The 71371-nt window shown below is 45.1% G+C and overlaps 3 protein-coding genes and 1 pseudogene across 3 annotated transcripts in view; 3 read left to right on the top strand and 1 right to left on the bottom strand.

The window, feature by feature from the left end:
• TRIM26 (tripartite motif containing 26) overlaps positions 1 to 79 on the bottom strand; it is an 11929-nt gene extending 11850 nt beyond the window's left edge. The window contains exon 1 of the mRNA XM_056127809.1: positions 1 to 79. This exon is cut by the window's left edge and continues 387 nt beyond it. Coding sequence (XP_055983784.1) covers positions 1 to 48 — 48 coding nt within the window. The 5' untranslated portion in view covers positions 49 to 79.
• Positions 80 to 27741: 27662 nt separating this feature from the next.
• Positions 27742 to 39373, top strand: LOC130036055 (60S ribosomal protein L15-like; annotated as a pseudogene).
• A 4469-nt stretch (positions 39374 to 43842) lies between these two features.
• On the top strand, positions 43843 to 63006 carry TRIM39 (tripartite motif containing 39). The gene is made up of 7 exons (XM_056127810.1): positions 43843 to 43958; positions 46481 to 46940; positions 48010 to 48105; positions 57848 to 58078; positions 59239 to 59261; positions 60249 to 60364; positions 61050 to 63006. Exons 2-7 carry the CDS (start codon positions 46488 to 46490, stop codon positions 61595 to 61597), a joined length of 1467 nt encoding a protein of 488 aa, XP_055983785.1. The 5' UTR covers positions 43843 to 43958; positions 46481 to 46487; the 3' UTR covers positions 61598 to 63006.
• A 2002-nt stretch (positions 63007 to 65008) lies between these two features.
• Positions 65009 to 67137, top strand: RPP21 (ribonuclease P/MRP subunit p21). The gene is made up of 5 exons (XM_056127814.1): positions 65009 to 65092; positions 65161 to 65261; positions 65344 to 65426; positions 66696 to 66821; positions 66992 to 67137. Exons 1-5 carry the CDS (start codon positions 65036 to 65038, stop codon positions 67087 to 67089), a joined length of 465 nt encoding a protein of 154 aa, XP_055983789.1. The 5' UTR covers positions 65009 to 65035; the 3' UTR covers positions 67090 to 67137.
• The last annotated feature ends 4234 nt before the right edge of the window (positions 67138 to 71371 follow it).

Raw genomic sequence — 71371 nt, 5'->3', positions numbered from 1 at the left:
ACAGGTCACCTCCTCTTCCAGGTTCCGTAGTGGGGCTGACATGGCCATTTTGTCCTCGGTATCTCTCTCACTGATGGGAGCTCCTCCTCCTTAGACACCAGACAGAGGTTACAAGCTGACATAGCAGGAACAGAGGTGGCATACTGGCATGATCTGCCAGCTCCAACCACTTATCAGCTCAATAACTCAATCAGTTGTCAGATATTATTTTTATTAATTATTAACACCAATAAGATACACACAATATTGCAGCAAAGGACCTTACTAATTATCTAATGTCCAAGGTCTGCATTTTACAGATGGGAAACTGAAAACTGAGACTCGGGGAGAGTGACTACATGGGGATCAGTTCATGTTGTGTGTTAAGAAATCTTTTTTTTTTCCTTTTTAATTGAATCACAGTGAGATACACAGTTACAAAGTTGTTCATAACTAGGTTTCAGTCATATGTTCCAAAACTTGTCCCTTCACCAGTGTTCATTCATTTCCCACCACCAAATGTCATTTTTCTTTTTCCTCTTGCACCCTCCCCCCATTGTCTGTCTGTCTGTCTGTCTGTCTGTCTGTCTCTCTCTCTCTCTCACTCTCTCCCCCCACCTCTCTCTCTCTCCACCCAACCTTTTCCTGATCATGGTCCACCTCTAATGTTGTTTCCTTCCTGTGTGCTCCCTAACCTCCCATCCTACTGGTTGGCCCTCTATTCTCATGTTGTGGTCCCAATTAACAAGATTTTCTCCTGTGACCCCCGTGGAATATCCTGGGAGCCCCAGCTGAGACATGCTTCTCTAATGACAGCTATAACTATTCCTTGAAAAATAGTCACAATACAATCATAAATCTACAATGTTTACCATAGAGCTCAGCGGCCTTTGAGATCTTTCACTGTGCTGACCTGAATGAGGTAGAAGGAAATTTTCAGGTTCTAAAAACCACCAACTGACCCCCCGGCACCGTGTAATCCCACCTACAGCCAAGACCCAGAGGCTATAAAACCCAGCTCCCAGAAGTGCGCAGCCGCATTTGTGGCCACACAACATCTTATCTCTTTCTTACTTTGGACAACCTGGCAGGTTACCAAATGTAACCTGCCCACACGGTAGAGTCTGGCAAACTCCCCATGGCGTACCCAATATGCCAAATACCAGTAACAATGATGGGTCTCATTCTCCTAACCCTGAAAGGGCCTTGAATATGGCACTTTAAAATCTCAGGACTAGGATGAAGGAGACGTTACTGGTGCCTGCTCGAGGCAATCGACAAACAATAGGATGATCGTGATCGTGAAAACCCAAAGGAAAAATAGAACAGGGATATAAAGTGCTCGCTTCAGCAGCACATAAACTAGAACAGGAATATAAGGTCTGTTTGTTGAAGATCTAAGCCATACAATGTATTAAAAATGCTTTTTAGGGAGCTGGAGCGATAGCACAGCAGGTAGGGCATCTGCCTTGCACACAGCCGACCGGGGTTCGATTCCCAGCATCCCATATGGTTCCCCGAGCACCGCCAGGAGTAATTCCTGAGTGCATGAGCCAGGAGTAATCCCTGTGCATGGCCGGGTGTGACCCAAAAAGCAAAAAAAAAAAAGGAAACTTATGTGTCCTGATTTGGAGGCCCTTCCTGTGCCCACGCCACCTTCAACGTAAATGAAATGTCTCCTTTGGAGCACTAGCAGCTCTGTAAACACTACAATTGTAGCACAGCACTACCAAACTGCTTAATTATTGATATTTTTACCAACCTTTCTCTTGATCATTATATCCGCATTGAATTTTTTTGTTACAGTTGTTTTTGGGGCCCACACATGGCTGTGCTCAGGACTTATTCTGGCTCTGTGCTCAGGGATCATTCATGGCGGGCTTGGGGAGGACCACATGGGGTGTCAAGGATTGAGCCCAAGGTGGTTGCATGCAAGGCGAGCACCTAACCCACTGTACTATCTCTCAGGCTCCCCGCACTGATGCTTTTATCTCTAATATCCGGCACCGTGTCCATGTTCTATGTTTGTGAGACCAAATGTTATCTAATGATTCCAAAACTCCATTACTTTCATTTTTTCCCTTTCACCCAACTCCCCTGGCCTTCTTTCAGTCTTGATTCAGCAAAAGATTCCAAGAATTCTCAGATTTGATGTTTTTTTATTTGTCTTTTTTCTTGTTTGGGGGCCACATCCAGCTGTGCTCAGGCTTTACTCCCGCCTCTGTACTCAGGGGTTATTCCTGGTGAGCTCAGAGGATAAATATTATGTGTTGGGGATTGAACTGCATCTCATGGGTAGGCAACATACAAGGCAAATGCCTTACCCACTGTGCATTATCCCTGGCACCAGATTAGATGTTCTCAGTCACAGATATTACCAACATCTTTTCCTAACTCCGTCCATACATTTTTAGGATAAGACAAACCCGGCAAGTCTTAATTTATATTGGATTCCAGCCAAACCGAGTTTTCCAAAACCAATTTCTTTCCATCCTTTATGCCCTTTCTATTTTTATAAGGAGACAGAGTAAGAACTCTGAAGTCACTGTAAGAAGCTTCAATTAAGATCCGACCTGAGCTCTCTTGTGCTATTCTCTGATGCAAAAGACTGACACATGAGAAGTCCACTGCTACTGAGCCTCAGTTTCCTCATCCTTTATTGACAGGAGAATAATCATATTTTGCTTAGTTCACCAGGCTTCTTGAAGTTCAAGTGAGATCTCATAAGTACAAATATTATCAACACAAAAAGCTCTATATGTTAAGAAGGGGCACAGAACCAACTTCAAAGAATCCCTAGTGACCAAAACTGCAACAATTTAAATAACAAAAGTAGTATTGAAACACAACCCAAAATATAAATATCCATGAGTGATTGAATAAGTTAAGGAAAAGTGAGAGGGGAAAGTCTTCCATGCATAATTCCAAATAACACAGATACATGATCTTAAAGACAAGTATAAAATTTCCCTCTATTTGGGACTGGAGCAATAACAAAGCAGGTAGGGCATTTGCTTTGTACGCGGACAGCCTGGGTTCGATTCCCAGGATCCCATATGTCCCCCGAGCACCGCCAGGAGTAATTCCTGAGTGCATGAGCCAGGAGTAATCCCTGTGCATCGCCAGGTGTGACCCAAAAAGAAAAAAAAAGAAAATTTCCTTCATTCTATATAGGATGCACAGCAACAAGTGAGATGCATTATAAAGTGACTCTGTTTTCCCATACTCCGTTCTGCTCTGTATTTCAGAGTATAAAAAGGGAGGGAGGAGGGGGTTAGAGTAACTTCACAGTGAAAAAAACTGACAAAACTCTCCAGTCAGGTGATCATGATCAACATCAAATCACATGTAATTTTGATATGCTGTGATGAAAATGGCAACCTCTGTGTTATTCTGTCTCATCATTCATAAAACTAGTATTAGAAGAAAAATTAATTCCAGAAGATGGATGCCCTATGGTATACATGTCCAGTATTTCTCAAAACTGTTCAAAATCATTAAAAAAAAAGTGGAAGAAATAAATCCAAAATTGTCATGAAGAGACATGAGAACTGCCTTTAATGTGGTCACTTGAATAGGACCATAAATAAAAAAGGGACTAAGATTTAAAACTAAGGAAATGAATGTACCATGAACTTTGGTAATAATAATTATCAATAATGGTTCATTAGTTGTACAAATTTATCCTACCAATAATTTTTTTCAATAAGATATTGATAATAGGGAGAAGATGTGATAATAGGTGATAATGATAATAACAGATGATAATAGATGATAGAGGAAAGGTGATAATGGGGGGGAAGAGTAAATTTGAACTCTATATTTGCAATTCTGAAAACAATTTAAAATTGTCCTTAAAAAGGTTATCTAGCCATAGTACAGCTGATAGAACATTTGCTTTGCACACTAAAAAAAAAAAAAAGGAAAAAAATCTGTCCAAAAAAAATAAGAGGGACTGGAGCCATAGCACAGTGAATAGGGCGTTTGCCCTGCACGTTGCCAACCCGGGGTTCAATTCCCAGCATCCCATATGGCCCCCTGAGCACTGCCAGGAGTAATTCCTGAGTGCAGAGCCAGAAGTAACCCAAAAAGCAAAAAAAAAAAAAAAGTTATCTATTAAAGGGGCTGGAGTGATAGCACAGCGGCAGGGCGTTCGCCTTACAAGCGGCCAACACGGCCAACCCGAGTTCGATTCCTCCGCCCCTCTCGGAGAGCCCGGCAAGCTACCGAGAGTATTCGATATGCCAGACACAGTAACAACAAAGTCTCCAATGGAGACGTTACTGGGCCCGCTTGAGCAAATCGACGATCAACGGGAGGGCCTTTACCTTTACCTACCTTTTACCTATTAAAAATTGCAATTTGGGAACATAAAGTCTTTTTTTCTGTTGGTAGGGAGTGGGTCATACCCAGAGGTGCTCAGCTCTTACTCCTGGCTCTGTGCTCCTAGCGATGCTCAGGGTACCAGATTCCATGCGGGATCTAACCCCAGTTGTCTGCCTGCAAGGCAAGCGCCATAACTACTGTACTATTGCTCCAGAATATAAAAATCTATCATTTTCAAAGCTGTTTGGTTTGCTACTGGAATTTGATATAATGTAAACAACTTGCGTGGCTGATGACAGTGGTATATATGTTGCATGCACGAGAGAGTGTCACTCTCCCATCTTTAAAAACGCAAACAAATTACTGTGCAAAAATCAGATATGTGGTGTCGGAGCGATAGTACAGCGGGTAAGACGTTTGCCTTGCACGCGGCCAACCCGGATTCGATTCCGAGGGTCCCATATGGTCCCCCGCAGCACACCAGAAGAAATTCCTGAGTGCAAAGCCAGGAGTAACCACTGAGCATCGCTGGATGTGACCAAAAAAAAAAAAAAATCAGATATGTACCGGTAATTTAGAAATGTCTGTCTCTCATTTTGCTCCATACAAAGATAAATGTACACTCTTTGCTAAAGCCTATTAGGGAGAAAAATTAGCGAGAGGAAATGCTAGCTAATGTGTTCACGGATAGGAAAAGGGAGTGTACCCGGCAGGTGGCAAAACCGGTTTCATCGGACACTTCACACTCCAATTCCAAAGAAAGGAAAGAAACAAAATATAGGCTGTATCGGGCCGGGGTGGAGGGACGTGGCTCCGTGCTTGGACACTTGCCTGGCATGCTTGAGAGCTGGGCCTGATCCCGGCACCGCAAAATAATAGAAAAAAAACAAAGTGACTCGTCACAGTGCCGACCGGCTCCACGCAACCAGGCCACCGTGCGAGTGGAGGAAGAATGAGAAGTCACGCCAGGAGGAGTTCGGGGACGCGAGGGTCGCCGCGAACTTCATCCCCTCCGCAGCACGCCCGGGAGTCGACCGGGTTCTGCTCCGCGGCCCGCTGGTCCTGTTGGGTTGTCCGGAACCCCCACCCCCACCCCCACCCCCCGGAGCGGGTGTGCCCGCGGCTTGGCGGCTGGGCTGCTCGGGCGACCCTCACTCACCGGCTGGGCTCACTCATGTCCCGCGGCGACCGGCTCCGGGCGCGGGTCCCGCGGGCGTCCGTGTGACAGACGGACAGCGCACCAGCCGGGGACCCTTCCGGCTCCTCCGAGCCCTCTTCCGAGATTTCTCCGGACCGCGGTTCCGATAGGGCCCTGCCCGGCCGCGCCTCCCAATGAGGACCTCGGTCACCGCTGCGTCACCGCTCTCGGGGCGAATCCCATAGCCTCGCCGGGTGCAGGGCAGAAGCCGGGAAAAGGAAATCAAAGTCAGTGGCCAGCGCGCCCCGGTGTCAGCCGCAGTTTGCCTTTTAGTTCGCCTTGACTCGTTCCTGTTGGCGACCAGAGGTCTAAAGAGATGCTCTTGTTGGGATACCGGGGCCAGTCGGCATCCCCTTTCCTCTTCTTGAGGTTCCCGCCTGAGCTGGACCAACATTGGAGTGGCCCTGGCCAGGTGCTCAGCGTTAAATAGGAGTCCCTGCCTATACGTGGTCTAAATTTGCCTTCTGTTCCAGGAATCTTAGCAAGCAGACGTCATCTATCATTCCCGCAATTCCTGCGATGAATAAGGTGCTTTGCATAAAATATCCTTAAACAGGGCGGCTGTTATAGCCCCCATTCAACAGAAGGGAAAACTGAGGTTCCAAGTTTAGAGATCTAAGACCAGCACGATGAGGCTGGCTGTTCCTCCTGGATTCAGAAACCACAGAACCCTGAAAGAGCACCCCGTTTCCCCCGCGGTTTCTTGGAGACTTGAAAGTGCGGCTCCATCGAGGTCAGAAAACTGATACCTCCCAAGGGCGGGTCACTCTGCACGAGCTTCCTGCGGTGCCTCCAGCGGCTGTAGTGTTCAATCTTGGCATGAAATTATCTCGGGCAAGGAAATCGCCCAGCCTGGGCCGGCTTGTGATTGGTTTACGGGGTCTCAGTTGCCCCATGGGTGCGCGGGAAATTGAGATGGGGGCACAGGTTTCCTGCCTAGGGGTTGGTAGCGGGTGGCGGGGAGGGGCGGGGGGGGGGGGACCGTATTCGTAACAGCTGGGGTCGGAATCCTAAACACTCTCGGCTTCCCCCACTCCTCGTTTGCTCCTACGGCAGAGCTCTTGGGCCCCTCTCCTCCAAGAGCGGGATCTCACCTACCTCTTGATTTCATAATGGGAACCTAACAAGTCTTGAAGATCTGCGCTGTGTATGTCTCTCTGCATATCCCAGACTGTTCTGCTGTCTGCTTAGTGCTTTAAATGCTCCTTCATTGATTTCCTGCTCCCACAATCACGCATCTAACCAACATTTTGATGAGAAATGCACTCCCATGCAAGGTTATCTCAATATTTATCACTGACCTTGTCCTAGCCGTCACATGATCCTGTATTTCACTTGCTCATAACAGCTTCCTCTTAGCATCCTTTCCGGTTGTGCCTGCTTGACTCCAATGTGTATTTAATCCCTTCCTCACTGACTTCCATGATATGATATCCTCTAGTTCCATCCATACTGCTACAAATTACACAAGTTTGCTCTTTCTTAGAGCTGCATAATGTTTTATTGTTTATATACCGCAACTTCTTTTTGGGTTTGTTTGTTGTTGTTTTTGTGTGGTCACACCCAGCAATGCTCAGGGGTTACTCTTGGCTCTGCAATTTACGTCTTTTCTGAGCTTGTTTCTGTACTGCATAGGCCTCAATAGCCTCCATTTGCATCTTTTGTTTACCAGCACCAACATTCTGACATGCTTTCAAATACCCCATTATGTCTTCCTTCTCCTTAGCAGGGCACAGAATGGCCTGGCAATCCTCGGTAGCATTTTCAAAAACATAGTCAAATGCTCCTGTGTTTCCTTACCCTTAACCCGCCTTTCCATGGCTTCCATGAACCTTCCTATGAAGTCTGCATAAGGTTCTGAGGCCCTCTGGACAATCTTTGTAAAACTTCCCTTAAATTCAGCATCTGCATCAATCCTCTCCCAAGCACTCAGGGCTGCCTCACAGACATGAGCAAAAATGGCATGAGACAAGGTGACTTGCCTTTTGGGGTCACACCATTTCCCTTCACTTATTAACATCTCATAAGTCAATTTAGGGAGGAGGAGAGCCCCGGCAGCCAAAAACCTCCAGAACCCAGTCACAGCCATTCTCCAGGTCACTCTCCACACACTCGGACGAGCCTCACCCATGAAGGAACCGGCAGAGGAACCCAGGTATGCAGGACCCGTGGCTGAGATCTCCAAGCCCACTCGATTGGGACAGGGCCTCCTCCACCCAGATCCCCAGTTTTCCAATAGTTTGGCAGTCACACCCACAAACTGCCCCTGGCGCCATGTAATCTCATCAATGGCCAAGATCCAGAGACTATAAAACAAAGTCCGCCCCCCCCCAAGAGAACGATGCAGTTATACTCTACCCCACTGACATACTTAAAGCAGCAAACATGTGTTTGGTTTTAACATACTTGCTTGGATTCTCCCTCTGTCCTTCTTGGAGAGCCTGGCAAGCTACCGAGGATATTCTGCCTGCACAGCAGAGCCAGGCAAGCTACCTAAGACATATTTGACATGCCAAAAACAGTAATAACAACATGCTCTTCGTGTTCCTGGAGCGAGCAGATGCCATTGGGCTACACTTCATGACAGGGACATGAAGACGTTACTGGTGCCTGCTCGAACAAATCGATGAACAATGGGATAACAGTGATACAGTGAAGTCAATTTAATCCTTGAAAATTTTCGTCCAGCATGGCCTAGGCGCTGAATCTTTGCCTTGGCCTCATCACTGAACCACATGCTCCACTGCATGTACTGAGAAGGGCTTAAGCATGTCTTAGCAACCACGTGAAAATCTTGAGGTACCCGGTGAGCATTTTTACTCCAACCAGTAAGATAGTCCCTACAGTATGGAGATGTAGGTCCATAGGATGTACAGGCCTTTTTGAAATGACTGAGTGAGTCCACTCTTAACCTGTGAGAAGATGGAGGCTGCTTCTTCTCAATCTGGGCTGGGCGATTGAGAGCATGTCCTGAGCGGTCTGGAAGCCCCTCATCTGAGCTACTCTTGGACTCAGAATCCAAGGGAGTGGCAGCAGACTGATAATCCGCAACACTTTCATCTGATGCACTAGAAGTGGAGCTATATTCACCAACCTTTGAAATATTTTTACTATGAAAACCCTTTGAGACTTGGGTGCGAGAGAAGCTGAGACTGTATTATCCTTACTATTCTCTTCCTTCTCAACTGTACTTTTCTAAAACAGCAAAATAGAATTAACAATCTCCCATGTAATCCAGAATTCCATGGGGATTTAGTCCCTTCCTTAGATGTCTTTTGCATCTGGATGTCTTTTGCATAGGGGCTGGAGTGATAGCACAGCGGGTACGGCGTTCGCCTTACAAGCGGCCAACATGGCCGACCCGAGTTCGATTCCTCCGCCCCTCTCGGAGAGCCCGGCAAGCTACCGAGAGTATTCGATATGCCAGACACAGTAACAACAAAGTCTCCAATGGAGACGTTACTGGGCCCGCTCGAGCAAATCGACGATCAACGGGAGGGCCTTTACCTTTACCTTTACCTTTACCTTAGATGTCTTATAGACATTTTTCTTAACTTCTTTCCAAATCTTGGTTTTTAGAATTCCTTCATCTGGAAACCATGGGTTTATCTCATAAACTACTTTAAAGCAGGACCGGAAGTTGGTCTTTGGAAATGCAGTGTTCCAGCTCCCCTGTTCTTCAGGAGAGACACTGAATCAAATCCATAAATGGCTTGGCATGTTCAATCTGGCTCGAGAAATTATGAAAGATCTTGGGAAGGCCCAGAATCTGTCTCATCTTAGTGGGGGATAGCTACTAGGATTCTAACTCCCAGCACCCTAAAAAATCCTATTCTCGCACTCACTTTCTAGAGTGGGGTACACTGAACACTATTCTTACCTTTAGTTGATAGTTCGTGCCCCTACCAGGGATGCCAGCTATAAAAAATATACATGCAAAAGGATGTTCGTGGGCTCTCCGGGCAGCTCTCTTGCTGCCTGCATTCAGTGCTCTTGAGCCGCTGTGAGTCACTGTGTATGGACCTGATCAGGATGGCTGTTGGCAATGGACAGGTAAAGGACAAAAGAGGACCAAGCCGGTTGCTGATTAGTTGCCATTTATTCAATCTCTCGTCTCTCCCACCTCACACACTCTTCATTCTTCCATTCTCCTCACCCTTCATTCCTAGCTCCCTTTTCCGATTTTACAGTCTTGGTTTATATAGCAATCACATAGGGTGGTGATACGAAGGTGGGTTGACCATTAACAAATCAACAAAGACAGATAAGGCCACTCCTCCAGGATATTAACTCAAGGACAAAATCATCTAAGGAGATTACTCCAGATTACTAGGAGATCCGCTCAAGGGTGGGATCCCATCCAGGGTGTGTCGCTTTCTTTCCTCAGCTAGTAATCCACTTAAATAGTTGTAGTAAATCTACTTCTAATATTTCTAGCAATGTCATTCTGTATGAGCACAGCAAGAGATATATAAAACTTAAAGTTTGGTTCTTCCTTAGGACATCTCATTATATGTTCCAGACCACAGTCCTCAGACCAGGTTAGTCTTCCTAACCCCAGTAGGGTCCTTATCCAGTTACCTCTTTTGGGTCATGACAAAGTTTGTCCATGGATGTACTCTTAACTTATAGTTAAGTATTTATGGTGCTTGGCCTGGCCCATTTCAATGCCAGGGTAGCTCATAGCTTACCCTGGGTCCATTCAGTCAGTCGTTGGGACCCTGCTTTTGGGGTGCTAGGAACTAAGGGCAACTGAGTTGAGAAAGCAGATGTCCAGGAGTGAATATTATATGGAGTCAATTAACTCCCAAGTTACAAAAGCATAATATTAACTGTCTTCCTGTGTCCATATAGAAAGGACATCACTTTAAGGTAAACTATGCAAAAGACGTAACTTAAAATACAAGTTCAGTGTCCTTAGAAGGATATGATCTTACAAGCTAACAGAATCTGATTAGGGGAAAAGGTGATTAACTGGTTGGGGAGGAGAGCACAGAGAAGATAAACAAAAGAATTGGAGTGACTCAGGGGCACTGTGATGGGTATAGCCTGATAAACATAAGTTCCCTGCGGCAAGGCTGAAAGGATAAACCCAATGTTATCCTACAATAGGGTCCACTTAGGAGTGCACCCCAATAACCCTTTCCTGTTTCTTCACCTAACTTATCTCTGTCCTCTCTCTGTCCCTCTCTCTGCACACAGTAGAGTCCCCAAATGTATCAGAATCACCGTGAAATACACAGTTACAAAGTTGTTCATGGTTGAGTTTCAGTCATACAATGTTCCAATGCCCATAATTAGAGGCAAAATTTTAATTCTTCAAGGAAAAATATAGATTGTCTTTGTTATCTCAGAGCAGAGCAGGATTTATTAAATTCAATGTAAAAGGCATACTGATAAACTCTGTTATGGGTCTCTGGCGGCCGTGTTATCCCATCAACGGCCAAGACCCTGTTATTCGTCGATTGCCTCGAGCAGGCCCCAGTAACGTCTCTTTCATCCTAGCCCTGAGATTATATTCAAGGCTCTTTAGGAGAATGAGACCCATCAATGTTACTGGTATTTGGCATATTTGGTATGCCACGGGGAGTTTGCCAGACTCTGCCCTGTGGGCAGGCTACATTCGATAGCCTGCAAGTTTGTCCAAAGTAGAAATGAGATAATAAGATGTCATAAAAAGATGTCCTGATAAGATGTCACACGGCCGGGAGCTGGATTTTATAGTCTCTGAGTCTTGGCCGCTGATGGGATTACACGGCGCCAGGGGGCCAGGTGGTGGGTCTGACCCCCGCCTACTGGAATTTGGAGGATCTGGGTGGAGGATGCTCAACTCCAATCCGAGTAGGCTTGGAGATCTCGGCCCCGGAACCCGCGTGGCTTTGTCCCTCTGCCAGTACCTTCATTTGTGCGGAGAGTGGTCTCGGCATGGTGGTGGCTGGTCCTGGAGGTCTTCCGCTGCCGGAGCCCAGGCCGAGGAGGAAAGCTCAACCCGCTCCCCTCCAAGGGACCCCGGCGAGGAACAGCCAGGCGCAGGGGCAGGAGACTGCACTGGTCTCGTCCGGGAGCTGGATTTTATAGTCTCTGAGTCTTGGCTGCTGATGGGATTACACGGCGCCAGGGGGCCAGGTGGTGGGTGTGACCCCTGCCGACCCAGAGACTATAAATCCCAGCTCCCAGAAGTGCGCAGCTGCAAATTATCTAGTTCTTACTCTTGGAGAACCCAGCAGGCTACCCATAGTATCCTGCCCATACGGCAGAGTCTGGCAAACTCCCCGTGGTGTATTCAATATGCCAAAACCCAGTAACAACGATGGGTCTCATTCCCCTGACCCTGAAAGATCCTCGAATGTGGCACTTTCTAAAATCTCAGGGCTAGGACGAAGGAGACATTACTGGCACCTGCTCGAGGAAATCAATGAACAGAATGACAGTAATACAGTGATACAGTGATGGGTCTCTGGACCAAGGCTGATAGAAGAGCTTACATGATGGTGCTGGAGTTGGTTCATGGGGGTAACTGCCAGTGCTTCCAGGAATATAAGGAATTGGGAGGAGGTAGCCCATCCCAACTCCGAGAAAATCTGGAAACTTTAGTCACAAAAGCCGTATATCCAAATTTTCAACAGGTTAATATATCGGTGAGGTATGTTCTGAGACGGTGGAATCAGGCTGGGGACATGGTGGAACTTTTGGATTGTCGGAGCTAGCAGCTGCCGGGATCTCTGCTTGGTTGGGCACCAGGCTTACCCAAACCCCCCACCCCTCCTCCAATTTACCCTGGTCTGTTCAGCCTTGCACAGGTCATATATTAACTTTGGTTTTTTATCTCTTTCAAGCTTTGGGTCTCTGATGCAAGGCTGATAAATGAATTTGCATAGCTGAGCTTGAGGTGGTTTATGGCTCACACATAACTAACTTTTGGCCATTTAATTTCTTGGGAAACTTGGTCCCAAGTTGTTGGAGTCCAGCCAGAGGCACAGTGGCAATTTGGGTGTATTGGGAAGTCTGAAACCACCATCAGGCTGCTGTTGCACTCGCTCCCAAGTACAGGTTGACCTGCTGGTGGCACCGTACCCACTCAGGTCTGATATTGAGGTCTTAATCCATTTTGATCTGACTTTTGTGTATGGCATTAGAAAGAGGTCTACGTTCATTTTTTGCCTGTAGCTGCCCAGTTTTCCCAGCACCACATGTTGAAGAGGCTTTCCTTGCTCCACTTCATATTTCTTTCTTCTTTCATTCATTCATTCATCATCCTGTTATTCGTCGATTGCCTCGAGCAGGTCCCAGTAACGTCTCTTTCATCCTAGCCCTGAGATTATATTCAAGGCTCTTTAGGAGAATGAGACCCATCATTGTTACTGGTATTTGGCATATTTGGTATGCCACGGGGAGTTTGCCAGACTCTGCCCTGTGGGCAGGCTACATTCGATAGCCTGCAAGTTTGTCCAAAGTAGGAATGAGATATTAAGATGTCACAATAAGATGTCTTCTTTATCAAAGATTAAATTCTCTTATATTTGAGGGTCTCTGTCAGGATATTGAACTCTGTTCCATTGACCTGAGGATCTATCTTTATTCCAATATCATGTTGGTTTAATTACTATGACTTTGTATACAGTTTGAAGTTGATGAAGATGGGAAGGCGATGCCTCCCATCTTCTTTTTCCAAGGATTGCTTTAGCTATTCATGGGGTTTACTGTTCCATATGAATTTCAGGTGTGTTTGATCTATTTCTTTGAAAAGTAACCCGGGTATCCTTATAGGGACTGCATTGAATCTGCATATTGCTTTGGAGAGTGTTGTCATTTTGACAATTTTAATCCTCCTGATTCATAAATATGGATGCATCCCCATTTTCTCGTGTCCTCTTTTATTTCTTGAAGTAGTGTTTTGTAGTATTCTTTGAACAGTTTCTTAACCTCTTTAGTTTATTCTGAGGTACTTGATTTTCTGAGGCACAATTATGAATGGGATTTTTTTAACATATCTTTCTTCTCTTTCACTACTTGTATATCGGAAAGCAATGAACTTTGGGGTATTGATTTTGTAACCTGCCACTTTACTATATAAAACTATTTTTTTTCTAGGAGTCTTTTTTAGAAATTCTAATAACTACGTAGTATTTAATTGTGTAAGTGAATATCACTTATCACTTAATCACTTAACTTCCCATTAGTCATCGATTTGCTCGAGCGGGCGCCAGTGACGTCTCCATCTGTCCCTGTCGCGTGGTAGTGTAGCCCAATGGCATCTGTTCGCTCTGGGAACATGAAGAGCCTCAAACCGATCGTTCATGATCTTGATGTGAGGGCGATCTGGCTGCGACATCTGTCACCCCATTGATCGCCAGGGTTGATTCGGCTGATCTGGCTGGCTAGGCGGGTGTCCCCTTCCTCCCTCACTGCTCCATGTGCGTCCCTCCCGAAGCTGCGCGCTGGGTCGAAGAGGACGGTCTTCCCCGAATAGAGACGGACCGGTCTTGGGTCAGGGTATACGAGTAGCTGCGCTCCCCTGCTAGAACCTCCAAACAAAGTAAGTGAATATATTTCTACTGAATTCAACAATACAAAAGAATGTCATAAACTTAATGCTGAACCAAAAAAAAGCAAATAAAACACAGTACAATATGTAACATTTCTACAAAGTTCAAAGCAGACAAAAATGGTAGAATTATTTGTATGTAGAATTTTATCTTTAGGGAGAAAAATGGAATAGTAACTAAGAAGTAGCTTGAGAGGGGATTTTAGAATACTAGTGGTGCTCCATTTTTCAAGATCTGAATAAAATGGTCCAAGGACACAGCTCAATGGGCTAACCGGTGCTTGCCCTCAACTCACCTAATCCAATTTCTGCAGAAAATGTCTAAGCAGTGAGCTAAGCCAGTGTTTCAAAAACACTGAAGCTTGGAGCCAGAGAGAGAGAGTCCAGCAGGTAGGCCACTTGTCTTACATGCGGCCAGTGCAGGTTGGATCCAGAGGATTTCATATGGCTCCCCAAGCACCACAAGGAGGACGTAGCCAGGAGTAACTCTCGAGCATTGCCAGGTGCGGCGCAAGGAAAACAACAAAACATAGAATCTAGGGGCTAGGAAGATACAGCAAAGGGCTGGAGTGCATACTGGACTATGGAGATGCAGAGTTTGATTTGGGGTATTGCATGGTCCTCCAAGTGTCAGTGGACTGATCCTGGGAATACCCATATACTTGGGTCCAAGCAGTGCCAGACGAAATAGCACCAGAAACTGACTCTGGGTTGCCAGAGCACATTTTGGGAGTGTCCAAGGTGTGTTCTCCACCCCTGACAAAAAATTATAAAATTCCCAAAGTAAAGTATTAAATGAATTTTCATGAACTTTGATTTGGCAATAGATTTTTTTTATATATACTGTAGGAATACTGCTAATTATTCAGCCGTTGATTAAGCTGATTGAATTGGGCATGAACTCCACATTACTTCTTTTTTATTAAGAATGTTAATTTGGGGGCTGGAGTAATAGTATAGCAGGTAGGGCATTGCCTTGCACATGGCCGACCCGAATTCGATCCCCGGCATCCCATAAGGTCCACCAGCACCGCCAGGAGTGATTCCTGAGTGCAGAGCCAGGAGTAACCCCTGAGCATCGCTGGGTGTGACCCAAAAAGCAAAAATAAAATAAATAGAATTCACCAAGCTAAAAAGAAAAAAAAAAGAATGTTAATTTTATTATTTTATTTCCCCCCCCTTTTTATTGATTCATCATGAGATACAGTTACAAAGCTTCCATGTTTGAGCTTCGGTCATACAATCATCAAACACCCATCCCTTCACCAGTGCATTTTCCACCACCAAAATCTCCAGTATTCCACCCGCCTCCAGTTCCAACCCTTCCCCTGCCTGTGTAGCAGACAATTTCCCCCATACTCTCTCCCTATTTTGGTTACATTTGATATTTTGATGCCAGTCCCATCACCACTCAAACCTACCAAAAAGGCAATGCTAGACAGTTTGTTTTGTATTGCTTGTTATGGATAGAATATAATGTCCAGGAAATTCTGTGTCATTCTCTTCTGGGAGCTTTAGTCTGGGTCTTGGCTGTTGATCAGGTTACATGGCACTGGAGGCAGTTTGTAGATGTGACTGCCAAGCTACTGGAAAACTGGGGACAGGAGGCCCAGTCCCAATGCAAGTGGACTTGGAGATTTCAGTCATGGGTCCCGCATACCTAGATTTCCCTGCCAGTCTGCTCTTGGATGAGGCCCATCCCCTCTTGGGTGAGGCTAGTCTGAGCATGTGGAGAGTGGCCTTGGGCATGGTGGCAGATGGGTTCTGGAGGTTTTCAGTTGCTGGGGCTCTGCTTGGGATGGGGAGGGAAACTCAACCCTCCCTACCTGCAAGGTGTCCTGGTGAAGACAGCCGGTGCAGGGTCAGGACATTTTTGTGGCTCTCTCCTCCGGGAGCTTTAGTTTATAGTTTCTGGGTCTTGGCTGTTGTTGAGATCACATGGTGCAGGGAGGGCGAGGGGGTGGGGTGCCAGTTTGTGGGTGTGACTGCCAAGTACTGGAAAACTGGAGACCTGGGAGGAGGCGGCCCAGTACCGATTCAAGTGGGCTTAGAGATTTCAGTCACAGGTTCCCACTTACTTCATGCTCCTAGCCCTAACTGTGTCTTTTGATCTCTTACAAGATTTATGGATCTCTGAAATAAGGCCAATAAATGAGCTTATGTAGCTGAGCCAGAAGTGGTTTGTGGGTGTGGCTCTCACATACCTAACTTTGGGCCGTTCGGGGTTTTTTTTGGGGGGGGGAGTCACACCCAGCATGCTCAGGGGTTACTCCTGGCTCATGCACTCAGGAATTACTCCTGGCGGTGCTCCAGGGACCATATGGGATGCTGGGAATCAAACCTGAGTCAGCTACGTGCAAGGCAAATGCCCACCCACTGTACTAACACTTCAGCCCCCAAACTTTTGGCCATTTAATGTCTTGGTAAACTTGTCCCCAAGTTTTTGGGGTCTGGTCAAAGGCATAGATGCAATTTTGAGGTATCTGAAAGTCTGAAGGCACCATCAGGCTGCTGATGCACTTGCCCCGCAGGTACAAGTTGACCTGCTGGTGGCATCATACCCCCTTTTCTAGGAGCTTTGATGTAGAATCTTAAGGGTTTTCTTAGTATAATGTTATCTGCAAATAGTGATAAGTTGACCCCTTCTTTTCCTATCTGGATGCCCTTGATATCTTTTACTTACCTAACTGCTATGGCAAGTATTTCCAGTACTATATTGAATAGAAGCACAATATTGAAACTGAACAACTTTGTCTTGTGCCTGATCTTAAGTGGAAAGATTTGCCTGATCTTAAATGGAAGGCTTTTAGTTTTTTCCATTGAGAATAATGCTTAGTGTGGGCTTGTGGTAGATGGCTTTGACTATACTGAGGAAAGCTTCTTCAGCTTCCATTTTGTCAAGAGTTTCTATCATGAATGGGTGCTGGATCTTGCCAAATGCTTTTTCTGCACCTACTGATATGATCATATGATTTTTATGTATTTCTTTTATAGATATGGTGTACTATGTTGATTGACTTAAGCATGTCAAACCATCCTTATATCCCTGGGATGAATCATACTTGGTCATCATGTATGATCTTTTTGATTAGTTGTGGATTCTATTTGCTTGTATTTTGTTGAGGATCTTTGCATCTGTGTTCATCAGGGATATTGACATGTAATTCTCTTTTTTGTCTTTCTCTGGCTGCTTTTGGTATATTTGCTTTAAAAGAGTGTTTCTTTGGGGAAGTGTTTCTGTTTCTTCAATTTCCTGGAAAGGCTTGAAAAGGATTGGTAGTAGATCCTTCTTAAAGATTTGAGAGAACTCACTGGTGAATCCATTTGGGCCTGGGCTTTTGTTTTTGGAAATACTTTTGATTACCATTTCAATTTCCTCTATAGTGATAGATCTGTTCAGGTATTCTAAATCTTCTTGGTTCAGCCTTGGGAATTAATCTATTTCTTCTAGTTTCTCTTGTTCCATGGCATAAATATTCTCAAAGTAATCTCTGATGATCCTTTGAATACCTGTGGTTTATGTTGTAACATCCTCCTTTTCATTTCTGATTCTGTTTGTTAGGATTCTCTCTCTTCCTTCTAAGTCTTGCTACTGGTTTATCAATCTTGTTTGTTTTCTCAAAAAACAGCTCTTGGGGGCTGGAGCGATAGATAGTACAGCCGGTAGGGTGTTTGCCTTGCACACAGCCAATCCCGATTCGATTCCCAGCATCCAATATGGTCCCTTGAGTACTGCCAGGAGTAATTCCTGAATGCAGAGCCAGGAGTAACCCCTATTCATTGCCAGGTGTGACCCAAAAAGGAAAAAAAAACAGCGCTTGGTTTCATTGATCTTTTGGATTGTTTTTTGGGATTCCAGATTGTTAATTTCTTGTCTAAATTTTATTATTTACTTTCTTCTGCCTGGTTTGCTCTCTCTTTGTCAGTTATTTTCCAAGATCCTAAGCTATGAAGGCAAGTTATTTATGTGGGCTCTTTCTTCCTTGCTTGCAGAGCATTCATAAACGTTCCTCCTAACATTGCTTGTGCTGTGTCCTGAAAGTGCTGGTAGCTTGTGTCCTCACTCTCATTTGTTTCAAGGAATTGTTTGATTTCCTCTTTGACTCCTCTCTAAGCCACTAGTTGTTCAGTAGCAAGCTGTTTAATTTCCACGTGTATAATTTGATTCTGTTTCCATGTGTGATTAATTTTTATTATCAGTGCATCATAGTAACAGGATATAATTGGTACAATTTCTATCCTCTTGATTTTGTGGAGGTATGTTTTGTGGCAAAGCATAAGATGGGGTAACTCCTTGCAAAACTGATGGGTGGCACCAGCCTATCGGTATAAGGATGGAAATAACCTGGTAGTCAGCCAAGAATGTGGTTTGGGGGAACTTAAACCCTTTCCCACGGTTAGAGGGGGTCATATCTGGACCATCTTTCTATGGGGTACAGCACTTGCTGGTCAGCTTGTAACAACTCTCTTTAATAAAATATTTAAACTCCTCTTGGGTGTCTTGTGTTCAAATTGAGGATCCTAACACAGTGGTCTATCTTAGAGAATGTCACATGTACACTGGAGAAGAATGCGTATTCAGCTTTTGGGGGATGAAAAGTTTTATATATATATATATATATATATATATATATATATATATACACTGACCCCTCTCTTCCATTTCTTCCTTCAAAGCCAGTATAGCCTTGCTGAGTTTTATAACAGCGGATCTATCAAGAAGTGACAAAGTGGTGTTGAATGCTCCAACTACCATTGTGTTGCTATCAATGTCTTCCTTGAAACCTATTAGCAGTTTTTTTAAGTATTCTGTTGGTTGCTCTTGGGTGCATGTATGTTTAGGAGTGCAATTTCTTCCTGATGTGTATATCCCTTTATTATTAAGATATGACCTTCACTGTCTCTTATAATCTTTTTCACAGAAATCTGTGTCGTCGGATATTAGTATGACCACCTAAGTCTTTTGAGGTGGTTGTTTGCTTGAAGAATTGTTTTCCAGTCTTTGACTTTAAGTCTGTGTTTGCTCTGACTATTCAAAAGTGTTTCTTGGAGGCATCAAAATGTTGGATTCAATTTTTTAATTCATTTTGCCATTCTGTGTCTCTAAGTTGTGCATTTAAATATGGACATTGAGAGAGATTATTGTCATAGGACTTTTTGCTACCTTTCTGGAAAAGTTTGGTGTGTCTGTGACTTTGTCTTGCCTTATAGTATCCCCTTCAGTTCTTCTTTCAAAGTTAGTTTTGAGTTTAAGAAGTTTCTGAACTGTTATTTGTCTGTGAAGTTGTGCATCATTTCTCCAAAACTGAATGAGAGTCTGTCTGGGTAAAGTATTCTTGGTAAGGCCTTCATTTCATTAATTTTTTTTTCCCCTATATCCCACCATTGACTCTGGTCCAGAGGGTCTCATTCAATAGGTGTGCTTGTAAATGTTAGAGATGCTTCTTTGTATGTAATTCCGTATAATGTTGGTGCTTTCAGCATTGTATCTCTATCTGTGGTTTTCAGCATTTTGTTTAGGATATGTTTTGAAGTTCTTCTTTTTTTAGGGTCTCTTTTATCTGGTACCCTACAGACTTCCTGGATTTGGATGCCTACGTTGCCCATCTCTGCGAATTTTTCAGCAATAATGTCTTTGACTGTTACTTTCTTTATTGGGGTTACCTTTCTGGACCTCTGGGACTCTAATGATTGGGGTTTTTTTTACTCTAATGATTCTTATGTTATTCCTTTTGAATTCATCCCAAAGTACTCTTGTCTGCCATTGATTGATTTTGAGGTCTTTTTCCATCTTCTGTTATTGCCTAGAGGTTTTCTGCATTTCACCTTCAAGCTCACTGATTCTGTCTTCAGCTGCTGTTACTCTACTGTTAAGGACCTCCATTGAGTTTTTTATTTCACCTACCAAATTTTTCAATAATGATATTTTTCCTTATAGTTTTCTTAGTTCTGCTCTTATATCCTCCTGTGTTTTATTGGATGTCTGTTCCACTGTTTCTTTGAGCTCACCAAACATCCTCACCATTTTATCTCTGAATTCTTTATCAGTGAGATTATATAGATGGATATTGCTTGTTGAAGCTTCAGAATTCCTAACTTCATCCACTTTATGTGGTGAGGTTTTGTGCTACTTCTCCATAGTGCCTGTGGTAGTTTGGAGGTGATTCTAATATACTATCAGCATCTCCCCTCAACTTACTGCCAGGGAAAACTCTGGGGGAAATCAGCGATGGTGGTTTCTTCTTTCTCATTAAAATTATCCCCTTCCGGGGCCAGAGCAATAGCATAGCAGGTAGGGCGTTTGCCTTGCATGGAGCTGACCTGGGTTTGATCCCCAGCATCCCATATGGTCCCCCAAGCACCACCAGGAGTAATTCCTGAGTGCAGAGCCAGGCAAAACCCCTGAGCATTGCTGGGTGTGACCCAAAAAGAAAAAAAAAATTATTCCCTTCCAATTTAGTGTGCTTGTGTAATTATGTGGAGCCTCTTTTTTTTAACTTTTTTATTAAATCACTGTGAGATAAACCCTTACAAAGGTGTTCATGATTGGATATCAGTCACATAGTATTCCAACACCCATCCCTCCACCAGTGTACATTTCCCAGCACCAGTGTCCCCAGGTTCCCTCCCATCACCTCCCACCCCCCACCCCCTGCCTGCCTCTATGGCAGGCACTTTTCTTCTCTCTCTCTCTCTCTCTCTCTCCCTTCCCTCCTTCCCTTCCTCCCTCCCTCCCTCTCTCTCTGTCCCCCTTTCTCTTTCTCTCTCTCTCTCCCCTCCCTCCTTCCCTTCCTCCCTCCCTCCCTCTCTCTCTGTCCCCCTTTCTCTCTGTCACTCTTTCTCTTTCTTTCTCTCTCTCTCTCTCTCTCTCTCTCTCTCTCTCTCTCTCTCTCTCTCTCTCTCTCTCTCCTCGGCATTGTGGTTTGCAATATTGATACGGAAAGGTTGTAAAAAGATCTCTTTACCTACCTTTGACCCTCAGATCTTGTCCTGCATGATCATTTCCTGCTATCATTGTCATCCTGGTCTCTTCTCTATCTTACCTGCCCTCAGCCCCACACACACCTGTGGTTAGTTTCAACACTGACCTGTCCTTCTAACCCCTGTTTTCCCTAGACATGGATATTAGTCTTCTACTGTATATACTTTATATATATGTGCAGACTCTTGTGCTGATTCTTTGGTGTGAACTTATTGCTACCTTTTAATTAAGGTTGTGTTGTTCTTAGTGCCCAGCACTACTTTTGTGAGGTTTGGGGCAAAGTTGATTGGAATAGGGGCTAATAGATATTGGCCTAATTTCTTTGGGGTGGCAAGGTTGCCATGGTGAAAATTCAGTATAAGAGGCCAAGATATGGACCTTGTGGGATATGGAGGGGGAAACTAACTGGCGGCCGTATTAGTGGTAGCCCACTCAGAAAACCACTCCTACCACTGGTCTGACCTCTGGGAGGAGTCAAGGATTAGCTATTTTCAGGTTCAATCACAGAGTGTGTGTTCAAATCCCCCCACCAACTCGCTTACTTGCTCGCAGAAAAATTTCCCCCATAGGGCACTCAGAGTTGTTCCCATGGAGAGGGCACCCCCACTCATAACCATTCAGAAAATCATGCCCAGTGAAAATATTAAGGTAAAGGTAAAGGCCCTCCCGTTGATCGTCGATTTGCTCGAGCAGGTCCAGTAACGTCTCCATTGGAGACTTTGTGGTTACTGTGTCTGGCATATCGAATACTCTCGGTAGCTTGCCGGGCTCTCCGAGAGGGGCGGAGGAATCGAACTCGGGTCGGCCATGTTGGCTGCTTGTAAGGCGAATGCCCTACCCGCTGTGCTATATTAATAACAATTATAATAATTATAATAATTAATTTTATGTGAAAATTTTTATACTTGCTCATGGAGGTAAGTCCTTATCTGAGAGTTTAATAAGCTATTGTTGTTAGTTGAGTCTTCTGTGTTATTGTTTCTGTTTGTTGAGCTAGCTAGATAGCTAGCATTACTTTTCCATCTAATTTGGTGTGCTCTTATTAGAATTTCAATATTAAGGAATTAGGAGGTGTTACACAGCTGCATATGTGACTGCACAGTCCAAAGACTTTAGGATCTATGATATGAATGAATGAGCTGACATGGCAGTGGTTGTGGGAGGTGGGCATGACTGCTGGAGCTTCCAGAAGTAGAGGGTTGAAGGGCCAACCTGCCTACCCCAACTCCAAGAAACACCACACAAGAGTCAATATTTCTGACAAAAATCTTCAACTATATGAGTAGAGAGGAATTCACCTTAACATAGTAACAACTATACATGACAAATCCCCAGTCAACATCTTACTCAATAGTGAAAATCTAAAAGCTATTTCTTTTTTTATTATTAATTTTTATTAGTGAAACACCATGAGGTACAGTAGTAGACTTACAAATTTTTGGGCTTGGGTTTCGATTATACAATGATCAAATACCCATCCCTCCACCAGTGCCCATTTTCCATCACCATGGATCCCAGTATCCCTCCCAACCCCCATTCTCCCCACCCCCCTGCCTCTGTGGCAGGGCATTCCCTTTTGTTCTCTCTCCTTTTGGGTGTTGTGGTCTGCAAAAGAGGCATTGAGTGGCAATCATGTTTGGTCCATAGTCTACTTTCAACATGCATCTCCCATCCTGGGAGGATCCTCCAAACACCCTTTATTTGGTGCTCCCTTCTCTATCTGAGCTGCCCTTTCCCCTAGAATGCCTGGCTGGCCTCTAAGCCATGGAGTAATCCTCCTGATACTGATCTTCGCTATTCTTAGGTATTAATCTCCTATTTTGTTACTTTATGTCCCCTAGATGAATGTAATCTTTCTAAAAGCTATTTCAATAGTGAAAATCTAAAAGCTATTTTCTTTCAAATCAAAAATAATGCAAGGATATTAATTCACTACTTTATCATTTAAAATTGTGTTGAGGGCTGGAGCGATAGCACAGCAGATAGAGCGTTTGCCTTGCACGTGGCTGATCCAGGTTCGATTCCCAGCATCCCATATGGTCCCCTGAGCACTTCCAGGATTAATTCCTGAGTGCATGAGCCAGGAGTAACTCCTGTGCATTGCCAGGTGTGACCCCAAAAGCAAAAACAAATAAAAAATGAAAAAAAAAATACTTAGACTCTAAGTTTAAATAAATAAATAAAATTGTGTTGAATGATAAAGTAATAGAAAGAATTGAAGTAATAGAAACTTCAACATCTATAACCTTTCGATAGATCAACTAGACTAAAACTTAGCAAAAAAAATACTGACCTTGAAGGAAGAAAATGGAAGAAAGTTTAATATATTACATATTAAATATATATAGGGGTTTTATTTAGGTCTTTTAATATATATAGGATTTTTAATTCCCTCAAAGCTTAATACATATTCTTCTCCAATGCAAATGGGACATTCTCCAAGATAGACCACATGCTGGGAATAAGACATAAAGTCAAGAGGATAGAAATCGTATCAACTATCCTCTCAGACCATGATACACTGAAAACAGAAGTTAATCAGAAACAGAAAAATAACTCAAACAGTTAGAAATTAAACATCTCACTATTGAACAGCCAGTGGGGCAGGGAAGAAATCAAAATATTCCTGGAAACAAGAGAGAATGAGGACTTGTGGGACATAGCAAACCCAGCAATAAAATAAAAATAGTAACTATTCATTCTTTTTATTTTTTTGCTCCTAAGATTGGATGCATTCCACTGACCAGTGTTAGCTTTCCCTGATCTCTTGGTATAATCTTCCATTGAAACCCTCTATTTTACTTCTTTCAGAATATTGGTTCAATTTCAGCTGTAAATTCAGTATGTTCATGAGAGGAGATGAATTTAGAAAATTCTTCTGTTACAATCTTAGTCCTAATACCTGTTACAATCATGTAATATAATGTATTAAGACTTAACAGTGGAGAGGCTGGAGCAATAACACAGTGGGTAGAACATTTGCCTTGCATGCGACCGGCCTGGGTTCGATTCCCAGCATCCCATTTGGGTCCCCCAAGCACCACCTGGAGTAATTCCTGAGTTCATGAGCCAGGAATATAACCCCTGTGCATCGCCAGGTGTGACCCCCTCCCCCCCCAAAAAAAAGACTTAATACGTGGAGTCAGGTAGGGTGCTTGCCTGCAGACAGCCAACCCGGGTTTGAGTCCCAGAAACACATCCAGGAGTGATCCCTGAGTACAGAGCCAGTAAGAGCTCTGAAGAAATTCCATTAGTGGGCACTGAGACGAACATCACTAAGGCAGGCAGGTCAGTGAGGGTATATTAATGAGTGGGAGGGGAGTGGGGGGGAGAGAATATGACATCCCCAGGGATCCCTGAGCTATTTTAGCCTCCAGCCTGATAGGAACTCCTGCTGCTGCTCGGGTTGAGGTCCACATCGTGTTATCTTGGCTTGGGACCAGAATGCACCAGCCCCCAGGGGCCACCCACCCTCTCAGGAAATCGGTGATTTCTGCTTTCTGATAACATGATAATTATTATCATAATTTTTCCCTTGAGCCATTGAAATTTTCATCTGGGAGACAAAGATATCTTCTGTGCTTTTGTCATCATTCATTTGTACAGGTGGATTACTTCTGCTTCTTCGTTATGGTTGGTGCTGAGTCTAGGACCCTCCAGGTTGGGGGTTAGGTGAATGCCTAGGTACTGGGACTGAGGGGCACCTGATGCAGTACATCTGGGATTGGTGGTTAGAGCAAGGCTAGTTCATTGATCCTCCAGTGGTGGTTGGTGGAGTCTGGGTCCAGAAGAGTCCTGGTGGGAATCATCTCCAGTCACCATTTCTGCAGTACCTATCTCAGACCAGATGGTTCTCTGAATTCCCTATCCTGTTTCATCAGTTCCTATTTTACAGTGGCTTCCACAGCACCTGAGATTATAGTCCAGTGACCCAAGGCTGTTCTGAGGTTTCTTGTGTGATTTAAAATATTGAGACTAATCCTCAAGAAAAGCAATCCTTTCATTTCTTGTCTCATATATAGGATAACTCTAGAGATGTGGACTCTAACCCCATAGTTTTTCCGGGATGTTTTGTTTTTATTTCTATATCTTCTCTCCTGGTACTGCTTGAACAGTATTTTCCGTTTTGTTGAATAACCCTGCTTCCTTGCCCCATAGCCACCTTATAAAATCTCATACTTTTCAAGTGGCCATGCAAAGTAGAAAGAGGATCTAACTATCTACTTTACTGATATAGGGTCTTCTATCTAACTCTGGTGCCTTTTTTGTATTCTGTTTACTTTTTTTTTTTTTGCTTTTTTTGGGTCACACCCGGCAATGCACGGGGGTTACTCCTGGCTCATGCACCCAGAAACTATTCCTGGAAGTGCTCGGGGTACCATATGGGATGCTGGGAATCGAACCGGGGTGAGCTGCATGCAAGGTAAACATCCTACCCACTACCTGCTGTGCTATCACTCCAGACCCCTGTTTACTTTTTCTAACTTTCTTCCTTCTCTCTCCCTACTCTCTCTTACCCAAACCAGTGCTATAATTTCATGTTCCAAAGAAGGGGAAGGTGAAACAGAATGTTTTTTTCCTACTCTTTTCATATTCTTGCATCATTTCATAAGCACTTTTTTAATGGTATTTAGGCTTCCAAGGGGAATAAGAAGATGATTGTTCTCCCTGATTTCAGGATAAATAATAAATGAACTTCTAAACAAGGAATTAGCATGTCCTGGACCAGTGCAATATGGATATGGGAGCAAAGGAGGATGGAAAGTGATTTTCTAGAAGAAAAGAATAGTGCAAAAAGTTTGAGTTAAAGACTTGTCCATTAGAATGGACAGTTAAGAAATGAATACCCTTGGAAGTCTTTTATGCAGGAGTGTAGACTCATGCTGACCAAACAGACTTAAATATGCTTAGAGTTTAACAGAAGAAACGGGCTTACTTAAGTTAGCTAATATGCCCACAAGGGCCAGATGTCTGTTTTTTCAAAAACACATGTTCGTATGTATAGTCCCATACAGATTTATATAAACTCAGGACCTTTGATTTGAGCACTTGAAAGATATCCCAGATAACTGGGATAAGTCCTGGCACTATATGTGCACACATGTTCACAAACATAACATATGTGTGAGGTGGGTGTAGAAGGGTAAACTTTCTCTTAGCATTTTGTTTATAGTTTTCTCCCATAAGGTAGAAGTAGGCAAAAGGTCAGTCTAGGGTAAAAACACATATAGCCTAGAGTCTGGGTCCCAGACTTGGATGCTACCCTTGTTGAAGATGCCAAACTCTGACCAGTATCTTTAGCACTCCTCACTGCTTTGGGGTGACTGGCAATGATGGATTTTTTTCATTGTAGTTTAGGTACTGTGATTCAGTAGTGTTGACTGATGGTTTTGATATACGAAGTTACTGCAACTTTACCACCACTAGAGTGTGGAGGGCCCTACACCTCTATCTTTATATCATTTACAGTACCTCCCTCCCCACTACTTCACTGCCTGGTAATTTTAGTTCTGCAATCAAAGGCCAAACATTTGTGATAATTTGATATTCCCTTTCTCCCCTCAATATGACAAAGTAATTCTAGGAATATGGAGGTATTACACTCCCTGATTTTAAATCAATGTATCACTGCCATCCCATTGATCGTCGAATTACTCGAGCGGGCGTCAGTAACATCTCTATTCCTCCCAGCCCTGAGATTTTAGCAGCCTCTTCTTACTCATCTTTTCCCAATGACTGGAGGCTCTTTCAGGGGCAGGGGAATGAGATTATTGTCGTCACGGTATTTGGCATATCGAATATACCATGGGGAGCTTGCCAGGCTCTGCCCGTTCGTGCAGAATACTCTCGGTAGCTTGCCAGGCTCTCCGAGGGACATAAATGGGTAGGAAGTGTCTTATAATATGTTGCAGCCGTGCAATCAGGAAAACAGCCTGGCGCATGGCGGTGGTTGGGCAGTGGAGATGGGCTGCTGGGGAGGGCTCTCACCCACCCCACAGCCTGGTGCAGAGAGTTCTGGGAACCTCCTTTTATACTCCCGTCTGGGAGGAGCATCCGTTCTGGTGAGTGGACAATGAGGAGATTATCTGGTGCCGGCAGGGTGTAGCTTATGGATGTGATCCCTAAGTCAGTGGAGACTGGGGGAAGCAGACAGAGGGGAAGAGAGCACAGAGAAATTACAGATAAGCACAGAGGAATGGGAGTGACTCAGGACCACTGTGATGTGTGTAACCTGATAAACCTAAGCTCCTTCTGGCAAGGGAGAAAGGACAAATCAATGTTATCCTACACTTAAGAATTAGGAATTTGAGTTCATGACCAAGGGAAAGTGCTAGTTGTTCTATTAGGGTGAGAGCATAGAGAGAATTAAAGGATCAGCCACGTTAGTTTGTGTTGGCAGTTTTAGACAGCAAAAGCCTTTAGACAGTGCAGTGGGAGTGGTTTGCATGACCTGAAGATTATGTATTTGTTTTTTGTCATTAAATGACTGCATCAGGATATTTAATTTTCATCCAGAATTCTCAACATGGCTACTTAGTGACAAGCTGGTGTCTGTTAAATTTATGAGTTCTTTCCCTTTGAAATTAAAATATAAAATAGTCTTTCAAAAAAATCCAACATTTTCTAATTTTACTGCAAAGGTAGAGTAATCCGAATAGTATGAAAGTGATATGAGAAGAGAAACGTTGATCTTTAACTTTTACTGCTAGCATGGTAACGGTAGGTATAACCTACCATTGTAGATATGTAGATATGTAAACACATAGAGAAAAATATATGGAAGGGGGTGGGGTCCTCGCTAACTTGTAAAGATTTGTGTGAAATGAAAAAGTCAGAAAATCGTTGATAAAGACCACCAGGTGCAAGAACAGCAGGAGTTCCAAGTTCCAGGGTGCGGTCCTCAGCGTCCCAGGAGGCCCGGGAATGATTTGGTTTCCCTGCCTCCTGCTGTTCACTTCTCCCTCTCCCATGCCACGTCAGATTCACCTGCCAGAATATTAGTGAGGCGTAGCGACCTCGCTTTTTTTTTTCTTTTTGGCTCACACCCCGCGATGCTCAGGGGTTACTCCCGGGTCCGCCACGTGCAAGGCAAACGCCCGACCCGCTGTGCTATTGCTCCAGCCCGGCCTCGCTCTTTCCTCCCGGCTGGGCACCCAGTTTCCAGAGAAACTGATCAGCATCTCATAAAGTCGGGGTCCATCTGCCTAAAGCTGAAGGATGCGCGCCTGGCGCCCGGGTCGCTTCTGCTGCTGCTCGCTGGGCTCCCGGACCCTCCCGCGACTGGTCTCTGCGCGAGGACGTTCTCCGGTGTCGCCTGTCGGGTCCACCCGCTCTCCCCGCTCCCCCCAACTCTGGCTTTTATTCAGTCCCTCCCGGTGGTCCTCTTGACATCTATCTCCCTTTTCTCTAGCACCCGCCGACGCGGGGCGGCGGGCTGGGCCGGGTTTCAGTCCCTCCCTTCCGCCAGGCCCTCACTCCCTGCGCTATTTCTGCTCCGCCGGGTCCGGCCCGGCCGCTGGGAGCCCCGCTTCGTCGCCGTCGGCTACGTGGACGTGGACGACACGCAGTTCGTGCGTACAGCGACTCGAGGAGTCCGAGGATGGAGCTGCGGCGCCGTGGGCGGAGCAGGAGGGACCCCGGTACTGGGATTGGCGAAGAGCCAAGAACACAAAGAATTTCTTAGAGGGTCTAAACAACCTGCGCAGCTGCTACAACCTGAGCGAGGATGGGGAGGACGCACAGCAGGTGGAGACGAGGCTTTCTGGGAATGGAACCGTCCAGAAGTGGGTGGCTGTGGTGGTGCCTTCTGGAAAGGAGCAGAGATACATGAGCCGTGCAGCACCAGGGACTCTGGGAGCCCTGAGATCTATTCACAGGGGAATCAGAAAGACCCCTTATGGGTACTTCAGAGGGTGGGCTAAGGTCCATGGGTCCCAGCCTCTCCTTCCTTCCTTTCCCAGACTCCCCTCTTCAATCGCATCTGTCAACATTTTGACATCTCGTTCTTTCCAGTGTCCACCCGCTCTCCCCACTCCTCCCAACTCTGGCTTTTATTCAGTCCCTCCCGGTGGTCCTCTTGACATCTATCTCCCCTCACCCCCAATGCATTGTTGTGTTTCTTCTTGGGGTTGTGTCACTGCAGCTGTGATCTGCAGGAGAAAGTTCTAAGGTATGACAGCAAAGGCAGGGAGTGGAGAGGAGGCAGTATCTGAGGTTCCTTGTTCCATTTTGGATTTTACATAAGTCTGCCCTGTCACAGTGGAAGTGCCACCCACATCTATGTGTTGCTCAGTCTGGTACTAATTTTAAATGCTATTTTTGAAGCTTTCAATTTTATAAAAATAAAAACAACTTTTTCACCCGAACTTCCTGGTGATGGGACACTGATTTGTTCATAATGGGTATTTACTTCTGATGAGAGACTTCCAGGAGGAAGTTGGTTCTTTATTCATGCTTCCTAATTCTACCCTGAGTCTACAGTCTGACTTCTGAGCCCTTCCCTTGAATCTAGGACTAGAGTTATTCTGTGGCGACGTGCTCTCCCTGACCATCTTCTATGATGTTCTCGTGTCACAGGTTAAAAAAAATAATAAGAAGAAGGAAGCTATGCTCCAACTGCACGTAAGTATGGGGAGAAACCCCTGATCCTAGCGATAGAGACCAGAGCTCATGAAGGAAAAAGTATAAAATACTCAAAGAAATAGAATCAGAAACCAAAAGGAGAAATTACAAAAGGGAGAACCCTCACCATGAGAACTTGTGATGAACAAGTCTACTGTGTTAAGTTTGAGAACCTAGAAGAATCATAAAATTCTTAGAAACATGTAATATCCCAAAACTGAGCAAAGAAGAAATGGAAAGCCTGACCAAATGAATCACAAGCAAGGAAATTCAAACAATTTGAATTGAATTACTTGTACCTGTCCTCCCGTTGTTCATCGATTTGCTCGAGCGGGCCGAGTAACGTCTCCATTTTGAGACTTGTTGTTACTGTGTTTGGCATATTGAATATTCTCAGTAGCTTGCCAGGCTCACTGAGAGGGGTGGAGGAATCGAACCCGGCTCAGCTGGACTGGCTACGTGCAAGGCAAACGCCCTATCGCTGTGCTATCGCTCCAACCCCAAATTAAGAATCAATTAAGAATCAGTTAATTAAGAATCTCCCCCCAAATAAAACTCCTGGTCAGGATGGCTTTACTGGTGAGTTTTATCAAACCTACAAAGAAGACTTACTGCTGTTGATCCTTCAGCTCTTCCAAAATACGGAAGAAACAGGAATCCTTCCTAACACCTTCTACAAAGCTAATGTTACACAAAGCAGGCAGAGACATTTCTTTTTTTTAATTTTTATTAAAGTGGCATGATTTACAAAGTTATTAATAATTGATGGTAATCAACTGTTAACAAAATATTGCAGCATTGATCCCACCACCAGTGTCAACTTCCCTCGACCAATGTTTCCAAGCTCCCACCCATATTCACCCCCCCAGCCTGCACACCTTTATTTATTGTAGTATTCAGTATAATAGCAATAGCTAAGATTTGTAATCAACCTAGGTGTCCAACAACAGATCAGTGGGTCATGAAGATGAAGTGTATATACACAGTGGAATATTATGCAGCAGTAAGGAATAATGAAATCATGCAATTTGCTGCAACATGGATGGAATTGAAAGATATTAATCATGTTAAATGAAGTAAGCCAAAAGAAGGAGGATGAGCACAGGATGGTATCACTTAGTGTGGTATTTAGAGTAACTGGATAAGGAAATGCAATGCTTTAAAGGGAGGATGCGAATGGGGGTTGAAAGGAGGTAAACAGAGGACAATGATGGTAGGAAACGTATACTGGTGATGGGACAGGGTTGGAACATTGAATCACCAAAGCCCAATCATGAACTACTTTGTAACTTTGTATCTTTTATTTTAAATCTTGGTGATTTAAAATAAAATAAAATAAAATAAAATAAAATAAAAGGAGATGCCTAGATCACGGGCTGGAGCGATAGCACAGTGGATAGGGCATTTGCCTTGCATGTGGCCACCAGGGTTCAATTCCTCTGCCCCTCTCGGAGAGCCCGGCAAGCTACCAAGAGTATCCCGCCCACACGGCAGAGCCTGGCAAGCTCCCCGTGGTGTATTCAATATGCCAAACACAAGTAAATAACAAGAAGTCTCACAATGGAGACGTTACTGGCGCCCGCTTGAGCAAATCGATGAACAACGGGAGGACAGTGCTACAGTGCTGACAGTGCCTAGATCACCCTTGGTCCCAACATACAGGGAAAAGGAAATACAATGGGTAGAGAGTGAGGGAGAAGATACAGATGAGAAGCAACAGGGGGCAAGAGGCAAGGTACATTGGCAGTGTCAAAGAATGATAGAGCTAAATATTCAAAACACAGTGTCAGCAACACTGAAATCATGAAACCCAAACTTAAATAACCAAACTCTAAAAGGAGGCTGCTGAGATGGCAGGCAGGGGAGTGAGGGGAGGGGTAGTGGTTGCGGGCCAATATAGAACATTGGTGGCAGGATCACTGATGGAATATTATATGTCTAAAATCCACCTATGAATAACTTTGTAAATCACTTGCTTTCTTAAAATAACTTTGGGGTGGGGAAAGAGAAATAAAACAAATTGGGAGGTATCTCATTACTTTATTTGGAACTGTATTATAAAGCTGTAGTTAACAGTATTATAAAGCTGTAATGATCAAAACTGCATGGTACTGGAATGAAAATACTCTCTGATCAACAAATCAAAATTGAATAACCAAGGACAAAACTCATGTATATGGACAGTTAATTTTTGATAAAGGAGCTAAGAACATGAAATGGAATAAAAATACCCTCTTCAACAAATAGTGCTGGAAAAACACCCAAGGAAATTTGGAATATTGGATGGGTGTTTGATCACTGTATGCATTGTATGATTGTAACTAGGAATATTGCCCCATTGTTGGAAGCCTATCTCATGAGCTGGGGGAGAAGGCAGCTAAAATAGAGAAGGGATCACTAAGTCAATGATGGTGGAGGAATCGTTCGAGATGGGAGATGTGTGCTGAAAGTAGACAAAGGACCAAATATGATAACCTCTCAGTATCTGTGTTGCAAACCATAATGCCCAAAAGTAGAGAGACAGTACAAGGGAAATTGTCTGCCATGGAGGCAGAGGGAGGGTTGGAAAGGGGGGGTATACTGGGAACATTGGTGGTGGGGAATGTGCATTGGTGGAGGGATGGGTGTTTGATCACTGCATGCATTGTATGATTGTAACTCAAACATGAAAGCTTTAACTGTATCTCACAGTGATTCAATAAAATAAATAAATTAAAAAGAAACATGCTTAAAACTCAGCTTTGTAAATCATGGTTCTTTAATTAAAATCTTTAAACCACCATATTATCCAAAGTAATTTATAGATATAATATGATCAAATGAAATTTCTCTTGGCATTCTTTAAATTCATAAAAAAATAGTTCTAAAATTTGCATGGAATCATAAATTTTTCCTCAGCGGCCAAAGAAATTCTGAGAAAAAAAAATGACATTTAAATGTAGCTTCAAACAATGAAGCAATTTGAATTTCGATAAATACTTAGAGTAAATAAAATTAAGAAATGCAAGAAAACTTTTTTTCTTCCAAATGTGATAACACACAATAAAACAGCATCTATGAATCAGGAAGCAGGTCCTCACTAGGCATTTCCAACAACTTGATAATGAACTTTCAAACCTCCAGAAGTGTTAAGAAATTTGTGTTTATAGGACATTCAGTTTCCTATACTTTATTGTAGTAGCCTAGAAATGACAAGGAAATAATTTTAAATTTTTATTTAAACTTGTCAAATACTTTGACCCCTACCTTTGCTCTCAGATGGTGTGCCTGTGTTGACTAAATGAAACCTAACAAGGAGATGACGAAATGGCCACAAAGACAATAAAAGCAAAGAATTGAGGCACTAAGGAACTGTAAACTAAGAGTTTCTAATTTATTTGAACATTGCAGAGACATTTACAAAAAAGAAAAGGACACATTTCTTGAGAAATATACAAAAGAATTCTTGTAACTATCAAATTTACTCAGCTATCTGGATTCTGATGATCTGCCAACAGGTAGTTTTTGTTAGGATAATTGCTTCCTAGTTAGAAATTCCACTTGTGAGATTATGGGAATAATCGCAGTTCCCGCTAAGGGAAATTAAAGAATTTTCATTGAGTGTCTTGAGTGAAAATGTCAGAGAGGTCACTCTTCCACCTGTGACAAATCAAATTCACCTGTAGGCTTCAGAAGTACACATGTATACACTCATCACAAGTACTTAAAAGAGATCACATTGTATCAGGCAAAGACATGGGCTAGGTCTTTGGAGAACCCAGAGTTTTGGGGAAGGGTCACCGAAGAAATATAACTAAGATTGACGTATGGATTTCTATGGAAATAGAGCCCTCAAGAGATGGCAGGCAATATTTATTCTTTATTGTTCTTCAGATTCTTCATGTTAGAGTTCAGTTAACTTTCATAATTGATACTAGGAGGTGGTGTATTAAAATACACTTGACCGTGAACAAGTCCACATAGGCCACTCTAGACTCACACTTCTCCTAGTTAGCTATTCCACCTTTGAATAACAAGTTCAAATACTTCATGATGCTTAGCTTTGGTTTACACCACCAGTCAGCTATTGGGCTCAGCTATTGGGCTCACTCCCCCAAACATCAACAAGTCTAATATCACAGCAGAATTCTCAAGAAGAGAAAGGATTTTATTGTAATAAAGGCAGGATCAATACTATTACCCTGGCCCTTTGATTCAGAGAACATTTTATACAGATACAAAGGGAGCAATAGCACAGCTGTAGGGTGTTTGCCTTGTGCGCAGCCAGCCCGGCTGAGCCGGGTTCGATTCCTCTGCCCCTCTCAGAAAGCCCGGCAAGTTACCGAGAGTATCTTGCCTGCACGGCAAAGCCTAGCAAGCTACCCGAGACGTATTTGATATGCCAAACACAGTAACAACAAGTCTCACGATGGAGACGTTACTGGGCCCGCTCGAGCAAATCAATGAACAACTGGAGGACAGTGACTGTGACAAAGGATTTTTATACAGGTAAATGGGACTTAAAACTTCTATCTTCCAGGATGGGAGATGCATGTTGAAAGTAAACTATGGACTGAACATGATTGCCACTCAATGCCTCTTTTGCAGACCACAACACCCAAAAGGAGAGAGAGAACAAAAGGGAATGCCCTGCCACAGAGGCAGGGTGGGATAGGGGGGATGGGTGTGGGAGGGAAACTGGGATCCATGGTGATGAAAAATGGGCACTGGTGGAGGGATGGGTATTTGATCATTATATAATTGAAACCCAAGCACAAAAATGTGTAAGTCTAGGGGCTGGAGCAATAGCACAGCAAGTAGGGCGTTTGCCTTGCACGCAGCCGACCTAGGTTCAATTCCCAGCATCCCATATGGTCCCCCGAGCACCACAGTATCACGGTCCTCCCATTGTTCATCAATTTGCTCGAGCGGGTCCAGTAACGTCTCTGTCATGAGACTTGTTGTTACTGTGTTTGGCATATCGAATATGCTGTGTTTGGCATATCGAATAAGTCACGGGTAGCTTGCCAGGCTCTCGGTAGCTTGCCGGGCTCTCCGAGAGGGGCAGAGGAATCAAACTTGGGTCGGCCATGTTGGCCGCTTGTAAGGCAAATGCCCTACCACTGTGCTATCGCTCCAGCCCCGAGCACCGCCAGGAGTAATTCCTGAGTGCATGAACCAGGAGTAATTCCTGTGCATCGCTGGGTGTGACCAGAAAAAGCAAAAAAAAAAAAAATTGTAAGTCTACAACTGTACCTCATGGCGTTTCACTGATAAAAATTAATAATAATTAAAAAAAACTTCTATCTTGTGTTTTCTGGGTTTCAAGGACAAACAGAATGAGGACCTTGAGGAAAACAAGGAGATTATACACCTCCTGTTTCTCATCTTTTTCTTAGAGATGAGAAGCTTATTCTGAGAATATCATCTCTAAAGTATATGTAGGCCACTAGTTGGAAATGATCACTCTGGGCAAGAACTTAGTGTTGAAATTAGGCAAAGGGATGTACATGATAAACTTTCAGCACCTGTATTGCAAACCATAATGCCTAAATTGAAAGAAATAGAGGTGCCTGCCGTAGAGGAAGGCTGGGGTGGGGAGTGGTTTGGGGGTGTGGAAGGGTAACTGGGGACAATGGTGCTGGGAAATTACACTGGTTGAAGGATGGGTGTTGGAACATTGTATGACTGAAACCCAATCATGAACAGGTTTGTAATGCTCTATCTCACGGTGATTCAATAAAATTTATAAAAATGTATTGAAAAAAGAATTTACCTTACTACAAATAGAATGAATTTTTAAAAAAAAAATGTAGTCCACACTCACAAATAAATCTCGGAAGAGAGCAACAAGCTGCACACACACCTCCAGAACCCAAAGTCATCAGCCAGTTAAAAACAACTCCAGCTGTTTCAACCTAATTAAAATTTTAGAATTTCCAGAGAGGCCATGTGATATCTCATATTCTACCAGGAGTAGCACACCACATTGGATGGGGTGTAACGTAGAAGGCATCTAATCTCTATTTAAGCACACAAGGCTCAACCTGTAATAGCAAGTTAGTAAATCTCTTCTACAAGGACTCAATGGCTCCAAGGTAAGATACAACAATCTTTATACACTTTCTTCTAAGGAAACTTTGACCACTTTTAGTGGTATTCTTCATAACAAGCAATACAAAATAATTTATTTAGAGCTTGCTATTGGGGTAGACTTGAGTGGTGGTGGGGAAAATTCTAAATATTGATGCTGAGAAATTATAATGGTGGTAGAATTGGGGTTGGAATATTGAATGTAATAATTTTTTTTTTTTTGCTTTTTGGGTCACACCCAGTGATGCTCAGGGGTTACTCCTGGCTCTGCACTCAGAAATTACTCCTGGCAGTACTTGGGGAACCATATGGGATGCTGGGAATCAAACCCAGGTAGGCCACATGTGAGGCAAATGCCCTACCCGCTGTGCTATCTCTCCAGCCCCTAATTTTTTTTTTTTTTATGTAGGAGTACTGCTATTTATTCAGTCACTGATTAGGCCAATTGAATTGGGCATGAACTCCACCTTACTTTTTTTTTCCATTTTTCATAATTTTATTTATTGAATCACCGTGAGAGCAGTTACAAAGCTTTCGCATTTGTCTCAGTCATACAATGAAACACCCGTACCTTCACCAGAGACCATTCTCCACCACCAAAAACCCCAGTATACCCTCATCCCACACCCTCCCTCTACCTGTGGGGCAGATGATTTCCACATTACCCACATTACTCTCTACTTTGATTACATTCAATATTTTGACATCAGACCCACCATTATTATTTGGGATTTTACCCCAACACTCAGATCTGCCGAAAAGGCAACAGTAGACAATTTGTTTTCTATTGCTGGTTATGAATAACATACGATGTTGCACGGTTGCAGTAGTGGCCACGCGATTTTGAAATTCCGAAATTTTAACAATTAAATCTGGAGGGATTTCTGCCAAAACCTGCTGGGTTCCGAGATTTGTTCCTGAGTCTCTGGGATCATGGCCGGCCGTTAAGCAGCTTGATCAGGAGCCAGAGAGGCATTCGTAGGCAGCAACTTGGGGTCTTGTTGGGACGGGGAGGAAAGGGCCAACTCCACCCCCATCCTGTGAGGACCAAACCATTGGGTTTCAAGATTTGTTTCTGAGTCTCTGGGTCATTAAGCAGTCCGATCAGGAACCAAAGAGGCCATGCCTCCAGTTATATAGCTGAGCCGGAAGTGGTTTGTGGGCGTGTATCCCACATACCTAACTTTTTCCGTTTACTTTCTTGGTAAACTTTGCCCCAAGTTTTTGGGGTCTGGCCAAAGGCACAGCAGCAATTTTGGGGTATGTGGAAGTCTGAAGGCTCCATCAGGCTGCTGATGCACTCACCTCACAGGTACAGACTGACCTGCTGGCGGGACCATATCCCCGTGAATGCAATAAATTATTGTGAACGACTTTGTAAAATTAAAATTAAAAAAAGAATATGTAGTCCAATGCTGAAAATCCAATTCGCAGAAAATTAACTGTTACTAAACTTATAGAAAGACTCACAAGCCGTATTTTTGCAGCTCCGAATTTTATTCAGACATTTCTTACAACATACACATCCTTTTGCAAACCCCAAGAACAATTTCAGAGTTTGAGTCAATAGGACAGAAACCAATATAGGGCACCAACTCTTGAGTGCAGAATTGAAAATATTTAGTAGAGTATATACTTCCCATACTATTACAAGTACTAGTGTACGTTGGCATTGAGTAGAGAACCATTTGATGGTTTTGGAAAAGGTGCAGATCTTTTGGAATGAAAAGATTAATTTCCTGGAAGAATAAGGATCAGAATAATAGGGGTTTTTTTTTTTTGTAAAATGGCTGTATCCACCACTAAAATACCGCAAAGATAAAGCAATGTAGAAGAACATGGAATAATAATATATTTTTATAATTATTTATAAAATATTATATTTTTGACTTCACCTCCCACAGTGGGAGAGTGGTATAAAAAGTAACCCTAGGGGCTGAAGTGATAGCACAATGGGTAGGGCATTTGCCTTGCATGAAGCCAACCTGGGTTCGATTCCCAGCATCATATAAGATCCACTGAGCACCACCAGGAGTAATTCCTGAGTGCAAAGCCAGGAGTAACCCCTGTGCATCACTGGGTGTGACCCAAAAAGCAAAAAAAAAAAAAAAAAAAAAGTCACTCTAGATACATAGATGCTGTAAGATACAAAATACTATTTTGAGCACAATTGTGCAGGCTGGCTGACCCCAGGCACATCCTGTTATTAGAATTACTACTATTTTACACATAAGGAACAGTATCTACTGTGGGAAACCACATCATAAAAACATGTTACAGGGGCCAGAGCAATAACACAGCAGTTAGGGCATTTTCTTTGAACTGGGCCAACCTAGGTACAATTCCCAGCATCCCATATGGTCCCCCGAGCACCGCTAGTCTCACTCTGCGGTTTAATAAATATATTGTAGAAACTGAATTTTGGAATAAATAATATATATGGGTATTCAATTGAGATTCTGCAAGACTTACATGAAACAAACAATTTAAATGTTTGTTTAAGGTTCTCAGTGATTGGAATTTATCAGATGTTGGGACTACAACATATATTTGAGCAAACGTCAACTTACCAAAAGATAATTTTTAAAGATCAGGGGCTGAAGATTAACAGAGATTTAAGTACTTGACCCGTACACTGCTCACACCAGTTACATTCCTGGCACTACACAGTCTCCTGATCACTGTCAGGGCTCTCTCATGTGATGCATTTTCTCCTGCAAGTGCACTGCTGGTAGTACCACCAGCTCTCAGCATTGCACAACCCCCCACCCCCGTACCTCTCCCCCCTACACCTACCACCAGATAAAGCACACAGAGTGGCTGAAAGGCCAACCAAGGTTTTTATTTAACAGATTCGCGTGCACCATGCTGGTTGCAAACATCTGGTATATGGCAAGCCTGTGAAGCACGGTGTTAACCAGCTCTGGTTTGCACGAGGCCGTCTGTCTGTGGCTGAGGTACAAGCTGGATGCCACTGTGGGACTCTGAGAGTTCTGAATTCTTACTGGGTTAGTGGAGATTCCACGGACAAATTATTTGAAGTTATCCTCATCAATCCATTTCATTAAAGAACTCCTGATACCCAGTAGATCACAAAACCAGCCCACATGACAGGGAGCTACAAGGGCTGACATCTGCAAGCAGCAAGAGCAGAGGCCTAGGGGCCAGCCGGGCATTCTAGGGGAAAGGGCAGCTCAGATAGAGAAGGGAGCACCAAATAAAGGGTGTTTGGAGGATCCTCCCATGATTGGAGATGCATGTTGAAAGTAGACTATGGACCGAACATGATTGCCACTCAATGCCTCTTTTGCAGACCACAACACCCAAAAGGAGAGAGAGAACAAAAGGGAATGCCCTGCCACAGAGGCAGGGTGGGATGGGGGGATAGGGGGTGGGAGGGATACTGGGATCCATGGTGGTGGAAAATGGGCTCTGGTGGAGGGATGGGTGTTTGATCATTGTATAATCGAAACCCAAGCACAAAAATTTGTAAATCTACAACTGTACCTCATGGTGTTTTACCAATTTAAAAAAAAAAAAAGAGCAGAGGCCTTGGCAAGGGTCACAGTTCCACCACATTATTGGTGGTGGCTCTTGCCGAGCAGCTTGGAGAAGGTACAATACCCTCCAGATCCTCCGTTACTGCTGATAATAAGTAACACTGGCAAAAGTCTTACTTAATAAACAACTTAGAACAGTCAAAAAATCTTAAACAAAATTTAAAAAGTAGCAGAAACAGACGGAGGCAAGCCCAGCAGCAGCTGGTGTCAGGTGATGACTTGGCACTCAGGAATGCCATCTTGCTACGCCAACCCCCATTTCCCCAACCCCACCCACCCACACACACACGCACGCACCCTGACAGAAAGAGCACAGCCTCTCCATAATTCACCATGAGCATACAAAGACATCCTAACTGTCTTCATCTGGCTATATAAAAGCTCACAAGAAACAACTTCAAACTCTAAACGTCACAAGGGGAAAGCAACACAGAACCCCACCACACTTAGTATGTAAAGATGGAAGCCAGGAAGAGTCAACCAATAATAATGAACTATAAAACCTCCCTGATAAGAAATTTAGAAAGAAATTGCTGGGGATATATAAGGAGCTCAGAGAAACAACGGAACAGACTGCCAAGAAAACACAAGAGGATATGAGAGCAGAAATAAGGAAACTACAAACAAAAATGACAGAACTGAAAGACAGAACTGAAAGAAATTGAAAACTACCTGGAAGGCCTCAGCAGCAGAGTAATAGCTGCTGAGAAAAAAAATCAGTGAGTTCCAAGGTAATGTGCAGAAAACTTCCAGACAAAAACAAAAGATGGAACCAAAAACTCGAAATAAAGAGCTGACAAGAGAATTTGGGGATGAATTCAAAAGAACACTTTAAGAATCATCAGGGTCCCTGAGGGTCCTGAAGGCAACCATGACAAAGAAAGAATAGTTAAAGACATTATAACTGAGAAGTACCCAGAGCTGAAGAGTATACATATATATAGATACAGGAGATCTGAAGAGTTATCAGCTATAAGAAATTCAAATAACAATATGAACTCACAAATAAACCTCGGAAGAGAGCAGCACATTGCAGAGATGTCTCCCCACCCCTCACCAGGCTGATTTCACTGGGGTGCGGGGAGGGGGGTGGGGTGGTGAGTGCTCCAAATAACCTTGGTAGCTACAAACCTCCAGAACCCAATCGCCACCACGCTCACACTCACGGCCAATCTTCACAGGCTCATCTGGAGCCCCTCACGCATGAGAATAAAACTGCTGAAAAACCCAGGGATGTGGGACCTATAACTGAAAACGTCAGACTTTGGGGCTGGAGTGACAGTAACAGTAGTTGCACACGTCTGACTTAATTCGATCACTGGAGTCCCATATGCCCTGGATTACAAAAGTAATTAACAAACAGTGGGGCAAGTGATACTGGAGAAGGAAGATGGTACTAGAGGTGACAGGGACAAGGGTGGAGGGCATTTTGGTGGTGATGAGGTGCAGTAACTTTGTACATAAATATCATATACTTTTTTTTTTTGGCTTTTTGAGTGGTAGGGCGTTTGCCTTGCACGCAGCCAACATGGATGACCCGAGTTCGATTCCTCCGCCCCTCTCGGAGAGCCCGGCAAGCTACTGAGAGTATCTTGCCCACATGGCAAAGTCTGGCAAGCTCCCCGTGATGTTTTCGATATGCTAAATACAGTAACAATTGTCACAATGAAGACGTTACTGAGCCCTGCTCAAGCAACTCAATGAACAACGAGAGGACAGCAACAGTGACAGGGTCACACCCAGCTGATGCACAGGGGTTCCTCCTGGCTCTGCAATTACCCCTGGCGGTGCTCAGGGGACCATATGGGATGCTGGGAATCGAACCGTGTGCAAGGCAAACGCCTAACCGCTGTGCTATTATTGCTCGAGCCCCAATACCATATACTTTTAACATTATTGTAACCATGTCACCTAAACTATTATTTTAACTTTTAAATAAAAATACTTCCACCCCATTACTCTATTTTTCAATCCATTTAATTCTAATTCATATAATTCATTACAACACCCTAAAAACGAGCCTGGAGAGATAGTACAATGGGTAATGCACATGCTTTGCACACTGCCGACCCGGATTCTATCTCTGGCATTCCATATGGTTCCCTGCACATGTCCAGGAGTAATTCCTAAGCGGAGAGCCAGGAGCAATTTCTAAAAATTCTCTTCATGGAGCAATTTCTACGTACTGAGCCAGGAGTAAGGTCCCGAGCACAGCCAGGTGTGGCCCCAAAACAACAACAACAAAAGCAATGACAAAAAAGAGGCTGCTTGTCCAGTCAATGTCTCAAACTTTCTCACCTAAGAACTAGGATATTTTGTGAAGAAAAAAGAAATATTGATAAAATTCATTAACAGTGAAAAATTTAAAAGGGGGGTAGGCGTTAATAAAAGTAATTTCCTTAAGTTTATCCTCTTTATATCATTGGCTATCAAAATAAAAAGAAAAGAAAATGTGACCTGGGGCCAGACTTGCATGCAGCCCACCCCGTTCAATCTCTGGTATCCCATATGGTCCCCCAAGCATTGCCAGGAATAATTAACTCTTGAGTGCAGAGTCAGGAGTGAGCCCTGAGCACTGCCGGTTGTGACCCAAAAAGCAAAAAAAAAAAAAAAAGAGGAAATGTGACCAAAAGATAAAGAAGGGGAGGGAGGAAGTAGACTCAGCTCAGTGGCATGCCAAGCACATATGGGGCCTGAGTGAAGGGAAGGGAAGAGAAGGGCAAGAGGACAAAAGAAAGAAGAGGAAAAAGGACAAGGAAAAGGAAGTGAAAGATGAGATTTTCAGCACCATTTTCTCTCTTCAATGGAGTATCTTTTTAACTTAAAATTACATTTTTAAAGGACTGGAGAGATAACTCAAGGCGCTGAACCACAGCTGGAAGCAACCCCTAGCAGACCCTCCACCCAATTCCCAATTTTGCTCAAAAAAACAAATACAAAAATAAGGGGAAAAGTAGACTAAAGATATTTAGCATGCATGATCCAGAACCTTTTTACTGCAAACACTGGTATTTTCTACATGTTTGTGGTCGCTAGGACGAGAAATTAAAATACTACACAAGGTTTAAAAGCTTCATAACAACTTACGCAGGAACAAAGTGGCCCAGCTCCTCAGAGTATACACCAAATGTGTTCCTGGAGCAGAGCGCCAACCCAGGCATCCTTAAATGTAAAAAAAGGCTCAACCCCAACTAGACAGCAGTGGAGCAGAATAAGAATTTACCTGGTGAGATGGTTTAGATGAGAGCAAAGTGTTTATTAAGAGAATATACTCGTTAGGTTGGCATATTGGAGGCTTACAGTGAGCTACCCAGCATACTCAGAAGCTTTTCATTGCATGTTTCTGGGATGCACAGAAAAAAAGTGTCTGTTTTTAGTTAATTCTGGAAGGTGAGTGAGCAGGAAACACATACCCAATTCTGGAAAGGGAGCGAGCTGTAAAAAAAAATTGTTCCGGGTCAAACATGTCTAGAAATTGAGCAACAACGGGGTCTCTATGGTCTCCCGGGCACAGCTGATTATTTTAGCAGGGCTAGCACAGCTGATTGTGCTAGCAGGGATGATCTCAGCCTATGAGAAATTTTAGATATGGGAATTGTGCGAGGCATCTCTTAAGGGGGGCTTAAGCAACCCCATCTATTCATCTTTCCATCTTCATTCTGCACGTTAAGTGAGAGAGAAGGCCGGGTAAGGCTCTTTGCCACCAGCAGTGTCAGACATCCCTAGCACCCATCCCTTCCCAGCTCCACACTTCTACCTAGTCTCCCCTGCTCCATCACTTCTTGCCCAGCACCTACTCCCTGGTCTCCTGGCACTTGATCAGCGGACTCCTTCCAGTCTCATCACTCCACCTTCTTTTTCCAAAGCCCGCGGGGAGCTTTCAGGCTGCAGGTGCGGAAAGCGAGAAAGCGCAAGCCTAGAGCAATCACACAAGCACCGCTGAGTCTAGCGGACAAACTCAAGCTAGCCCCAAGGGCGTGCTGGGTCCGAGCAAGCCGGTCCTCTCCGGGGACTCCCGCTGCTGCGAGGAAGTGGTGCGTTTCTTTTACTAGAGCCACGCAGCGGGGAGGGGAAAAGGAGAACTTACCTACGACTTAAATGCAGAAAAACCCAAACCCAGCCAGTCGGAAGTGACGTGACAGCTGATACCCGCAGGTCGCCACGTAATTGGCCGCAACCTAGACAAGCCACCTTCTCCCTGGGGCGGTCTAAAGACAGAATCCGCGTAACGCTAATCCCGCAGCGGGGGCCCGTGCCCCGCCCCGCCGGGCTCGCACCCCACCCAGACCCCCCGGGGCGGGAGGCGCCCCGCCGGCGCCCTGCGGGCGCTGGGCGTCAGCGCTCAGCCTCGCGCATGCGCGGCCCGATCTCTCCAGCGGCTTCCCGGGATCACCTGGACGGCGGCGTCTCGGCCGTCTCCGAGCCGGTGGGTCCCGGCGCCGCCGCGCTTCCTCCGGTGCTCGCCGCCGTCCGCCCACCCCCTTCGCCCGCAGGCACCGGCGGGCCCGCCCGGCGGCCGCCCGCCGCCTCCCCAGCTGCTGCCCGGACTCGGCGCTCGCGCTTCCGCTTCCGGCGAGTATTGTGTGTCGCGCCGCGGCGGGGCGGGGGCAGAGGAAGGAGGAGGCAGCGCCGCGGAGCCTCCGCGCCCCGCACTCCCGGACCGGAGCCGGGAAGGTAGGTGCCGTCCCGACCCCGCGCCCGGGCCCCGGGCTCCGCGCGGCCGCCCGGCTCCGCACGCCGCGGCCCCGCGCCCCGCCGCCGCCACCGCGTCACCGACCGCGGCACGCACCCACCGCTGCCTCCGCCCGCCGCGGGCCCGGGCGGACGTTTGCCGCCCCGGCGACGTCAGCGCGTCCGGCGTTGCTTGGCTACCCCGCCGTCCCCCCCAGTCCCGCCGCCGCTCGCCTGCCCGCCCGCCCGCTCGCCCGCCCGCCCGGGGGCAGCTGTGACGCCGTCACCGCGGGTCTCGGCTGCGTCACCGCGGCGGGCATCCCACCTCACGTCATCCCTCCGCCTCACCTGGACGCGCGTCCCCTCTTGCCGGGCACAGTGACTGCTCCCCTCACCTGTCAGCATCCGGCCGAGAAGATGGAGACGGGGTGGGACTGAGTTACGGACCGTGCTTAAGAAGCGGGTTCCCGACATGGGACCCCGGACAGCGGTAGCATCTACCTGAGTCCTTGAACTTGGCCCTCCTGCTGCGACACGAGGAGTAGCGGGGAGATGTGACTAAACCCGCCGCCTCGCTCTTGGCTGCAGTTCCTTTGACGCATTTCTCTTCCATTCCACTTTTTTTTTTTTCTCAAGTCGTTCCTGGTTCTTAACTCTGCATACTAGGGCTTAGGAAGCCAATGGATTTCTAGATTAGGGAAGGTCAGTTGTAATAGGCAAATTTGGGGCCGGAAAGGCACTTCAGCCGATAAAGCCAACCCAGCTTCCATTCCCTGCACCATATATGGTTCCCCCAACCACCAGCACAGCAGGGAGGAAACCCTGAGCACCTCCGGGTGTGGCCCAAAACCATCACCACCACCTTCCCCCCCCCCCCCAATATTTTTGGATTGCCATAGGTAAATCAGCTCATCAGACTCTCTTGATTAAGGGTAGAAACTCAGATCTAAGGAAGTCAGCTGCCACTACAAATTACTTTTCTTATGTGTCATTTTAGAACTAATAATGGATAACCAAGCCAACACATTGCATAAGCATGTCTCTCAGCACACAGACTTAGTAAATTTCTTTTCTTTGTTGGGTTCCTTGGGGAAATGAAGGTTGGCAGTGGGGTTATGGGGATAGAAATCAGCTATTTTACGGAGAAGTTTGATTCTTTAAGGATGGAACAGAGAATTAGCCTGCTGTTTTATAAATTTCTTTGATGCATTTCTAATTCTTCTGAGAATTTGTATTAAGTGCAATTTTGATTGCCGCTTTTCTTTCTCTTGATTCACAATCACTCCCAGAACCTCTGAGTTGAAGTATGTCCAAGGAATTATCAATAGCTATTTTGAAGGACTCCAGCCACTGCTAAGTGTTTAGATTTGTCAGTTCTCTCTTCAAGAAGTCCCGGGCCAGAGCAGTAGCACAGTGGGTAGAGCGTTCGCCTTGCACACAGCCAACCCAGGTTCGATCCCTGGTGTCCCATATAGTCCCCCAGCACCACCAGGAGTAATTCCTGAGTGCAGAGCCAGGAGTAACCCCTGAGCATCGCTGGATGTGACCCAAAAAGAAAAAAAAAAGTTATTGGCCTGGACTCTGTAATATTTTAGAATAGCTATCCTGACTTTATCACTTTTTACAGTTCCAAATGTACACAAATTAAAAACAGGATGTTGGGCAAATTGTTTTATCCCAAGAAGAGGCTACATTGTCTCTAGTTTGATGAGAGGAAGATATCTGTCAAACCTCCCTAAAAATGAAACATTGTAATCAGTGGTTTTCAGTACTTTTGTTTCTGCCAGTAGGGGCTGGGGCCATAGACCAGTTGCTGAAAACCATTTATTTGAAAGAGCGAAAGAACAGGTGAAAAGAATCCAGTTTAGGCTCCAACAGACTTTTGGAGTACAACTCTTCAAAACATACCTGATTTAAGAATTCTTAATACATTTGGGTTTAAGACACTTTCTTTCCTAAACTTCTTTATTAGAAAAATATACCAACTTTGGCATACATTGGTCTAGAACTGTTGTTTATCAGATACAAATTGATAAACCTGGAACGGGAAATGTACACTGGGCTGTAGTTGACAGAGCCCTCATTTCCTAACAAGACATGGGAGAGGTTCAAAAAGCAGAAGATGGGCTGGAGAACTAGCACAGCGTTCTTGTCTTGCATGCAGCGAACCCAGGTTCGATCCTCAGCACCCAGTATGGTCCCCTGAGCTCCACCAGGAGTGATTCTGAATACAGAGCAAGGAGTAAGCCTTGAACACTGCCAGGTGTGGCCAACCCAAAAGAAGAGATTGAAGGGTATATGTCACTGATGAAAAAGGAAAAAAATGATTAGATGGATGTGTGGGTGTCACAAGTTTTAGAGAGGGAGAAACAAAAGAGGTAGTGGTGGAAGAGAAGATCTGAATACCAAGATGGGACTAAATCTGAAGTTAGGATTTGACAAGTAATAAATGTCAAACCAGGAATCAAAACACTTCAACCTCAAGCTAACATTTTTCTTTTCTCTGCCCTCTTCCCATCCCTAAGTTAAATAATGGCAGAGACAAGTCTGTTAGAGGCTGGGGCCTCGGCAGCCTCCACAGCCGCGGCTCTGGAGAACTTACAGGTGGAGGCGAGTTGCTCCGTGTGCCTGGAGTATCTGAAGGAGCCTGTCATCATTGAGTGTGGGCACAACTTCTGCAAAGCTTGCATCACCCGCTGGTGGGAGGACCTAGAGAGGGACTTCCCTTGTCCAGTCTGTCGAAAGACATCCCGCTACCGCAGTCTACGGCCCAATCGACAACTAGGCAGTATGGTAGAAATTGCCAAGCAGCTCCAGGCTGTAAAGCGGAAGATCCGGGATGAGAGCCTCTGCCCCCAGCACCACGAGGCCCTCAGCCTCTTTTGCTATGAGGACCAGGAGGCTGTATGTTTGATATGTGCAATTTCCCACACCCACCGGGCCCACACCGTCGTGCCACTGGATGATGCCACACAGGAGTACAAGGTGGGGAACCAGACACATGACGTCAACCTGGGGCAAGAGGGAGGAGCGCAGAGGAGAGGGTAAAGGATCGGAAACTCCTGAGGGCAAGACGTGAGCCCCCTCGGGGCTATCAGCTCAGCGGGTAATAATTGTATCTGTGACCAAATGAACCTCAAAGCCTGAAGGAGAGCGATGTGAGCGGTACCTCTTAAGTTTCTGTCTTAATTTTTGTAACACGTTTGAGTATGTGTCATCTTGAAATCGTTATTGAATGAAAACATGAATTAAGTTAAGCCTGGGAACAACTGAAGTGGTCTGATTTCTTCACTCTGTCGTCTTGCTCAAAATACCCCTTATTTTCCCATTGTTATGGGACTAGGTAACATCACTTGACATAATTGATCCCCTACAGATTAAACGGAACCATTATGTAGTTTACACCGTCCCTAGGTAATGGATAACATGGCACCTGGTTTAGTACTGCAGGGACATCTAGTAAATGTTTGGGAAATTGGAACTAAAGGTTTTAATATCTTAAGCATTTTATCAAGTAAAGTAAAAAGTAAAGTAAAGGCCCTCCCATTGATCATCGATTTGCTCGAGCGGGCCCAGTAACGTCTCCATTGGAGACTTTGTTGTTACTGTGTTTGGCATATCGAATACATCACGGGGAGCTTGCCTTGCTTAATTATATTAGCAAGATCTTAGATACAAGATTTAAGATCGTATTGTAATTCAAAGTTTAATTATATTTGCGGGTGGTTATCGTTGGAGGGAGGACAGTCTTAAGGATATTGCTACAGTGGTCACCTTGACAATTGCGTGACTAGGAAGATTGATAAGGTTGGGAAGAACACTGAGTTAATGACAGCTGGACATATATGAGATTGAAAAAAAGTTTGGTGAGCAAAAAAGGTATTGTATCAGCTGTTGGCAGAAGGAGGGGTCTGTGGGAAGTTGATGAACCAGGTGACAGGCAAGGAAGAGAGTTGGATCAAGAGGTAATGAATGAAAGCAGTTTTTTTTTTTAATAAAAGGATATGCTTTTACTAAACCTCAAATGCCACCTCTCCCACTTCTCATCCCTCAGGAAAAACTGCAGAAGTGCCTAGAGCCCCTGGAGCAGAAGCTGCAGGAGATCAACCACTGCAAATCCTCTGAGGAGAAGAAACCTGGGGAACTCAAGGTAAAGTCCAACAATTAACTAAAATTAACCTCACATCACTTAATCCACCAGTTCTTATTCATTAGAAGAATTCTATATTCTCAGAAGTGATAACATTTTAGTAGGCTTGTCTTCAAGCATGGTACTTTTATTTGTCGTGAATGAAACTGAGAAGGATGAAAGAAGGACAAGGGACATCCTACAACAGCAAGGTGACTGTTGTGCTTGTTGGTGCTTTTCTCAAAGCAGGTAAGAAGGCTTTCCTCTGAGAGTTGCAGAGATAGGAGGTTTTTTGGAGACACTAAGGAGAGGAGAATTTGGAATTCACTGGGTAGAAAGGAAAAAGAAACTGACCAAGAGCTCCCAGATGAACTGGCCTGTAATATTCGGAACACATTCTCTTAGTATGCTAGATGATGTTGGTTCATTCAAATAATATTCCTTTTCCCTCTACCTATAGGGTTTGATTTTTTCTATCCTTCTGGCTAGATAAAAGCTACTATCTATGCAGCTTTTCATAACCCTTCAGAAATTAACTTTTTTTTTTTTGCTTTTTTTTGGGTCACACCTGGCGTTGCACAGGGGTTACTCCTTGCTCTACACTCAGGAATCACTCCTGGAGGTGCTCAGGGGACCATATAGGATGTTGGGAATCAAACCCAGGTTGGCCACGTGCAAGGCAAATGCCCTACCCACTGTGCACTCCAGCCCCAGAAATTAACTTTCTTACTTTTCTTGCAATTTTTATATCTCTTGATAGGATAAGCTTAAGTATTATTAACCCCACTTCACACAGCAGCAAAGGAAACTTGGATAAGTGTCTTATCCGAGAGCATGCATTCAGTATGTGGCCCAGTCAGGAATAATAGTTCTTCATGAGTCAGTAACTATTTGTTAACTTTCCAGTATAGGCCAAATTCTATATTTGACACTGGGGGGGGTCAGTGATGAGCAAAGATACAGTCCCTGTCCTCTGAGTTTACAGTCAGAGTCTATAATAATAATCACTCCAGTCACTCCAGTCCCTGTTATTCATCGATTGCCTCGAGCAGGCCCCAGTAACGTCTCTTTCATCCTAGCCCTGAGATTATATCCAAGACTATTTAGGAGAGTGAGACCCATCATTGTTACTGGTATTTGGCATATTTGGTACGCCACGGGGAGTTTGCCAGACTCTGCCCTGTGGGCAGGCTACATTCGATAGCCTGCAAGTTTGTCCAAAGTAGGAATGAGATAATAAGATGTCATAAAAAGATGTCCTGATAAGATGTCGTGCGGCCGACAGTTCCGGGATCTGGATTTTATAGTCTCTGAGTCTTGGCCGCTGATGGGATTACACGGCGCCAGGGGGCCAGGTGGTGGGTGTGACCCCCGCCTACTGGAATTTGCAGGATCTGGGTGGAAGATGCTCGACTCCAATTCGAGTAGGCTTGGAGGTCTCGGCCCCGGAACCCGCATGGTTTTGTCCCTCTGCCAGTACCTTCATGTGTGCGGAGAGTGGTCTCAGCATGGTGGTGGCTGGTCCTGGAGGTCTTCGGCTGCCGTAGCCCTGGTCGGGGCGGGGAGGAAAGCTCAACCCGCTCCCCTCCAAGGGACTCCGGGAAGGAAGTCCCTTGGAGGGAAGTCTTATAATAATAGACTATAATAATAATTTAGTCTATTTGGTCCCAAAATAGTTACAAGTTCATAAGAAGACTACATAGAAATTTGACCTTATTAAAGAAGAAATAAAGAAATAATTTTTAAGTTAATATTTAGGGATCATATCTGTAAAAGACCAGGCGGCTAGGGAAGACCCCCGGTAGCTCTCCCTCTCCTGCCCGGTTTGATGGTCTCGCCCTGGTTGATTGATTAGTTGCCATTTTTTCGATGCTCCCTGTGCCCCTGTTCCAGTCTCACTAAGCTCCCCATTCGAGTCTCACCCTGCCCCTCATCCCCATCTCCTCCTGTCTCTCCCGCTCATCTCTCCACTCTCCATCCCGCAGCCTGGGCGCTCTCTCTCCACTCGCCTGCTCCTGTATTATTCTACATTCTTCTCCCTCTGTCCCCCTTGCTAAGTCTCTCCGCATTCCATCTTGCTACTCTCTCCCTCGTCTCTCTCCAACTCTCTCCTCTCTCTCCACCTCTCTAGCACTGGGGGCAGACACCACACTCAGTCGCAGCAAAATTAACATAAGAAATTCCTTCCTTTGCTCAGAGCAGAATACCACTTACGGTCTTTTTCTCCTTTTTTTAGACCAATAACTTAATTAACATCTTAATTCTACTACTTAATATTAGTTCTTTTGTATGGACACAATAAGAGATACACTGAGCTTGTTGGGTGGCTCTTCTGGGAGCATCTCCCCACAGACTCAGGCTACAGTGCTCAGACCTGATTTATCATTCCTAACCTTAGCTGGGTCCGAATCTAGTTGCTACTTTTTGGAACGTGACAGCATTTGTCCATGACCAAGCTCTTAACTTATAGTTAAGCATTATGACACTTTTGCCAGGCTCATTTCAACACCAGGGTAGCACATAGCTCACAGCTTGCCCTGGGTCCATCCAGTCCCTCGTATTGGTTTTTCCTTTCCACCAGAAATTAAAAACAGATTTGAAAATATTAAAAACGTTAATTTTGTCTTGGTTTGTTTGAACAAAACAAACCCCTTGAGGTAGACCAATGGGGTAGCCTGCATAGTAATCCCCAGCACCACAGAGACCAAAGGCCCCAGCAGCGACACATCCTCAAATCATTTCACTGAACTGCCTACCAGCTGCCCAAGAATCACCAGTCAGGCCCAGGGGCCTCCTAAGCACCACTTAGGGAACCAAAAAAAAACATTAAAACATATGAAAAAATTTTTGGAAAACCAAAGTATTTTCATTTTACTAAATGGTAGGTTGATCCTGGAATGCAGGGGACCATGTCATGGCAAAGGTCAAACCCGGGTCTCCCCCATAAACGGCATGCACAGTAACCCTATCTTCCTGGTTCATTATATTAATTTTCTTAGTAATGAAAACATTTCAACAGAAAGCTTAGCCTTTATACATTTTTTTAAATGCAAGCATTATTTTTTTATTTTAACTTTGATTGCAAAAGTAAAACTTTTTTTAGTTACTTTAATCTGAATACTGAGAAAATTAAAATATGTGAAAACATTTTACATGTATGTTTTCAGGCTCGTAGCTCAGTTATAGGGCACATGATTCACGTGGGTGACACTCCAAATTCAGACCCCAGGAACTACCAATAAAAACGGAGGGGAGGGCAGTTGGCGTGGGCCACTCCTGGGATGGCAGTCTTCCAAGGAGCTGCTTCTGGCAGTGCTCAGGGTTGCATTGCTGAGGGTTCAACTAGGGTCCACAGTATGTAAAACAAGCAACTTAGCCCCTGTTTTAATTCTGGCCCACCCAAAAAAAATTATTTTTAAATATAGCACTGTCCTCCCGTTGTTCATCAATTTGCTTGAGCGGTAACAAGTCTCAGTAACAAGTCTCCATTATGAGACTTGTTACTGTGTTTAGCATATTGAATACATCATGGGTAGCTTGCCAGGCTTTGCCATGTGGGCAAAATACTCTCGGTAGCTTGCCAGGCTTTCCAAGAGGGGCAGAGGAATCGAACCCGGCTCAGCCAGGCTGGCTGTGTGCAAGGCAAATTCCCTACCGCTGTGCTGTCGCTCCACATTTTTAAATACATGAAAATAAATCTAATTCAGCCATCAGCCTTCCTCTTCCTGTTGACCACCACCTTAAGAATAGAGAAGTAGGCTAGTGGGTAGGGAGCTTGCCTTGCTCCCTGGGTTCCATCCCCGGTATCATGTGGTGCCCCAAGCACCACCAGAAGTAATTACCGAGTGCAGAGTCAGGAGTTAGCTCAGAGCACAGCCAGGTATGTCCCAAACACAAACAAACACAAAAGGATGGAAAAGTAAATGAAAAATTTTAAAGCTGAGCCAGAGAAGTAACTCAAAGGGCTGAGTGCATCCTTTAGCTTGCGTTGGTCAGGGTTCATTCCTAGCACTGCCTGACCTACTGGGGATGTCCTCAAAAAACTAAAAGAAATAATTTTTTTTTCAGCTTTCTAATGCTTGATAGAACTGTGGTGTTTTTTAAAATGTGAATTATCAGGGCCAGAGATCATTGTGGTCCCCCTGGATATCTCCAGCAGCACAGAGCCAGCACCTAAGTATCACTAAGTGTGACCCAAACCACCCCAAAATCAAAAAAGTAAATTATCATTTCCATGGTCTGTGAAACTGCCACTGTTCCTTTTATGACCATTTTAGTTATTCCTCCGTCTCTCTCATTCCTACCTCCAAAATCAGACTTAGTGCCCCTTTTAAAAGTAAGTCATTTGTAATTAACCTTGCTGAAATGAACCATTTCATTTGTATTTGCCTATGTGTATGATTTATGAAAAGAGACTAGGAATGGCCAGAGACACTTTACAGTGGTTAAGGTGCTTGCTTTGCATGCAGCCAACCCAGTTCCATCCTCAGCACCACTATAATCCCCTGATTGCTCCAAGGGTGATCCCTGAGCACAAAGCCAGGATTAAGTAGCCCCCAAGCACTGCCAATTGTAGCCCCAAAAATACCCACCAAAAAATTAAAATAGGGGGTGAGAGGGATACTGGGGACTGGTGGTGGTAGAGAATGGGCACTGGTGGAGGGATGGGTACTCGATCATTGTATAACTGAAACCCAAGCGCAAAAATTTGTAAGTCTACAACTGTACCTCATGGTGTTTCACTAATAAAAATTTAAGGAAAAAAAATTAAAATAAATCAAGAGAGACTAGGAAAACAGGGTTTGGGGAGACTGCTCAAAGAGCTAGCGCAAGTGCTTCACTGCTGGAGCATCACGTTCACTCCCTGGCAGCACAGGGTCCCCTCTGCACTACTGAATGTGGACCCCCAAAATGAATTTAAACAAAGAGATTAGCATGCCCAGCTATAATAAAATGTGAAAGGAATTTATAATAAATCTGATGATGAATATTTGGGCATGACCAGCATGGAAGACATGGAGTGATATATAACTTTTGCTGTAGTTTTAAGAAAAATGAAATATATGCAAGCCAAGTGTTCTGCCTTGTATACCCCTGGCCTGCCCTATGTCGCCTGAGCTTCTCCCACTCTGGCCTTTGCCAGTCTCCCTTCCCAGCCCTTGTGCTGAATGTGGGTGTTAGGGAGTAGGTAGGGATTCCTTCCCCTGCCCCTCACGTCCCCCTCCCCCATCCACTACCCACTTTTTCATAAATTACTCTCCTAACCAGCCGTCTATAAACCCGTGGTCTCATCTGGAGCCAAGACCGTTAAGTACATAGATGAGTCCTCCATCTTCTTAGGTTGCTAGCACCTGTATAAACCTATTTTTTTCCAGAAAAAAAGGGGGAGGAGAGTTTAGCCATTCCTTAAATACTCACATACTGAGCCAGGGACGTGGCTCAGCAGTAGAGAGCACTGTATGTCTGAAGCCCTGGGTCCAATTCCTGACACAATACATAGACACACATTCAGGTATTATTGAAACTTGAGCACTGTGAGTCTAGGGCTGGAGCGATGGGAAAGGCATTTGCCTTGCACACGGCCAGTCCGGGTTCGATCCCTGGCATTCCATTTGGTCCCCAAGCACCATCAGGTCCTGAGTACAAAACAAGAAATAACCACTGAGCATCACCAGGTGTGACCCAAAAAGCAAAAAAAAAAAAAAAAAAGAGAGAGAGAGAAGGGATTATGCAATTTATGAAGGAAAGACCATTTGCCTCCTATTGACCACAGTGACAAATCCTGAATTCTACCCATATATCACCCCAAAACGTACGCATACACATGAAGAAAGATGACTATTTTTTGCTTAAGGATAAGTGGTAAGAGAATGTCGTTCCAGAGTGTGCCTGAAAAGGCAGCAGTATAGTGGTAAGTAGCAAACACTCTAGAAACAGAGTTGGTGAGCCTTTATTAGACACCACACTGAAATCTAGATGTACCTAGTTTCTAAGGTCCCCTGGACTTTGCAGCTGCACTGTTGACATCTAGCCCTTCCTTTCAGCCCTTGTCTACTTCCAAAGTCCATCCTCATTTTGTTTCCCTCATGGATTGATTCCTCCCCATCAGACTCAGGATGCTGAGAATCCTTTTTTGGAGAGATGACTTCTTGTTGCAGTGCAGTACAGTAGGGAAATGCCTCAGAAAGTGCTATGACTGGTACTTGAAATTTAAGTTGTGTACTAGCTGAGGTAATAATGTTGCAAATTTTAAGCAATTGGGCCAATAGCCTAGTTCAAATGACTGGAGCATTTACTTGCATTGTAGGAAGCCTGGGTTCAATCCTCAGCACTACATAACAGACCCCTGAGCACTACTTGGGTGTAACCCAAAAACCTAAAAACAATTTTATAAGCATTGTCCTAATAGACTTATAGAACCTGTTTTCAGGTTGGAAACTGTCAACTCTGAAATTGTTTTATAAACATTTCTCTTTTATGTGATGAATTGCTAAAGTGATGCTGACACTTTCCAGTTAGCCTAGATTTTTATCAGGTAGATCTGTCTTGTATGCAAAAGGTAACTATTCATATCCCTGACTTTCCCGTATTTGTATTTTCCTTGTTTTGTTTTTTTGGGTTTTTTGTTTTTTGGGGTTTTGTTTGTTTGTTTGGTTTGTTTTTTTGGCTTTTTGGGTCACACCCAGCGATGCACAGGGGTTACTCCTGGCTTTGCACTCAGGAATTACTCCTGGCAGTGCTGCGGGACCATATGGGATGCTGGGAATCAACCCAGGTCGACTGTGTGCAAGGCAAATGCCCTACCTGCTGTGCTGTTGCTCCAGCCACTGTATTTTTCTTTTCTTGACATTAAATTGCATTAGGTTAAGCCTTAGAGTTGGGAATAATAGAGAACTCTCTGACAGAGACAGAGATGTCTCTTCTGTTTGGGGGGAGTTTTGTTTTTGGAGTCACACCTGGCAGTGGTGGCTCTTCAGGAGACACTTCTGATAGTGTTCAAGAAGTATTCTTGCTTCAGAGCAGATCAAACCCTTGCTTCCTGCCATGCTGCAGATCAAACCTTTGCTTCCAGACAGCCCATTGAGCTGTCTCTGGTCCTAGACGTCATTAAAAATCTCACAAAGTTTTTATTCAGATTTTACTGATTTACCATTGTTTGCAACAATGTACATTTATAAACCTTCATACATACATGTATATATAAATATATATATATTGGAATTTTTATTAGTGAAACACCATGAGGTACAGTTGTAAACTTACAAATTTCTGTGCTTGGGTTTCAATTATACAATGATCAAGTACCCATCCCTCCACCATGGATCCCAGTATCCCTCCCACCCCCAACCCCCCCACGTACATATATATGTTTTATAACCCTGATCACACCCACCACCAAAATTCAACTATCTTCCCACTATCAAAATGACTCTACTTTCTCCTGTCACCCCCGCACCCCTTTCCCTCTGTTTTCAGAACCTGAAAATTAGTTGTTTTGTTTTGTTTTTTCACTAGTTTATTTGCTGTAGTTATTTAGGTTCTACATTCTTCATATGAGTGAAACAATCAAGTTATTCTCTTTTACTTCCTGACTTTTTTTGGGGGGGAGTCACATCTAGCGATGCTCAGGGATTACTCATGGCTCTGCACTCAGAAATACTCCTGGCGGTGCTCGAGGGACCATATGGGATGCTGGGACTCGAACCCGAGTTGGCCTTGTGCAAGGCAAACACCCTACCCACTGTGCTATCGCTCCAGCCCCATACTTCCTGACTTTTATTAGAAGGAGATTAGAGGGAATTAGATCACACTGGAAGGTAATCTGGGGCTGTTCCTGCTCTGTGCTCAGGAGTGACCCCTGACACTACTCAGCGGACAAGATATGCTGGAAATTCAAATTCAGTACAGAATCCCTATACCATCTGGCCCATCACTTCCTGATTTTCTTTTTGGTTTGGGGGCTACTCCTGTCTCTGTGCACAGGGTTTGTTCTGGTGGTACCAGGAATCAAAACCAAGCCTCTCATATCTAAAGCATACACTCCAGTTCTTAGAGAAATCTCCCTATTAAAGAAATAGTACATTGTATGTGTGTGTGTGTGTGTGTGTGTGTGTGTGTGTGTGTGTGTGTGTGTGTTGCACTGTCCTCCATCAATTTGCTCGAGTGGGCACCAGTAACATCTCACAACAACAAATTGTGAGACTTGTTACTGTTTTTGGCATATCGAATCCGTCACAGGGAGCTTGCCAGGATCTGCCATGCAGGCAAGATAACTCTCAGTAGCTTGCCCGACTCTCCGAGAGGGGCGGAAGAATCCAACCCAGGTTGGCCACGTGCAAGGCAAACGCCCTACCCACTGTGCTATCTCTCCAGCCCATATATATATATATGTATATGTAATATGTATATAACATATATGCATATGTAAAAATAGTTGGGGTTTGTTTTTGTTTTGTTTTAAATAAAGCTAGGAATTTTTCAAAGAGTTGCTGGAGGCCCAGGTTGTATTAACAGCATGGTATGGTCCCCTAAGAGTAATTGCCAAACACCACTTCAGGAAACAAACAATTATTAACATACATATCTAATAATTTATATTCTTTTATATTAGCACAGCAGTAGGACATTTGCCTTGCGCACAGCCAGCCTGGCCGAGCAGGGTTCGATTCCTCCGCCCCCTCGGAGAGCGGGGCAAGCTACCGAGAGTATCACCCCCACGGAAAAGCCTGGATTCAATATGCCAAACACAGCAACAACAAGTCTCAAAATGGAAACATTACTGGGCCCGCTCAAGCAAATCAGTGAACAATGGAAGGACAGTGACAATGTTTTATATATTAAAACATAACATAGTTTGTATGCAATACATATTAACATATCGTGTGTGTGTGTGTGTGTATACACACGCGTGTGCGTACACTCACAACACACATACAAACTATGGTCTTTGCTTCCAGGTGATCAGTGGGATTGAGCCATTCTTTATTTGGGGGCATTTGGGAACCGTGATCAGCTGTGCTCAAGACTCCCTCCTGGGATCCTCCCATGATGGGAGATGCATGTTGAAAGTACACTATGAACCGAACATGATTGCACTCAATGCCTCTTTTGCAGACCACAACACCCAAAAGGAGAGAGAGAACAAAAGGGAATGCCCTGCCACAGAGGCAGGGTGGGATGTGGGGAATAGGTTTGGGAGAGATACTGGGATCCATGTTGGTGGAAAATGGGCACTGGTGGAGGGATGGGTATTTGATCATTGTATAATCGAAACCCAAGCACAAAAATTTGTAAATCTACAACTGTACCTCATGGTGTTTCACTAATAAAAATTAATTTAAAAAGAAAAAGACTCCCTCCTGGCTCCACTCTCAGGGATCACTCCCCTGCCAGGGCTTGGTGGATCATATGCAGTGCTAGGGATTAAACCAGGTCGGCCACATACACAGCTATAACACCTCACCTGATGTACTATCTCTCTGGCCCTGAAGCCAATCTTTATTAAGGAAAATTTCAATGCAGAGAGAGACCTTATTTCATTTGACAGCGAAAGTGTGTTCATTGACATAGAGGATGCTTACAGAAACATTTAGTTGGGACCAGAGAGATAGTGCAGTGGGTATAGCACTTGCTTTGCCAGGTAGAATCCCGACACTGCATATGATCCACAGATTCAGGAGTTAGCCCCTGAGCACTACCAGGTTTGTCACACAAACAAATCACTGAAGTTCTATGAACCGTGACGCCCTCCCTATTTTTTCAGAGGCTAGTGGAGAGTCGGCGGCAGCAAATCTTGAAGGAATTTGAGGAGCTTCATAGGCGGCTGGATGAAGAGCAGCAGGTCCTGCTTTCACGGCTGGAGGAAGAGGAACAAGACATTCTGCAGCGCCTCCGAGAAAATGCTGCCCACCTAGGAGATAAACGCCGCAACCTGGCCCACTTGGCTGCAGAGGTGGAGGGCAAGTGCTTACAGTCAGGCTTCGAGATGCTTAAGGTTCGACCTTTGCCCCTGCCCAGCCCCTCAGGTCAAGTGCAGTATAGCTTTGCACTGGCCATTTTGTCAGCCTGGGATGTTCACTCTTCTGCTCAGCTCCTCTAATTCTAGTTTCCTTTTCCAGATACGCTCAAATGGTCTTTCTCACAGAAAGACTTCTCTGATTTTTCCCATTCCCTTCCAATTACCAGTTATTTTTGTGTTTTTATGTCTTGTCAACAATCATGTGCTTAATTTGTACCAAAGGAAAAAAATCACTCGTTTGAAAGGAGAGATTTAGTCTGAATCAGTAAAAACAAAACAAAACTATGCATTAAAATTGTATAAATGCAGTTACCATTACTTTGAATCCTGGAACTTGATTTACCTAAGTGCTTTCAAAAAATAGAAACATACTTTGAAGGACATTTGAAAGAATGTATAAATATATTGCTTTTGATATGTAAACGACACCTCTAACATGTTTGAAATTATTTGTTTTCTTAAATGAATGGTGTTAGCAAGGCTGTAGGGAAGATGCTTCTCAGAGACCAGAGTATGGACATTTGACTGAGAGGCTGTACCTTTGTACTTTATCTGCATGTTGTGTATTGCTTGGTATTGATTCTTATGTCCTTTCATGTATGTGTGTTCTGCCTTCCATATTAAACTGGGAAATCCTTGGGGGACAGAGATTTGTCTTCTTTGTCTTCTGGACCCCAAGTATTCACAAAATCAGGATTGGCACACAATACTTATTGACCAGTACCAGATGGGGGATACCAAGCCAAAACAGGAAGGTGGGATTTGTTCCTATGCCACCAGTCTGGAGCTATGTGTACAGATCCTCAAGAAGCTAAGTGTGTGGTGGGTACTTGGGGGACAGAGTAAAGAGCAAACACAGTCCCTGTCCCTTTCCGTGAGCTCCCAGTGTCCTTGATGAGCAAAGACAAACACACAGAAACCGTTTGGAAGTGATACCTGTTTCCAAGCTTCATAATGGCCAAAGCTGAAAGTGGGAATTAAGTTGAGAAAGATAGATGATCCCTCTGGAGCTCTTCTTGCATTGTGATCTTCAGGTTGCCCATACCTAGTTTACAGCTTTGGGGAGAGGGAACTTTTTGCCTTTAGGACCCTCAAATACCAGGACCAATATTGCTTTCTTTTCTCCTTCCCTCTAGGATGTCAAAAGTACCCTGGAAAAGTAAGTCATTCTTATATCTCTTTGAGTTAGGTCTTAGCTTAGGTGTATCTGTGTAGTGGGGAGCTGGGGGGTGGTTAGAGATGGGAAAATATTACATTTCTGGGAAGAATATGGAGAAGGGTCTTTTCATCCATAAAGTCGGAGAGCAAATCATGTAGAGTTAGGGATTCCTGTCCTTACTCTTTGAACTTCAGAACTCCCTTGGTAAGAAAGAAGATACCAAGATAGTATAGAACCAGAGTCAAACTGTGCCTGTGGAGGAACAGTCTGGAAGGGATTGGGAAAGAGGGCAGGGTGGTCACCCATCTGTGTGGAATTCAACAGCGCCCCCAGACAGAGACATTCTTTTTAAAATTTTGGCTTGGGGGCATGCCTGCCTGTATGCTTTGAGCTATCTCCCCAGCCCCCAAAAAGAGAGCCATTCTTTTGGGGGAGGGGGAGCAGGGAAGTTGGGGAGAAGGGCATTCCCAGGGGCATTCTGGGGCTACTCCCATCCCAACACTTAAGGGTCATCCCTCGTAGTGCTCAAGGTACCAGCCAATGCCAGGCACCAAACCTTGCCTCATCATGCTCTCTGCCTTTAGAACTAGCCTTCTGGCTCAGCATTTTTTTTTTTTGGTCACTCCTGGCAATGCGCAGGGGTTACTCCTGGCTCTGCACTCAGGAATTACTCCTGACAGTGCTCTGGGGACCATATGGGATGCTGGGAATCAAACCCGGGTCGGCCACGTGCAAGGCAAACGCCCTACCTGCTGTGCTATCACTCCAGACCCTCTGGCAGAGCCATTCTTGAATAAGAATCTCTCCAGGGTACCGTCTAGTTCTCCAGAGACTGACAAAAGGAAGCAGTAAGCAAATACTTAGGGAGAAGATAGGAGGGTGGAAAGTTTGTGCTTTTCCCATATAGATGGCAATATCTGAACACTAACCCAGCGGGAGCTTCCCTTGACCCCGCCCTTTTCTTCCCCTATCTCCTTACACTCCTAGATGTGAGAAGGTGAAGACCATGGAGGTGACTTCAGTATCCATAGAGCTGGAAAAGAACTTCAGCAATTTCCCCCGACAGTACTTTGCCCTAAGGAAAATCCTTAAACAGCTAATTGGTGAGTTGTTCCCAAAGGCAACTAACAAAATTGGCAGCGAGAAGAAAATCTTTAGATTCTGCTTTATCTGGGCTCCCCGTTATCCCATGGGTCACTCTCCATGCCCATCCCGTACCCCCTCCTTTACCTGGCTCTCACTCCCACCCTGAGTCACAAAACTGTGAGAAGCCTTAGGTCTACACTTTTCTACATGGATGACCACGAGGTTATAAATTTGTTTAAAGTAGCCCTCTCAGGAGGAAAAAATTGTTTTCTCAGAAAATAGTCATAAACCAGGACTGGACCAGGAAAATTGGTGCATGATCACCCTCTCCTTAGGCCATAATGCTCTCTTGCTCTGTATCCTTCTTAATGTTTTCCGTTCTTTTTGGCCCTTAGACTACCTGGCACTTCCCTACACAGTGAGAAGATAGATAATGATGTCAGAGGGGGATAGAAGGAAGACCAGGCAGGAGCCTAAACTGTCAGCCCTTGCATCTGTGGTCTTAGCGCCAGGGTGAGAAGTGGAGCCATGCTTCTGACCCCTTGATTAGGTGGCTAGCGTCCGGGAAAGTTAGCCAGACCATTGTGCTTTGGGGACATCATCGGGGTCAGGCTCTGTAAAGGGAAACTGGGAGAGAGCGAGGCAGGAGTGTTTAGCTATTCCCATCCTCATCTAGCTCCCCACTCTGGCTTCTCCCGCCAGCGGATGTGACCCTCGACCCTGAGACTGCTCATCCTAACCTAGTCCTGTCAGAAGATCGTAAAAGCGTCAAGTTCGTGGAGACAAGGCTTCGGGATCTCCCGGACACACCTCGGCGTTTCACCTTCTACCCTTGCGTCCTGGCGACTGAGGGTTTCACCTCGGGTCGACATTACTGGGAGGTGGAGGTGGGCGACAAGACTCACTGGGCAGTGGGGGTATGCCGAGACTCTGTGAGCCGCAAGGGCGAGCTGACTCCGCTTCCTGAGACTGGCTACTGGCGGGTGCGGCTATGGAATGGGGACAAGTACGCGGCCACCACCACGCCTTTCACCCCTTTGCACGTCAAGGTGAAACCCAAGCGGGTGGGCATATTCCTAGACTACGAGGCCGGCACACTGTCTTTTTATAACGTCACAGACCGTTCTCATATCTACACCTTCAATGATACTTTCACTGAGAAACTTTGGCCCCTCTTCTACCCAGGCATCCGGGCTGGTCGGAAGAATGCTGCACCTCTTACCATCAGGCCCCCAACAGATTGGGAATGACAGGTAGGGATGTTGGGATAACTTGGGCAAGGCAGGGTCAAGAGCTGGGGGCCTTCCTTCCTGGAACCTGCTGGAACGTCTTCAGATCGGCCTGGTTCCAGTCTCGAACCATCCGGAAGAAACACCTTGGTTTCTGGAATGGTTTGTGATGAGCAGTAGGCTGGTTGAGGTGTTGTTGTATCTCCCTCCTGTTAAGAGTGGTAAGCTGGGTCCCAGGGAATCGTCTCCTGGCGTCCATCAGGTTTTCTGTTACACAGGACGGGTGGAGAAGGAGAGCTCTTACTGAAGCAAAACATCTAGGAGGATATGACATGCGCACACCAGAGGAGGAAACAAACCCCTGTACATCCGATTACAGGGTTCTTTGACTCAGAATAGTCTTGTTGATTGAAGAAGATTCAATCTGTGTACCTCTAGACTGAAAAAAATGAATGGCAGCTGCTCTTCAGGGTCTAAACATTGAGTTTTCTGAGGTCAGAGATGGGGCATTAAGGCCAGAAAGAAAATCAGGGAAGAAGGGAAGACTAGAGGACCAGATCACTGGAGACTAATGTAGGGAAGAGAGTTTCTGCAGTTGCCAATTTGAGCAGGATCAGCAGAGGAAAGGGGATGGGAGCAGTGGGCTAGAGAAAGGAGAGCCCAGGGCCCTGCTCCCCTTCAACACACCTGACTTGTCCAACCAGTCTCCTTACAGTAGACTGAGAGAGGTGGGTTACCTTGTTTCTCTCCAGGGTCAGGTGCCTGATGTCCTGCAAGACAGTCAGCCCTTCAGCCATTTTCCCAGGGGAACTTGGAAAGAAGAGAGTCAGGTATTAGAGGAATGAGAAAAGTTTCTATCTAAAACCCTAGCCTTAAAGAATGTTAATAAGTATCTACTCCAAAATTGCCAGCCTTGTTACTTGGCTAGGTATCCAAGCCAGAAGGGAGAAGGAAAACAATCTTCCTTACCCTTAGGACAGGATAGAAAAAGGAAGTTTGCAGGGAAGGGCCAGACGGACAACTTCCTTTTTCCTAATTGCATCTGGCCAGAAACTAGCCTTCCTAAGAGCCAGTCTTTCACCTGTTTGATGTTACTCGACACCTTTTTCCATTCCCCTATCAGAGAATGTAAATCATTTTAATGCTAGGCCAAAATAAATAACCTGTAGGGTACTTAACTTTGTCAAAAAAGGTAAAGCAATGCATGCCAAACCAAACTAAAATGACTTGGATTATCTGCTACTTGGGTAATCAGGATCCACAGAAGACTGGGACAAGACTGCAGTTTATTGAGGGCATTTTGTTCCTCTGCCACCTCAACAGGACTTTGTCCAGACTCTCCTCTTACCTTTGTGCCTTGACTGTGGTTCTTTGTGGCAAGATGCTTTGATTGGTAAACATAATATGGAACAAAGGATCCACTGAAGTGATTTCTGTGTTGTGTGATAATTTGACAAATTGTGTTGAGATGTAAAAATCACTGGTGTTAAAAATTCATGTTCCAGCCCAGAGGAATAGCTCAGTGACTTAGAAATGCCTACCTTGCAAGTATTAGGGAATGAATTCAACCCTCAAAACTATTACATGTACCAAGTGCAACCTTGGCAACTCTGCTGTCTGACCCTCACAGACAGATGTATGTGAACACCACAGCAAAGGCGTGGGGCCCTTGGCAAGCACTGCAGCTAAGGGGTGTGTAAGCTCCACAGCCAGGATGTGCAACCACTGGCCAGCACTCTAAGCAGAATATGCTCAAATACCACAACTTAGAAGGACAGCCTCTAGCGAGCATGTGGGCTGAGTGCAAGCAACCCAACATATCACCCTTGGTTAGCCCCAGATCACCACAGTCAGAAGTGTGTGTGATTCCAGATGTTTGCAACAAAAATAACAGCAATTGAGAGAATACAGCAAATGAGACACTTGGATTGCATGCTGCAGATCCTGGTTGGATTCCTGACACCACATACAGGGTCACTAGTGAGCACTGGAGGAAGGTGGCCCAATTTGTACCTCTCTCCAAAAAGGGCAAGAATAATAAAGGGAAGGGTTCAAGGATATTAAATAAATACATAACAGTTCCTGGGCTAACTGAGGTCTGGGCTCATTTTTATAATCTACGTTTTGTAAATGTTTTTTCCGCTTTCCTTTTTTGTCATGATAAACAGGGTTGCAGTGTGCTTGCGTACATAGTTGGGGGTTGCAGACTTTTGTTGAACTCACGCACATTTTGGTTGCAGTATTCACCAATGATCACAGTTGTGATGCCAGAGATTCCAAACAGCTTAGTCACTGGGATTTAAGTCACTGACAGTGTTGTGGACCAAACGCAGCCTCAGCTTTACAAGCTTGCATTGAGTGCTGCAGAACTGTCAGGCACTTTGCCACTGAACTAGTCCCAGGATATCTATATTTTAAGTATACTTCTCTCCTCCGTTGAGTCTGGGGACCACTTTAAAGTACATCCTAGTGGAAGATGTTTCAGACATTTTCTCTCTTAAAGATCTGATGCCCTTGCCTACCTACCCTAACACAGGGAATAGATGTAACTGCCTGGAAAGGAAGAAGACTCATCCTCTACCCTTCTTGGGGTTTATTTGTGTTCTCTCCAACTTGTATTCCTTTTTTTTTTCTCCTGAGAAACTGGTAGTCATTAACTGTGAAGCAGAGGTAAATGCAGAGTACCAAACGGAGTGACAAACAGGTCACAGGGAAGAGACATCTATGTCTGTTACTGGGTGTAGTTTCCAGAGAGACGCTGTGGACTGGTCTGTGTCCTGGTACCTGAGATCATCAATACATCAGTATTGCACCGCATAACAGGAAGTTTCTTTTGGAAGTGAAAGGCGTAGGGGAACCATGTTTTCCCAGGCCTAGGCACACTCTCCTCCCTCTACATCTACCTCTCATCATCCTTTCCAATTCCACTCTTTTTAGCAGCAGTGCTTTTCTGAAATTTCCATCCTCTGTTCCTTCCATCAATAGGTCTTCTAGGCATCAGTCTTTGGGTTCAGGAGAGTAGGGTAGAAGATCTGAATATAAAGTGCATATAATCATGCCCAACGTTTCTGCATAGAGACCTGTAGCTTTGCATGTCAGAGGCACTACCTAGCCGAAGAGCATTGCTGGGCGTGGCCTAAAAACCCGAGGGAGGAAAAAATGAGGTGCCTGTTCAGAAATTGGTTAGCAACTTAACATCCTCTCTTCTTCCTCTTCCGTTCTCTCTAATATAACCTGACCATGGGCCTGGCTGTAGAAGACTAGAAAGAAGCCAAAAGACCCTTGGGCTTCAGTTGGTGGGGCGAAGTTACACACCTACCTTGGTAGGTAGACTGGCGTCGGGTGCTGGGGCAAGCCTGTCGCGGACCTGGAACTACATTTCCCGGAAGGCTTTGCAGGGTACCGGGGGCCCTTCCGGGGCGGGGCCTGGGGCGGCCGCCGGGAACGAAAACGGCGCCGATGGCCGGGCCGGTGAAGGACCGCGAGGCCCTGCAGCGCCTCAGTTTCCTATACCAGGTGCGTCCTCGCCGCGGGCTGGCGGGGCGGTGGCCGCCGACCCCCGGGTGACCGCTGTCCCTCCCCAGGCCGCTCACTGCGTGCTCGCGCAGGACCCCGAGAACCAGGCGCTGGCCAGGTTTTACTGCCACACCGAGAGAACCATCGCGAAGCGGCTCGTCCTGCGGCGGTGAGCGGGGGCGGTGCCCGAGCCCGGCGGGAGGGCTGGAGGGGCGAGAGCGGCCCCGACCACCTGTCCCCTCTGCCCTCAGGGACCCCGCGGTGAAGAGGACCCTGTGTCGTGGCTGCTCGTCCCTGCTCGTCCCGGGCTTGACCTGCACCCAGCGCCAAAGACGTGAGCGCACCTCCCGGGAAGGGGAGACTGAGCAGCGCCGGCCGGGTGGGGGGCGGCGGCGAACCAGCGACCCTTCCCTTTCCCCGAGTTAGACCGGTGGCGGCCGGGATTTGCAGGCGCCCACTTTCCCCTGCTCCGATTAATATCAGTTGGGACAAACTTAAGGTGTTTTGTTTTTTGTTGCTTTTTGTTTTTTGATTTTTGGGTCACACCCGGCGATGCACAGGGGTTACTCCTGGCTCTGCACTCAGGAATCACACACCTGGTTGGTGGTGCTCAGGGGACCCTTTGGGATGCTGGAAATCGAACCTTGGTCAGCTGCGTACAAGGCACACGCAGCCCAAACTTAAGGTTTTAAAGTTTAGGTTTGACTTATGCAGTGGAAAAGAAGTTACCATAAAAGACAATCCATGCATAATAGATGTTATTTAGGGAACAGAATTCCATCACCATTTATCACCTGCCCAACAAAATGTTTTGTTTTGGAGCCATATCCTATGGTGCTGGGAGCTATCCAGCACCTGGAGTTACCCAGGTCCAACAAGGACTTCTGTTTTTATCTATGTTTATTCCAATAGATGCTTTTTAATATGTGTCAAGCTTTATGCTAGATTCTTTTTTTTTTATGCTAGATCCTTTAGTCTGTTGAAATTAGAGTTTCAATGGGTCAGAATAAAAGCAAAATCGTTTAGAGGACCCAAGCGATAGTACAGCGGGTAGGGCGTTGCCTTGCACACAGCTGACCAAAGTTTAATTTCCAGCATCCCAAATGGTCCCCTGAGCACCGCCAGGAGTAATCCCTGAGCATCGCCGGGTGTGACCCAAAAGCCAAAAATAATAATAATAAAATAACGTAAAATTTGAATTGGAAGAATGAGATGCTATGTTACTACTAATGCCAGCGGTGATGAAGTTTATGGTAAAGCAAGTGGGGGATAGAAATTCTGAGCTTGTGTGAGCGCCCAGACAAGACTGTGGTACTGCCAAGGAAATAAGAGTGCGGGAGGCTGGAGTTTGAGGCAGGCAAGGCAGGACATGAACCTGGAGTGGGAAACAGGCCTTGAGGAATCTTATAAAGGTGCTTGGACTTGATCTAAAAGAGTTCCAAGAAATTGACAGGTTGTGTGCAGCCCCTAAACTACTAACATCAAATTCGTGTTCTAAGTAGAGAAGGGTAGAATTCCTGCTTGAGAACAGTGGAGGCAGAACTGGAAACCTCTTCTTCTCCTATACGTGCATTCTGTTTCTTTTTCCCATATTTCACTCCAGGCCGCAAAGGGCTGCACTGGACAGTCCAGACTTGCCTAACGTGCCGGCGCAGCCAACGATTCCTCAATGATCCTGCACATCTGCTCTGGGGAGATCGGCCCGAGGCTCAGCTGGGGAGCCAGGCAGGTGAGAGGTGGAGAGAAAAAGGAGGGATTCAGTGAGGGGTACGAACAGGTACCTACCCCTGAGGGTAGCAGTGAGGGACATTAGAGTTCAAGAGGACATGGTGGGTGATTCCTGGGTTGGTACAAAGGGAGCCAGGATCTTAGCTAACTATCTCTGCTCATCTGTAACAGATTCCAAAGCGCCGTGTCCCCTGCCAAACACAGCCTGCCTGGTGCCGGCCCACCATCCAGAGGAGAAAGTGCAGTCTCAAAACTCCAGTCCCCAGTGATGGATTTCCTCCGTCTTCTAAGAACAAATAAAGCTCACTTTTGTTTCACTCTGTGATTTTGTAAATCCATCTCTCTCTCTCTCTCTCTCTCTCTTTTTGCTTTTTGAGCCACACCAAGTAAGCTTGGGGCTTACTCCTGTGATGCTCTAGGATCATTCCTCATGGTGTTCAGGAGCCATATGGGGCGCCAGAGATCAAGACAGCCATTTGCATGATAAGTGCCTACCCACTGTAATATTGCTTCAGCCCCCTCAGTCCATTTGTCTGTTTTTCTCTCTCATCTCCTTTGTCCTTTTTTTTGTTATCATTATATTCACCCTTATTTAGAAAGAACTCACTTTCCATGAACGACTTGGCTCAACTAAGGAATTCCCATTGCTGTACTCCATTTGGAACACTGGCTCCAAGGGGCTGAGCCTTCTTAGGATGATCTTCAGTTAGGCAACTCTTAACTATCTGGCCTGGGGTGGAGAGGTTGGATTTTGGACGACACCTGCCTACTGTACTTAGGATTTACTCCTGATGGGCTTGGGGGATCATGTGAGGAGCGAGGGATTGAACCCAGGTCAGGTGTGTACCAGGCAAGTGCCATACCTGCTGTACTATCTTCTCCAGCCTCAGTTCTGGCTTGCTGATTTAAGCACCAAGCCACTGCTGGTGCCATTAACACTGTATTTTAGGGCTTTTGTTTGGGGAGGTCATACCCAATGATGCCTATGGGTTGTTCCTGGCTCTTTGTTTGGGGACCGTGCGATACCAAGAGCTCCCACTTGCCAAGCATGTGCTCTCGCCCTTTGAGCTATCCCCCAGCTTTGATGGATTTCTGTTTGGTTAGTTGGTTTTGGGTGTTTTTTTTTTTCATGTTTTATAATTTTATTTATTAAATCTCCGTGAGAGCAGTTACAAGGCTCTCGGGTCTGAGTTTCGGTCATACAATGAAACACCCATACCTTCACCAGTGCCCATTCTCCACCACCAAAAACCCCAGTATACCCCCATCCCACACCCTCCCCCTACCCGTGGGGCAGATGATTTCCACATTACTCTCTTTCTACTTTGATCACATTCAATATTTCGACACCAGACCCACCATTCAGAGATTTTACCCCAACACTCAGATCTGCTGAGAAGGCAACAATAGACAATTTGTGTTCTATTGCTGGTTATGAATAACATATGATGTCGCATGGCTGCAGTAGGTCCATGTGATTTTGAAATTTTGAAATTTTAAGACTTAAATCTGGAAGGATTTCTGCCAAAAGCCACTGGGTTTCGAGATTTGCTCCTGAGTCTCTGGGAGCATGGCCGTTGAGCAGCTTGATCAAGAGCCAGAGAGGCCGTGGGCGATGACTTGGGGTCTCGTTGGGACAGGGAGACCAGGACCGGCTCCACGCCCATCCTGTGAGGCCCAACAAGTTTCATCACTGTGGGCCCAGACCTGACCAATGGCCTCTGGAGGATGACAGCCACCGAGCCGCCAAGAGGGAGCAGACGGAGGGACAACACCCTTTCCCCCTGGGGTGGCCTGGTGACAGTAACCTACTGTGGGGTCCGGACGCATTTCTACCAAAAGCTGCTGGGTTTCGAGATTCGTTTCTGAGTCTCAGGCATCATGGTCGTTAAGCAGCTTGATCAGGAACCAGAGAGGCCATTCGTGGGTGATGACTTGGGGTCTCATTGGGGTGGGGAGGACAGGACCGACTCCACCCCCATCCCGTGAGGCCCTGCGTGTCTCGTCACTGGGGGCCCAAACATGACTGTCCAGTAGCCTCTGAAGGATGGTGGCCACTGGGCAGCCGGGGGAACAGGCCAAGGCACGAAACCTATTCCCACCTGGGTTGGCCCAGCACCGGTAACCTACTGCAGGGACCGGACACATTTCGGCCAAAAGCAGCTGGGTTTCGAGATTTGTTTCTGAGCCTCTGGGATCATGGCCATTAAGCAGTTCAATTAAGAACCAGCGAGGCCATGCCTCCAATTATATAGCCGAGCCGGAGGTGGCTTGTGGGTGTGTCTCCCACATACCTAACTTTTGGCCGTTTACTTTCTTGGTAAACTTTGTCCCAAGTTTTTGGGGTCTGACCAAAGGCACAGCAGCAATTTTGGGGTATCTGGAAGTCTGAAGGCACCATCAGGCTGCTGATGAACTCGCCTCACGGGTACAGATTGACCTGCTGGCATGGTTTTGGTTTTGAGGGCCTCACCCACACTTATTCTGGCTCTGTGCTCAGGGATAATTTCCAGTTGTGCTTTGAGAATCATACAGTACTGAGTATCAAACTGTGATTCACCATGCAAGACAAGGTCCTTAACTCTCATACTGTCTCTCAGGCTCCTTTTAAAAGGAAGAAAAGGCTTTTGGGGTGTGACAGGAAATAGGAGTGCTTCATATCCTCCAGACCTACTCAGAGCTGACCTTTTTCCAATCTGAGGTCTATAAAATTCTAATGAGGAGGCAGCTAGGGAGACATCAGAAGGGTCAGGGGTACATGCTTTGCATATCCAGAATTCCAGTTTGATCCTACAGTATATGATCAACTGAGCAAGCAGTGCTGGTATAACCTAGAGGCTCCAGAGCAATGCCAGGTATGACCACCATATGACCCTGGTCGTCCCCAACAGTACAGGGCCTAAGTGGTGCCACATTCTTGGGCCCTGGCATTGAACCATCTGGCCTGGTTAGCCAAGTACTGCCAGGAGTGTCCCCAGGATATCCTGTTTGCACTGATTGGGAGTCCTCTCCCCCTACCAAAAAAAAAAAAATTCTAATATGGGAAATTGCACAAACCTGAACTAGTAGAGTCAGAGATACTACCAAAAGGACTCTGGTGACATTTCACAACAATGATACATGGATATACCAAGGTTTTCTTGAGAATCAGGAAAAGAACAAAAGTTTCCTCTAATTCGTCTTTGCTACACAGACCAAATCTTTTGCTAGGTCAGTTTACCCTAATAGTACACGAACAAAATTCACTACTACCAGAGTGTAGATTTTTTATCCTTTTATAAATAATGTGTTGTAGGATAACACTCTTTTGTCCTTCCTCAGGTAGCTTAGGTTTGTCAGGTCACACCCATCTAAGAACACTGAACTTGTAAGCAATGTCCTTTCTGTGTGGACACAGGAAGACAGTTAATATTATGCTTTGTAACTTGGGAGTTGATTGACTCCGAACAATATTTACTGCTGGGCATCTGATTTCTTGACTCAGTTGCCCTTAGTTCCTAGCACCCCAAAAGCAGGGTCCCGACGAGGGACTGAATGGACCCAGGGCAAGCAGTGAGCTACCCTGGCATCGAAATGGGCCAGGCCAAAGAGCCACGATACTCAACTATAAGTTGAGGGCATGATCATGGACAAATGCTGTCATGATCCAAAAGTAAGTAACGACGAGACTAGGACCCTGCTGGAACTAGGAAGATTAACCTGGCCTGAGGACTGTGAAATGTATAGTGAGATGTTCTCAGGAAGAACCAAACTAAATTTATATCTCTTACTGTGCTCATACAGAATGACATTGCTAGAAATATTAGAAGTAGATTTATTACAACTATTTAAGTAGATTACTAACTGAGGGAAGAACACACCCTTGTTGGGATCCCACCCTTGGGTGGATCTCCTAGTAATCTGAAGTAATCTCTGTAGATGAGATTTTATCCTTGAGTTAATCTCCTGGAGGAGTGGTCTTACCTCTCTTTGTTGATTCGTCAGTATTCAACCCACCTTTATGTCACCGCCTTATGTGACTGCTATATAAACTAAGACGTAAGCTCGGAAAGGGGGTCAGAAGCGGTAAGCTTGGAGAGAGGAAGGAGTCAGAAGTGAGAGAGCTCGGGCTCCAGAGATCCAGAGTCAGAGCCAGAAAGAGAGAGCTTCCAAGATTGGGGCACAAGAGAGAAGGAGGCAGAGAAAGACAGGAGTGAAGAGGATTGGAATAAACTACTACTGATATAGACCGGCCTGGCCCTCGTTTCTTCTTCCGTCTGCCCTTGGCCAACAGCCATTCCAATCCAGGCCACACACAGCGGCTCAAGAGCACCGAACGCAGGCGGCGAGACAGTGCCATCCAGTGAGCCCGTGAACACACAACCTTCGGCGTGATAAGATTTTACAATGTGTCTTATGTGTGCTGCATTAAAAATTACTACATAATGCGGAGAGCCTGGCAAGCTACTGAGAGTATCTCGCCGGCACGGCAAAACCTGGCAAGCTCCCCGTGACATATTCAATATGCCAAACACAGTAACAACAAGTCTCAAAAATGGAGATGTTACTGGG

This window comes from Sorex fumeus, unplaced genomic scaffold, assembly GCF_029834395.1.
Source record: "Sorex fumeus unplaced genomic scaffold, SorFum_2.1 ptg000063l, whole genome shotgun sequence".
Lineage (NCBI taxonomy): Eukaryota > Metazoa > Chordata > Mammalia > Eulipotyphla > Soricidae > Sorex > Sorex fumeus.
This window is presented reverse-complemented; position numbering and strand designations above follow the sequence as displayed.

Bases quoted from the DNA above. Each gene is read 5' to 3' on its own strand.
- TRIM39 (XM_056127810.1), top strand. From the start codon at position 46,488: ATGGCAGAGACAAGTCTGTTAGAGGCTGGGGCCTCGGCAGCCTCCACA. The intron at 58,079-59,238 runs GTTCGACCTTTG...CCTTCCCTCTAG, and splicing joins CAGGCTTCGAGATGCTTAAG to GATGTCAAAAGTACCCTGGA. The intron at 59,262-60,248 runs GTAAGTCATTCT...TTACACTCCTAG, and splicing joins GTCAAAAGTACCCTGGAAAA to ATGTGAGAAGGTGAAGACCA.
- RPP21 (XM_056127814.1), top strand. From the start codon at position 65,036: ATGGCCGGGCCGGTGAAGGACCGCGAGGCCCTGCAGCGCCTCAGTTTC. The intron at 65,262-65,343 runs GTGAGCGGGGGC...CTCTGCCCTCAG, and splicing joins AAGCGGCTCGTCCTGCGGCG to GGACCCCGCGGTGAAGAGGA. The intron at 65,427-66,695 runs GTGAGCGCACCT...ATTTCACTCCAG, and splicing joins CTGCACCCAGCGCCAAAGAC to GCCGCAAAGGGCTGCACTGG.